Source organism: Hibiscus syriacus, unplaced genomic scaffold (genome assembly GCF_006381635.1).
Source record: "Hibiscus syriacus cultivar Baekdansim isolate YM2019G1 unplaced genomic scaffold, ASM638163v2 tig00111954_pilon, whole genome shotgun sequence".
NCBI lineage: Eukaryota > Viridiplantae > Streptophyta > Magnoliopsida > Malvales > Malvaceae > Hibiscus > Hibiscus syriacus.
The window spans coordinates 1,078,523-1,150,611 of NW_024063221.1; the positions used below are offsets into that span (position 1 = coordinate 1,078,523).

Sequence of the window (72,089 nt, forward strand, 5' to 3'; positions counted from 1 at the left end):
GTACTTGACTGCATTAATACACTGAGGGTAAGTCCAAAAGACACGGTAGAATTGGTTGTGATCGCGAACCACTCGATCATTCACGTAATGATGTTGAGTTTCGAACTCAATAATCGTACCAGGATTGAGTCTTTGCACAACATGAAACCAAATGGGGAGCTCATTGTAAGAGGAACCCCATTCACCATGAAGTTTACAAATGACATTCTGTTTTGCCAACCAAGTTTTTTTGTAGGAGATGGTGTACCCATATTGTGACTGTATAGCAGAAATCAACATTGCAGCAGCTATATGAGAGCTTTGCTTTACAATGGGCATGATTGCTTGGAAAATAATGTTGGAGTCCAAGTTGGGATGATCTGGTTTATACCTCTTGCACAACACGTATGAGGATCGTTGTATCTGGTTAGTTCCCATAAGTTGTTCTTCCTCTTCCTCTTTGATACACGGACCATCCATTGACATCCGTTGTCATGTTGGACGTAGTAGCAGAGATATTTCTCCATGGTAGATCGATCAACTCGGGATTGAATTGAGTTACGAATATTGTAACTCTTTATTACCATCATTGCTTCCTCCTTTGATGCGAACTCCATTCAAATACGTAAATCACTGTCATTGACTGATAACTGAAGTTCATAGTTGCCAACATCAGGGAGATCCGGAAATTATGGCTGGTACATTGCATCATAATCAGCCCCATACATATAAGAAGGAAGTTCGGCTGGTGTTGTATTTATCGGAACATCATCCTCATCATCATCAGAATGTACGTTAAACTGTGGTGAGTCAGGTTCAACGAATAATCCCATTTCAGCACCTGGCTCCCGAAGAGGTTCTTTTGGCGGAGATGATGGTTCCTCTGATAATCCAATGTTGAGGTCAAATAAGTTCCCGCTTGAATGTCCTCCCCTTGAACTTGAGGCCATTGTATCATATGGGATGTGAACAGAATGCCGTCTCGATGGCATTTCCATATGTAAGTCGAAAACATTGGCAGATGAATGTCTGCCCCTTGAAGTAGAAGAGATGTTGCCATATGGATTATTGGTGAAGCCACGTGGGTTGAGATCATAAGAAGTTTTGATGAATGTCTTCCTATTGAACTTGATGGCCTAGCATCTGGCGTTGGATCTGCCATTAATGATGTGAAATCATTACAGATCAGTTGCGTCAGACTATCAACTTGATCAGCATGATATGTAATGCCAAAGTGAGAGTAATATGAGAGAATAGAAGAAGCACGAACCACAATAAAAATGGCATACATTTCAATAAGAGATTGGGAACTCTCCATATGAGCATCACCCATCATAGACACGTCATCATCATTGGAAAGATGAAATGATGTATACGTGAGTGGAAAAAGTTCAGTAGGAAATCTATACTGAAGTGAAGATAGTCTTCTCCGGCCAGCTACACAAATCTTTAACGAAATTTTTGTGATTAACTCCTCAAGAGTTATGTTTCTCTTCAAGGTTAAGGGGATATAATGATCTTACTAAAAAAACAACCCCTTCTTCAGCTTCCTTAATTTCTCCATCATATAAAACAACAGCAAAAAGACGACTCATTTTCAGAGAATAGAGGATTGATATTTTTGAGAAATTTAGAGTTTGAGAATTTGAAAACTTGTGAACTGAAGTTTGTTTTGAACGTCCATAATACGTTGCATATAATAGTGTCTATAAACGGGGTACTATTCACGTGAAGGCGCGTTCCCGGGGGGCGCCTTCCATTATTTTATCAGAGAATATGTTATCATTGCCCTATTATGTCACTCATGTCCCTCGGGGGCACTATTCATGTCAGAACCCAAAGTGGTGAAGACGCGTTCCTGGGGGGCGCCTTCCATTATTTTGTCAGAGAATATGTTATCATTGCCCTATTATGTCACTCATGTCCCTCGGGGACACTATTCATGTCATAACCCAAAGTGGTGAAGGCGCGTTCCCAGGGGGCGTCTTCCATTATTTTGTAAAAGAATATGTTATCATTGCCCTATTATGTCACTCATGTCCCTCGGGGGCACTATTCATGTCATAACCCAAAGTGGTGAAGGCGCGTTCCCGGGGGGTGCCTTCCATTATTTTGTTAGAGAATATGTTATCATTGCCCTATTATGTCACTCATGTCCCTCAGGGGCACTATTCATGTCAGTTCCCAAAGTGGTGAAAGCATGTTCCCGGGGGGCGCTTTCTATTATTTTGTCAGAGAATATGTTATCATTGCCCTATTATGTCACTCATGTCCCTCGGGGCACTATTCATGTCAGTACCCAAAGTGGTAAAGGCGAGTTCCCGGGGGGTGCCTTCCATTATTTTGTCAGAGAATATGTTATCATTGCCCTATTATGTCAATCATGTCCCTCGGGGGCACTATTCATTTCAGTACCCAAAGTGGTGAAGGCGCGTTCCTGGGGGCGCCTTCCATTATTTTGTCAGAGAATATGTTATCATTGCCCTATTATGTCACTCATGTCCCTCGGGGGCACTATTCATTTCAGTACCCAAAGTGGTGAAAGCACGTTCCCGGGGGGCGTCTTCCATTATTTTGTCAGAGAATATGTTATCATTGCCCTATTATATCACTCATGTCCCTCGGGGGCACTATTCATGTCAGTACCCAAAGTGGTAAAGGAGCGTTCCCGGGGGGCACCTTCCATTAGTTTGTCAGAGAATATGTTATATTGCCCTATTATGTCACTTATGTCCCTCGGGGCACTATTCATATCAGTACCCAAAGTGGTGAAAGTGCGTTCCCGTGGGCGCCATCCATTATTTTGTCAGAGAATATGTTATCATTGCCCTATTATGTCACTCATGTGAAATTGGATGTTCATAACTTAAACTAAAACGTTATGTGAAGTTTGAAAAAATTGGATAAAATATTATGAATAAATTGGATAAAATGTTATGGATAAATTGAATAAATGTTAAGTGATCAGTTGGTTGTTTGAATATATTGGATAAAATGTTATGGACAAATTGAATAAATATGAAGTGATAAGTTAGTTGTGAGCATGAAATTGTATGGAATGAGCATCGACATGTTTTTACGAATAAATATGAAGGGATAAGTTGGTTTTAAAGTATATGTTTTAATGTATATGTTTTAATGTATATGTTAAAGATAAAATTATATGTATGGATAAATTTAATTTGAATTTAAGTACTGTGAATTATAATTGGAATATAACTTTTAATTTTGAATACAATTGGAATATTAAGTTGAATTTAATGTTAAATATCGAATATTATAATTTGTATATTAAAAACATTTAATGTTAAATTTGAATAAAAAATAACATTAAAAATATTGTTCTAACAACCATGAAACATTTAAATAACATAACCAAATTACATAAATTTATAAATATAACTATTTAAATAACATTAAAATACAATTGGATCACTGATGTCATCTTCTCGAATGAGTTCCACATGGCGGTGGTTGTCTATTTCGCTGAGGATTTCTTCGTGGAACTTGTTATTCAGTCTCCTCATCTTCACTATAATCATCATCATCGGTATTTTCTTCGGCGGGTGTTGTAGATGATGCTAAAGGGCCTGTATAAAATAACGACCCTGGAGGAGTGCTACAAACAAACCCACCGCTCATAGAAAATTGAGAAAAGTGTGAAAACATTGGCATCGATGTCTGTGATCCAGATGGAGATTGAGGTGTCTATAGAGAAGGACCACCAGCCAAATAAGATGCATATGAACCATATGTTGGATCAGTAAACATACCCGTATATGCACCTCCAAATGGTGTCATAAAACCCTGCGGGCTAGGCATGTAACCTGGCGGGCTAGGAATGTAACCCTGAGGGCTAGGAATGTAACCCTGTGGAGATTTCATATAAACTGGTGGGCCTGGCATATACCCCTGAGGAGATGGCATCTGAATTGGAGGGCTGGTATCTTCATCGGTGGATAGGGATGTTGTGGTGGGACTGATGCAGAACCGGTAACGCCCTCTCTCTGTCCACGAGTTAGGGGACAATGATATTGAGACGGTGGATGTCTCTCTCTGCACCTAGGAATGTTAACCCCTCGTACTTTAGCCGAAAGTAGAAACGACTTTCCATTTTCATTAAACCAATCCATATATTATCCGTAATCATATGACCAGTTTCAGCGTAAAATTGTCGAGGGGCCAACTGTGCATACCGGTTCTCCCAAAGCGTAATCTAATCTCTGTCTCACCACCCAGTTAACATCTTTCTTCCCTCATCTATCGATGTTATGCATGTCGTCTAAATTCCTAGGTGCTCCAGGAATATATATTGCGTACAACCAAACTGACAGAGCACGCGATCAACTGGATACCACTCAATAATAGCATAACATATAAGAGGTACAATAGACATCCAAACCTCTAATGACCCACTCAGATGGGATGGAATGCAAGCCTTTCCTTCATCGCTCGCATAAGGTATCCACTGAAACTTAAATATAAATATACAATTCAAATAAATAAAATATTCTAATTATATCTAACATTTTAAATTAAAATATTTATATTTAAACAGATTTCAAAACATACCTCAGACCCAGCTTTTGTATCAATAAGTAAACGAATTTTCTCTAGTCTAGTATGTATATCTCTATGGTTCTTTCTTTTCATCTACCACCTATGAAATATAATATAAACTAAATATCACCCTATTTAATTAAAAATATTTAAATCAAAATTTAGTTCGAAAATTACCTCAATAATAAGGGGAATACGTATGGTTCATTGACGATCAGGCATAAGAAAGACATACAGAACCACGTCCATGATTGCAGAAGCATGAGACATCCACCGATAGCAGTTTTCTTATAATTTGTCGCACGACACATTTCTCTAAAGAGAAATGCCAAAATTGCAGCTCCCCAACTATATCTTCTAGCTTCATTAAAATCAATTAGATGCCGCAACCACATACAATGCACCTGATTGCGAGATTTGTCAGGCATCAATATTCCTCCAATAATTCGTAGAATATAAGACCGAGCACATGCCTTTACTTCATCATCTGAAGCATTTTCATTCAGAACTTCAAAATTAGCTTTCAACCATGATAAAACTATTCTACCTCCACTAAACTATGGCGGAGCAGCTCCAAGATACTCCATGCACATTGACTTCCAATCACCATCCGCCATACCACACATAATATTTCCATCGACGGGAAGCCCCAGATGCATAGAGACATCCTCCAACGTAATTGTAGCCTCTCCACATGGAAGATGAAATGTGTGTGTTCGGGCCTCCACCTCTCAATCAAACAGAAATTAGGACAGGTTCAAGTTTGCAACTGCCAATAATTGTTGCAATATACCCGAACCCAGTAGAAGACAAATATGGCAAAATACGTTGTGGTGTCGGTATACGTGGGTTTTTAATAAAAGTATCTAAAATACGATCAGTTTCCTAAATAATATACATTATAAAAATTTATAATTAATATAAATGCATTATAAATCTAAATTAAAAATAATAATAAATATTAACATTAATTATAAAAGAAATATTATCATATCACTAAAATTTCTGGAGATATGGTTTGCATCCAATCGCAACACATTTCACTTTCCATTATAACTGTAGGCAAAAAAAATATAATTAGTACAAAAAAATAATTAATTAATTAATTTAAATAAATAATAATTATATAAATATTATTTTAATAAAAAATAATATTTATATAAATATAATAATAAAAAATATAACAACTATTTAAAAAAATATTAACTTAAAAAAAAATTATTACCAATAATAAGAAATTTAAAACTCAAATGAAAGGAGAATTTGAGTTATATAAGAGAGGAAGAGATGTTTTGGTGTGAAGAATGAGGGGGGTTGGGGTATTTATATTGGGGATGAGGAGGGATAGTTGGGGAAAACGGATGGGGGCATTAATGGTATTTAATGGAAGGTGCATCCCCGAGGATGCGCCTTCCACACGTGGCAGCTGATCCATCAAAATCCCGTGAAAGCGCATCACCGGGGATGCGCCTTTCACATGTGGCATCCGACTCAGTAAAAACCCATGTAAAGCGCGTCCCCGGAGATGCGTCTTTGTGCCACCTCAGCCGAAAGAGTGCTACTTCGGGAAATATTGGTCAACGAATGTTATAATGGGAGAATTAAAAAAGGGTCAGTTAGGTCAAAACGCCCCTGGTCATGTCTAAACACAGATGGCAGGATTTCCACTGCAATAGGCCGAGGCTCAATTGGAGACGTTATTCGTGATTCGGAAGGACGTTTTGATTACTAGTTTCTACAAGAATATCGGTGTGTGCTCTATCATTGACTTCAATTTCATAAATATATGAAGGCCTCCTCGTTGCATGGAGTCGCGGTCTTTTAAAGTTCCTTGTACAATAGGATAGCTCCCAAGCAATCAAGATGTTGGTTGATGAAGACCCTAATCGGATAGCTCCCAAGCAATCGAGATGTTGGTTGATGAAGACCCTGCTCGAAGTCAAGTCTCGCTTGTTTGAGCAATTGCAGGCTTGTGTCAGAATAGTTAGGAGATAGACTTTCAGTAGATATCAAGATCTGGAAACAAAGTCACAAAGAAGTCAAAATAGCAGGGAGATATATTTTCGATATCAAGATCTGCAAACAAAATCGCAAATAGATTTGCAAAGCTCTCTTCAGATCAACACTTCTTGCTCTTGTTTCGGATGTTGCCTCTTTGCAGTAGCCTTCTACCTTTCAGCCCTAGTTTCTCTCAATTAAAAAAATAAATAAATTTATTTTGCCGTTATATATTCTAAATTTATTACTACTATAAAAAATAAATCTAAAAAGTAAACACAAAATAAGTTAAATCTAAAAAAAATTGCCACCATCTTAAGACGCCAACGTTACAATTTATCTAGGCTTGATGGCAAATTTTGAAATTGAATTAGGTGGGGTGCGCCAGGCTCGAGCTACTGTGCAACGCTTGGACAACATCGAAAGTCCCACTAGCAAGCTACTTTTGTGGACACTCCCCCTCAAAATATAAATTTAATATCGTGTGGACCAAGATATTACACTTGATCTTTAGCCAAAAGGCCGAGAAAGGGTAAACTAATGAAATACGAGCCCCCAGATTCTCCTCTCGTCGCTTTGTATCTCAATGTGAGATACTGACGATGCATTCAGCCACTTCCCACCTTAACTGATTGCTTCAAAGAACCAATTACGCCATTGAAATCATAAAACAATAGCGTTTTATTGAAGATTATAATATTCAAACACTTCCGATATTTCTCATAGATATATAAATATTTCCAAATCCTGGTTGGATAATAAAAAGACCAAGCAATCGAAATATCAATATGCGGGCGCCACCAGTTTTTGGAGCAGCAGAACAGAACGGAACCTCGTAAAAGCAACATTGAGTGAATGCTTGACGTGGGCGATCCAACTCGGATAACGATCCCACCTGGTTTTCAGTGGCTTTCTCAGCTCAGCTCACATGAATCCAACACTATATATCACCGATACCCAAAATCCAACACTTTCCGTTTTACTTTATCCATGGAAAATCCCACTGATACCCATTTCAAATTAGTTCCCGGTGCTGCCGGTTTCGTGCTCGAAGATATTCCTCACTTTACTGATTACCTTCATGATCTCCATGTACTCTCTCTTGCTTTATGATAGTAGCTTGATCAGCTTTGGTTTCAGTGTTTTGTTGAGTCCTGATGAACCCAGTTTATTTTTGTGACAGAGCTATCCCAACCCGTACAAGATAACCCGGCTTATTCAGTTGTCAAGTGAGTAAACTAAACCAAAGTTTCCATCAGCTAATCAATAGTCTTGCATAATTATAGTTTGCTTTGTCTTGTTTGAAGATGGTGATTTGGGTTTTTGTTTCACAGGCAATACTTTGTTGAGGAGGAGAATACTCTCTTCAGAAGGTGAATCCTTGCCTTAGTGATGGCCGGTGGGGTTTATTATAGTACTCAATTGTGGTTGCGGTGTGACGCTGGAGTGATTTGTTTCCTAAAAATAACTGGTTTTTTAAATTTGTGGATACGGTTGCTGTGGTGTCCGTGACCTTGAAAAACGATAGACGGACACAATTTAGTACACGGGTTTATACACAGGGGTTTATTGTTTTATGGGAAATTCATTTGTAGTTCGTATGGTACATATATATATATAAACATAATCCTAGGTTTCCATTATATACTCTTGTTTTCTAAGGAATCCACTGAATTTGAATGTTCTCATGTGATGGAATTGCATTTATAAGATGCTCTGGTTTAACTGATGTAATTTTATCGTTGGTTGTTGTTCACAAGGAAAGACCGAGAGAGGTGCATTTTCGGCGTGCCGGACCTCACCAAAAGGTATACTTTTCATCTTATCTCGATGGTTTTCGGTTGAACTTATGAACTGATAAGCTATGGATATTAGTTCACTGACTGGCATCTGTTATGCTTCTCAGGTGCATTTTAAATCAGAAGATGTGAATGCATGCATTGTCACATGTGGTGGTCTATGCCCCGGGATCAACATGGTGATCAGGGAAATCGTGTGCGGTCTATATCACATGTACAGTGTCCGAAACGTTCTCGGAATCGATGTAAGCAATTTCAATATTTAGGCATATTCAAATCCATAATCTTGTAATCTCACCAGCACAGATACATGATCCATGCTTAGGGAGGATATAGGGGTTTTTATGCCAAGAACACTGTTACCTTAACACCTATGGCTTTCGATGATATTCATAAACGTGGTGGTACGATTCTTGGGACGTCGATAGGAGCTCACGATTCCTCAAAGATTGTTGATCACGTTCAGGATCGTGGAATCAATCAGGTGCATTAAGGCACGAGATTAGAGGGTTTTTGTCAAAGCTTCCTCTCTGTTATTTGAATTTATACCTACACTTTTTTTGTTCTAATTATATCCTTTATTGGTTCAGGTCTATATAATCGGAGGTGATGGGGCACAAAAAGAAGCAGCAGATATTTTTGAGGTATTTGCATTACGTGTTTTCTATAAATGTCAAATATGAAAAAAGGGGCATAGATGTAGCTGAATTTTAACCAAGGTTGTAGTTGATGATGGATCTAGAATGTATCGTCTCTAATCATTGTCATTATGTTTTAGCTTAACTGGTTCTGCTGTGGCAGGAAATTAAGCGATGTGGCCTCAAAGTCGCTGTTGCTGGAATTCCCAAAACCATTGACAGTGACATTCCGGTACTTCTCATCTCTGTGAACTGTCCTTGTTACTTGAAAGGAAAGTTAGTTAACCTGTGAGTGGCATTGTGCTGGGTTTCTCATTTTGTTTTAGGTTATTTACAAATCATTTGCTTTCGATTCTGCGGTCTAGGAGGCTCAACGTGCCATTAATGCAGCACGTGTTGAATCCAAAAGTATCAAGAACGGCTTTGGACTTGTAAAGCTAATAAGAAAATACAGTGGTATGGAACCCTGACAAATTGTTGTCTATAATTTTTGTTTCCGATCATTTGTATTTACCATGTTGAGCTTCTGCTGCAGGTTTCATCGCGATACATGCTACTCTTGCTAGTCGTGACGTCAATTGTTGCTTGATTCCGGAGTCACCATTCTATCTGAAAGGAAGAGGTCGACTTAATGAATATATAGAAAAACGACTCAGAAAATGAACATATGATCATTGTAATCGCTGAAGGAGCTGGACAGGAACTTCTTTCCAAGAGCATGCAGTCGGAGGACCGGCAAGACGCTTCGGGTAACAGGCTTCTTCAAGATGTTGGGCTGTGGATATCTCACGAGATAAAGGTTCTACCTTCAATCGACTAACCTCTAGTTTCATAAGATATACGGATACTGATTTGATACCTATGAAACATTAGACTGTTTTTTCACTTCGTATAGGAGCATTTAGCAATGAAGAAGATGCCCATTAATCTGAAATATATAGGTTAATATTCTAGTTTCTTTCTGTTAAATTAGACCTTTTAGATAATGTGCAAAAGTATTTGACTTGAGAAATTTTGTTTGCAGATCCTACATACATGATCCAGGCTATTTCTAGCATCGCTTCGGATAATGTCTACTGCACCCTACTTGCTCACGCCGCAGTTCATGGAGCAATGGCGGGGTATACAGGCTTCACCGTCTGTCCTGCCAATGGAATACATGCTTACATTCCACTTAGTTTATGTTCCATTGCACCTTTAATAACTTCTCTGTTTGCGAACATGTGTCGATGTTATAACTTATAGTCCAAGTGTCCGCTAGAAACCATTAACCTCAATCCGCGTTCATCAAGTTTTTGCTCGGATTTACTTGAAATTGGATTACTTTCCCTTACCAAATTTGTTTGTCGGGACGATGTGCCTCCCATTGTTTTCATTACCATTTTTTCCGCCAATAGCGAATCATCGAGAAACAGAACAAGGTTGTCATTACAGACAGGATGTGGGCAAGGCTGTTCTCTTTAACTAACCAGCCAAGCTTCTTGAACCCCATAGATACTGCTGAAGCCAATAAAACGAAGCATCCTGCAGCCAATGACTTGTTGAATGGGGAAAACTGTAAAGACGGGAAGTCAATGACCGAAGACAATCCGAGCACGCCATGAAAGTTGCTGGTTAGCAGTAATGCTGGTTAGTCTGTTGTTGCATGAATCATTTATGGTTTAGAAACTTTTGTGTATGTGTATATTGAGTTGATAGAACTGGAATTTCAAGATGTTATTTTATAGAAAATTTATTAACCCATTGTTCATAGTGAGGCATAAACAATCACTAAAGCAAATGTTTAACATTTTCACAATTTGGTTCAGCTACATTTCTGAAAACTTTGGTAACAGAAACGCCTCTCCTTACATGGCAATTAACAAATGCTCCACTGTTAGTAAATAGTGGCGATGATACAAATCATTATCTTGAACGACAATGTCTCAAGATTGCTTGGCAACATTCCGGTCAAGAAGCAGGTATGGTGGAAGATATCTTGGAATAATCAATGCCGACACCAAACACAGGACGACAAAGACTACGACCCACCAAGCTTGGTAAGGGATGCCCAACAACAGTTCATCACAAACTGAAAAGTAAAAGAAAAGAAAGTCTATTAGCATACTGAACAATAAAGCCGGTGCTTCTGAATATGAAGCTCGTTTTCACATGAGCATGATGGATCATAGGGGTATATAAATGAGCATCAGAAGTGATGGAAAACAAACGGGATAGTCGAAAACAAACTGAAAAGTAAAAGAAAAGAAAGTCTATTAGCATACTGAACAATAAAGCCGGTGCTTCTGAATAAGAAGCTCGTTTTCACATGAGCATGATGGATCATAGGGGTATATAAATGAGCATCAGAAGTGATGGAAAACAAACGGGATAGTCGAAAAAGATCGGAATAGATTTCATTTGATGACGCAGATGACTTTTTTAATAACGTGTGGAGACATTGCAAATCAGTAAATCAAAACAATTGGACAGTGTCGAAGAATTACATCGCAGCAGATCACAAGAATGGCTGAATATATATATATATACATAGTTATACACCCCCCCCCCGCCCCCGGCATGAAAAAGTTGCCATGCACATCAGTATCTGAATAAACTGCAATGTGTTCTAGTGAATCTAGCCTCTAGGTGTGTGATATTTCACCGCATGGTATTTTCCAGCGGCAAGCAACCCTTTTATACACTAAGTGTACAACTGAAGCAGCGTATGATATCGACATATGTAGCAACGTAACTAGCAAGGTATGCCATTACATGAAAGGAGGTGCAAGGAAAAAGTTGGTTTACCTATATTGTAGATGACGAACTCTCTTTCCTTTGTGTTGGGTATCACAACAAACCCTTCAGGCTCCACAGTCACCAAAACGTACAGTCCATCCTGAGCAAAACCGAGCTTCTTTAGCAATACTATATGAGTGCGCGTGAAAATATTTTATACATAGAGAGAGGGGTGAGTATTCAATTGAATCAAGTCGAATGAAAAAAATTGAATTAGTTGAGTTGACAAATCAAGTGATTTAAGATTTCATGAAATCAAGTCGAATAAATCTAATTAACATAAATTTTTCGTAACTTGAAACATAAATTTCACTCTAGTCAAGTGTGATTAATTTACAGCATCATAATATTTCATAACTTGAAACATAAGTTTCACTCTAGCCAAGTGCAATCACTCAAAATCTGCATCTATGAGTCATCCGACCAGTCCACTCAGACCATGGACGACCTTCTGATCATGGACTTGAATATTTGAGTTATTCGAATAACTGAGGTGCACAATTTAAAATCTGAGCTAAACTATCTAACTCTAACTATATCTTCAAATTAAAGTAAAATCTAAATAACTCTGAATTATTTAATTTGAAAATTTAATCCATCTCAAATCAAAATTTTCAAACATGGTAGGATAAAAATGCATCAAAAAAATTCATCAGCAGAAACCAAAACCTGGTAATTAATGGCGTCCAGATCATCAGTCTTGAATATCAACTTCTCTGTATTCAACAATCTTCTTTTCCTGCTTAACCCAGAATCCGTTTCGCCTTTCTTCAATTGCAAAGAAAAACTAGCTGGAATCTTTCAATAACCAAAGCAAAGATCAGTTTCTTTTGAAATGAAATGCCACAAGAAGGCAAAATCACTGTAAAGAAAATTACATACAGAAGCTGGATACGAGATCTTCACTTCGTACCAAGTTAATGATTTTAGCCCTTGCAGTTTATAGGCTCGAGAACCCATTTTAAGAGGTAAAGTTTCCGCCTTTAGCTCCTCCCCGACGTTCAAAACGCCGCCGTCTAGCCTGCGAAAAATTGGCAATGACGACATTCTTACTAAGGGGGAAAATCAAGAAGAAAATGAAAAAAAAACATCGTTTTCTTTGAGGTTACTTGCATCTTTCCATGGCTGAAGATTGAGCTGCTAACAATGAAGAACAAAATATAGATTGGGATGAACAAATTGAATTCATTTGAATGACGCATTTTACATAAGATGACAGTTCGCTTCCCCAAGCTCTTGAATCTGACTCACTACAATTGAAAAACTATAATTGAATTTACGCGATGAAGCAAAAGCTTTGAACTTTCATTCATGCCCACCAAGTATTCGTCAAAATGCTTTAATTAAAAAAGCATACTTTGATTTACCATTCCAACCAAATTGAAAGAACTCCTAAAGCACACTATTTTACGTGCAATTTTCAACAATAAATCTATAACTTTCACAGTACGTACCGGAATCTGACGCTCTGATCGGTCTCAGTTTGAATCTCTCCGTTTTCCGTCACCGCAGTGAAAAACACTGGTATTTCAGGTGAGTTGTTTTGGTCGGCGGTTGGGCTTCTTTAAACGCCAGCGTTCCGGGAAAGATGTGCATTCGCCATTTTTATTCAAATATACCGTTCTTTTACCCCTTAATACAAAAATAAATGTTTACTGATTTTTTATTTTTTTTAAAAATCGCTAAAATTAGCACTATAATAAAAACATAGTTTTAGTAGTGTTTTTTTTAGTTATATAGCATATTTTTAAGCGCCGTTAAGAACACTTATTTCGATAAGAAAACACCGCAAGAAACGCCGACCATACCAGTGCCTCAAGATCTATCACGGTGTTTTTAGAAGAAACGTCGCAAAATATCAATCTATAGCGGCATTTTTTGATATAAACGCCACAAAAGGGCTCATAGGAAAAAAAAAAGAACCATTAATATTGAAGACTAAATGACAAAACATTTATGATTCTAACACTGCATTCAAAATAAGTGTTCAAATCATAAAATCAGAAATGATAAGTGTCGTAATCGGTTTTCGTTCGGGCACGAAATTTTTACTCAGTGAGAAAAGTGATGTGAATAAATGGTTTTTTAAGATGTTTTGGGAGTCGCCATCGGCCTTTTGGGTCAGAAAGGTCGAATACCTAAAAATTATCTTTTAAAAGATTTTTAAGAAAACATCAGTTAAAAGATAAACTGATCTGCTTTTTAACCAAAGATTCGTTATTTTTAATAATAAAAAGGGATTTGTGGTCGATTACGTTTGGGGAAGGATTAGCACTCCCACAACGCCCAAAATTGGTACTTATTAATTATAAATTGTCTCTATTATTGAAAATTTAAAAATTCAAAAATATATTTAATTTATAATCATGTTATTTCAAATTTATTAATATAAGAAAATCTAGGTGTTTTAATATAATCCTGTTATATATATAAATAAGATATTTATTTATTTAGAAATATCATAAAAGAACTTCTAGGTGCTTTAAGACAACTCTTTTTTAATATAAAAAATATATTAAAACATTTATTTAAAAAATAGATATAATTTATAAAAGTAAGATATTTATTTATTTAAGAATATAGAAAATGACTTCTAGGTTCTTTAAGACATCCCATTTCTTAATATTAAAAAAATATTAAAATATGATTATTTTTCTAAGAAAATAATTTAAATAAACAATATCTATTTTTTTTATTTTTATAAGTAAGATATTTATTTATTTAAAATACCAAAACATGACATATAGTTGCTTTAAGACTGCCTTTTCTTTGATATTAAAAATAAATAAATATCATTATTTAAAAAAAAATATATATATATATATATATATATATATATAAGACTAAGATAAAAATAATAATAATTAAAGTAATAATTAAAATATATTAAAAGTAATAATAAAATAATATTACAAATAAATAATGAATAAAATTAAAATTATAATATAAACACACTTTAACGTTAATAAAATACCATATATCATCTTTGTAAATGTATAGAATAAATACTAAAAGAAATTTATATTTTAATAAATAGTAATATAATAAAATCAAATAGTATTAATGTCTATTATAATTAAAATGGATGAAATAAAAAGTAAATTTAAGATACCAATTATAAATAGATGCAAAGAAAATTAAAGTAAGGAAAAAATAAAGTCAAAGATACAAACATCAAGGTTATAAGTAATTAAGGAAAATGAAACATTAAAGGTGAATTAATCCTTTATGAATAGTTAATTGACAACAAATTTGGGAAAGTATTAAAAATAATTAAAACAATTAAATCATATTCATAAATACATAAAATTCATAGTCAATGATAAGAATTATAAAAATTAGTGATTAATTTATAAAAGATCAAAATTAATGAACATAATTATTAATATCATAAAATATAAATATTAATACTGTAATTTAGCCATGAAAACTTAATACAGGATTAAAATAAAATTACTAAAACTATAAGGGATTGAATAAATTATTTTACCCTAAACATTTATTAATACTAAATAGTGACTAAAATATAAATGAAACAAAATTAAAATGCATGAACACATACTGTAGTGACTAAAGTGAAATTTTGCAAAACATAAAGGATTGCGGGAAGGATTTCTCAATGTTGGAAATTACACATACTCCCCTCCCCCAAAACAACGTTGTTTGGGGGAGGGTATTTAATCCCTTTAACCGACCCAAAATCCCTTCATCTATCTCATTTCCTCATTTTTTTCTCTCTCACTAAACGAGAGAACCAAAGTTCTCTGCCCTCTCTCTAGATTCCCTCGTCAGAGGGAATTCTGGCAGCCAACGGCCACCGTACGCCGGCTCTGATCACCGTCACCGGCCACCGTAAACGGTGGCTGGAATTTAGAAAATTAACCCAAATCGAATATCCTTTTCCCTAAAACCGAATCCTACCTTATTTCTCCCTAAAAACCACTAAACCGGCTTAAATCTAAAAAAATAACCGAAGATTTTACCTTCGACTTAAACAGAGATTTTTGGTAACGTTTGGGCTCCGACGACGTTTGGTAAATTCCTCTCTCTTCTATTGGTTGGTTATTGGTTGCTATTGTTGTTGTTTGTTTGTTGTTGTCGTCTCTTCCTCTGTTCTTACCCTCTGTCTCTTTTGCTCGCTGTGTTCTCCTCCCTTTCATTTTGCAGGTTCAGTGGCTTTATAGCCACCACCGAGTCTTGCCTTGAACCGGTCACAAGGGATGACCCTCGGTGAGTCACCGAACTATGGTGGTGACTCACCATAGGGTAATAACGTGGATGGCATTTTTGAGTCTTCTGGAGGCTTCAACTAGGCGTGGCAGTAGCAGCGGCGTCAACGTGGGGTGGCTGACCGTCAGCAGTAGCTGGTTGGACCATATGGCTTGGGAGTCATCGGCAGAGGCGGCGGCTGGACTTCTGGAAGCATCAGAGGCGGCTGGGTGATGAGACCCTAGTAGAAATCTAAATGGGTTTAGGGTTTCTATTAGGCCAATTGTAAACGTGCCTTGTAAATGGACTTAGGGTCGTGGGCCTCTGATGTATTTTGTAATATATATATTAATAATAATAATAATAATATAATAATAATAATAATAAAATGAAATGAAAAAATTAGTATTTACAACTGCCCCTCTTTGCTCATTTTTATGTTAACAAGAATAAAGCAAAGACGAAAAAACAATAATTTTTTCATTTGGTTTCTTTTGAGTATGATGGAAATGTTGAAAACATCATCCACTGAAGGACTTACAGATGACCCAAAGGTTTTGAAAACATCATGCACTGAAGGGCTTATAGATGACCTGAAGGTTTTGGAAAACATCATGCACTGAAACGCTTACAGATAACCTAAAGGTTTTTTGAAAACATCATACACTGAAGGGCTTACAGATGACCCGAAGGTTTTTTAAAAACATCATGCACTGAAGGACTTACAGATGACCCGAAGGTTTTTGAAAACATCATGCACTGAAGGACTTACAGATGACCCGAAGGTTTTTGAAAACATCATGCACTGAAGGACTTACAGATGACCCGAAGGTTTTTGAAAACATCATGCACTGAAGGACTTACAGATGACCCAAAAGTTTTTGAAAACATCATGCACTGAAGGACTTACAAATGACCCGAAGGTTTTTTTTGAAAACATCATGCACTGAAGGACTTACAGATGACCCGAAGGTTTTTGAAAACATCATGCACTAAAGGACTTATAGATGACCCGAAGGTTTTTGAAAACATCATGCACTGAAGGACTTACAGATGACCGAAGGTTTTTAAAACATCATGCACTAAAGGACTTACAGATGACCCGAAGGTTTTTAAAAACATCATGCACTGAAGGACTTACAGATGACCCGAAGGTTTTTGAAAACATCATGCACTGAAAGACTTACAGATGACCCAAATGTTTTTGAAAACATCATGCACTGAAGGACTTACAGATGACCCGAAGGTTTTTGAAAACATCATGCACTGAAGGACTTACAGATGACCCGAAGGTTTTTGAAAACATCATGCACTGAAGGACTTACAGATGACTTGAAGGTTTTTGAAAACATCATGCACTGAAGGGCTTATAGATGACCCGAAGGTTTTTTGAAAACATCATGCACTGAAGGACTTACAGATGACCCGAAGGTTTTTGAAAACATCATGCACTGAAGGACTTACAGATGACCCAAAGGTTTTTGAAAACATCATGCACTGAAGGACTTACAGATGACCGAAGGTTTTTGAAAACATCATGCACTGAAGGACTTACAGATGACCTAAAATTTTTTGAAAACATCATGAATTGAAGGACTTACAGATGACCCAAAGGTTTTTTTGAAAACATCATGCACTGAAGGGCTTACAGATGACCCGAAGGTTTTTGAAAACATCATGCACTGAAGGACTTACAGATGACCCGAAGGTTTTTGAAAACATCATGCACTGAAGGACTTATAGATGACCCGAAGGTTTTTGAAAACACCATGCACTGAAGGACTTACAGATGACCCGAAGGTTTTTGAAAACATCATGCACTGAAGGACTTACAGATGAGGGAAATAGTTTACTAAGTAAGAAACTATGGAAATCGTTTTCTTACTATTCAAGAATTTCATTTTTAGAAAAAATTAAATGGGAAACTTTGGAAATTGTTTTCTCATTGAAATAACTTGTTGATTGGGTAACATGCCCCATTTTAAAATAATGCTTCTTCTATGGATTGCGTCATCTATTCTTCAGATGTTTGCGTGATTCCTGTATTTGAGGTTTTGAATTCTACCTTCTTATTGTAAGGTATTTTTCATCAAGAATCTTCTTGTTCATATGAAGATCTATAAAACTTCTTGTTTGAATGCATTTAGATGTATCAATGTAATGAATTGTCTATTGTGTAAATGATGTTCTTATGAATGCATGAATATTGATGCAATCTTCATTTGAATTCAAAGTGGTGAACTTGGTCTTCTTTTACTTCATCATTTATTGCCAGGGTTACCTTTGGATATCAGTATAGAAACTTATGCTATCAAGCTTGTATCTCTGAAAAACCATTTGATCAACTTGTATCTTTGTTTCATTTAAGTCTCAGAAGAAATGCTTCATTTATGGAACTCTTGCCGTAGTCAGAACTATGACCTTGATGCCCCATTTTGTATTTGATAACATCAGCTTTCTTTATCTGGACTTGTATAGAAATTCAATAAAACTTTCACCTTTGAAAAGAGAATCTATCATCTTTGAAGAGTGTAGATGTAGAGATTCCTGACTCAGCAGGGATTAATTAGGATATCAACATCTATTCTGATTTGACTCTTGAAATAGATCTTAAGGAGGATTTATCCTAATTCCTTTCATGTCTCCACATATAATTGGATCTCGAACAAGGTAACTTGGACTATATCGTCGAGATGCTTAATAACAACCTGTCGTTCAACCTTAGTTGGCTTCACTAGTTTCTTGTTTAAAATTTTTAGCTTCCCTTATATGGAAAGAAATCATCATCATATCTCATTTCTGACCTTGGGGTTGAAAAAGACAAATTTGATTTTGGATCAACAAATGGAAAACATATGATCGCAACATTGGTTTAGCATCAGAATAATTGGTTATAAAATGCTTGAGAACACATTCATCCAGCTATGGCTTTTTCTTAGATGTTCGTAAACATTTGACAACACATTTGTCCTTTCTTGTGGTTTATGCTCGGATTGATGTTCAGGGAAACTCTTTGCACAGTGTTCAAAACTTTTTTATGATCTTATCAGACCACTTGAGAACAAAACTCAGTGGGGATACAAATGAGATACTGGCGTGTATCATGACCAAAAAGTTGGTCAAATTCACAAGATGTGCTAGTGTCTAATTGAATAAGAGACACTGAATGATCTTGATATTATCTCGAACAAGGGCAAAGTGTGATACCGATCACGATTTCTTCTATGATGAGCGTTGTATGAAGTAAAACCATATCAACTATACGAGCCATGTACAAAATGATATCCATGGAATTCTTACCGCTGAGGATGAAACACACATGATAAAACCAAATGGATGAAGACTCAGTTCATCCTAAATGACAATGATAACCCCAGTAACAATGGGAAAGAGCAATATACGTAAGCCGAGCCTCTTTATTCAATGTCATAAAAAAACTAATGTGAAAAATAGCTTCGTAACCCCAACAATATAATTGAAACTAATTGCCAGGAATTTCAAAGAAATATTTTCAATCATCACTGATAGAGAGAAAGACAAATTCAAAGACGAGATTTTAAAGCACTGAACCCTAGATCGAATAGTCTGCCTGGGGACCATCTTCATCTATAAAACCATGATGTAGCTTAAAGAACACGCTGTCATGTGACACATGGTTAAGAAGATTGGGTATTTGAAACCATACTTGCTGAGTATATATTTGTTCAGCAATAATACCCTGATGCAACTACCTGATGAATGAAGCAATCACATATAATCAGTTCGACTGTCACTGCTTCACCATTTTCATTCTTCATACCTTTATGTCTCATTGGAAATATTTGCTCAAGTCAATGATCTTTCTGCAAAATGATATAGGCCTTCAACATGGCCCAACATTGGCTAATACAAGCATTCAAAATGCGTCCACATTCTTCATTCTGATTGAAAGGGGCTTTCAGCATGCCCCAACATTTGCTGATATAAATGTTCAAAATACATCAACATTCATGATTCTGATTGAGAGGGTCTTTCAGTATGCCCCAGCATTTGCTTCTTGTTAATCTGAGCCTTCAAAATGCCACACATAGATCTGTCTGAAGTAACCTTTAAAATGACCCAACATTTGCTGATACAGGTGTTAAAAATGCATTCACATTATTTCTTGTTGAGATGAGCCTCCAAGAATGCCCAAATATTCATATTACTACGAGCCTTCAAAATGCCCCACCATTCTATTCCTGGTTGAAATGGGCTTTCAAGATGTCCTGCATGGATCTGTCTGAATTGGGCCTTCACAATGCCCCTGACATTCTAAACTGTAAGGCTTACTTTCAATGTCTATTTGAGTTGAATATCATGATCCCCACAAGGTCCAATTTTGATAATGCACTGTGGTGTGTACTTGTGGTTTTATCCATGCCTCAAATATGTTTATCTTGAATACTCTCATTCTGGTGTTACAAAACAACATTGTTTAAGTAACTTGAGGAATGCTCTTCATGTTTTCATGAACTTAAAAAATAATCAATCATTCTGACAAAAATGTCTGAGATATGTGCCTCTTCTGAATGAGGTGACCATTTTCTGGATCTGAGGGGTCTAGTAAGACAGAGTGGTATAAATCGCTTGGTAATTCATTCCAGACTGACACAATGAACCTTGTTTTCAGTAAAGGCTATTTATGGAATATACTTTTCCATGCAACATGTTAATTCTGATAACTACTCATCTGATTATGAAGCGATCTTTCAGAATGATTTCAAGATATTGATAGTTCTTCTGATACCAAGGAAATCCTGAATTCTAATTCTGATGAGGAGAATAAACTGTTATACTTGACAAAAAATGGGGAACTCAGAGACTGAGGCTTCAATAGCCATGGAGAAATATGATCCGGATTCATCAATTGCAGAGTTGACAGATTTTATATGTGCTGCTCAAATGGTTAAGGCTGCTGACACACTTCTTCCGGTAAAATATAGGAAACCATTATACAATGACCCCAATTACAAGCAAAGGCGAAACTCGGGCTATGATTTTTGGAAAAGGAAGAAGTAGAGGAAGATTGAAAAGAAACTTCTTAATGAATATGATCATGCAGTTCATCTTCTAAATCCAATGATTGGTTTTGGGGTTCCTACTGAATTCGATCAGATAACTCAAAGAAAACTTCCAAAGATGCTATTGGGCCTTCTCATTTCTACTATGAGAATGTGGTACTTGCTGCAGTTGGTTTTTGGACCGAAATGTCACGATACTTATATGATGTAGAGCCAGAATTTGTATATTCGAAGTACTTTTATCCTGCTGCATGGAAAAGGGTTATATTCATAATCTGCCAATTGAGAAAAGAATTTCTCTTATTCTGCTTCCTCCACGCACCATACATGATGCTTGTCCATTGACAAAGAAATGGTGACCTTCCTGGGATCCAAGAACAAAGTTGAATTGTTCACAAATATGTACAGGAAGTGCCAAATTGACAGAAAGGATCTGTAAAGCTCTTGAAGCTTATGACGATGAATCCTCTTTCGAGTGTCCAGAAGTATGTTCTTGATGATTACCGAAAATGGAATATTGTATGGGTTGGAAGGAATAAAGTTATTCCACTTAAACCTGATGAGGTGGAAATGCTTCTAGGTTTCCCTAAAAACCATACACGAGGAAGATGATCTACTAAAGACATGTTCCTCGGTGGTATCAATGTTCTGTCTCTTTTCTCTGAAATCATTGATACAGTGGTTGCCTTTTACTATCTTGGCATATCCTTGAAATGTTCAAGAACTGAATGTGATCAGTTGGAGCAATTGATGAGTAGATTTAACGGACTCGACCTTGTTGTTGGTAGCATCCAGTGTAACAACCTTACTGGAAGAAATAAACATCATCAGGGTGAACTAGAAGATTTTTGTTGGTGCATTTCTTTTTTAATGACTGCTACAGTGATTGTCTCTTCTGCTGCTTCAAGATACACACTGTCATATCCCACTCTTCCCGAACCATGGAAAGGTTTAGTTGAAATGAGTTTTCAGTATGTCCTTTTAGAATAAGGTAATCATTCTTGATAAGTTGCTAATAATGTCACAAGAGAGCATCATAAGTTCAATTCTCCAAAATTTCTGGCATTTCAGACCACTTGATTTCAAAAGTGCTTTATTATTTTGGCCTGACTTATTCTTTCTCTTTAATAGAGGTAGAATAGGCAACAACTTGCTTCAAGGACCTTCTTCATTTGAGACTGTCCTGTTTCAAAATGTTTTTTCTCATTTCTTTATCGAAGAATGAAAGAATTTTGTAAAGTATTGCTTATCATAGGTTCACAATAGAATCAAATCATAAGACATGAAATTAATGAATATCAAATAAATCAACTACTTTTTTAAATCATTCAAAAATCATAGTCCTATGGCAAGTGTTAAAATTATTAATTGATTTAAGGTGTAGGTTGATTTTGGTAAAGTATGGTCTTTCAGGTTGGTCAAGCATATATGTTTTCTTTGAGATTCCACTATCTTGAAGGAAGGGTTTTTATGCTCATCTGATGGAGATACTTCTTGGTTCCCGAATCTCAGGAACGTCTTTAGGATGTGCGGTGCTTTATCCAGAGCTTAAGATCGTCTCTTATGTCGTTGTTGCACCATTCAATATTCGAGCCGCCTTTTCAGGTTTTCAACTCGAATCCTTCTTTGTTCCAAGATGTTATTTAAAAATTTAAATCTTGAACCCCCCTTTTATCATTTTTCATATCATGTATTAAAGATTTTAAAAAACAATTTTGTAAATAAAAATCAATCCTGAGAGGCGGAATGAAATCTGAAGATAGTCCATTTCACGTAGAAATCCATGTATGATTAAAATGGACTTTTCAGGTACGTAACGTAGGCTATGACTTATGGTTACGAAAGAAATGGATAAAAAGGCCCAAACAAGTGTTTTAAGGGTAATTAAACCAAGGATCAATTCATTCTGATGCCTTCAATCTTGCCTTGCTTGACTTGGATCTGCTTTGTTGGGGATTTTTCCATAAGATTTATTTATCTCCTACATTTCTTGTGCTTCTTTTTGAATATGAATCTTTAAACTTATTGTACTTGATCAACCTTGTAGCTTGAGGCTCAATGAGTCACCAATCATGATTCAATTTTTTTCCTATTTTCCTTTTTCCCTTTTCCCTTTTTTTTTCATTTTTTTGAGTATATGACTTTAATTGCTTTAAGAACCTCCTTTTCCTCTTGTATTTCGAAAATTCTTTCGTTATTCTTGAATGGATTGATCTTCAAGAACTTTGCATTTGATCTACCTTGTAGTTCAAAACTCTCTTCATTTCATGAATATTTGCCTTCGTAATTGACAATCTTTATTCATGTGAGCAGATATCATTTTTCTTTCCTTCCAAGGTGGAGGGTGATCCTTGGTTAAGGTTGAATCAGAAAAAAATATTATAGCCTCAAAAGAGGACAACAAGGGATATATATACATATATTTGAAAGGATAAATGAAACAATGCCGTCCATCATCTCATACACAGAAGCCTTTGTAAAAAGAATTATCCCCAGGGGGATGAATATTCAAGATTAATGTTTATTTACATGAAAATGTAATTAATGCATGACTTATTATTCGAATCAATCCATCTTTTCTTCTTCTTTGAGTATACCCTAATCACTCGAAACTATATTCGATAAGTTGATCCATAATGCCTCATCTTGTCTCTTCTTGCAGGAAGATTCACGGATAATTTGAAAGTTTGGTTCTTTTGAGGTCTTTTGGTTCATGATAGTTTTGTATATGGAAGGACAAAGGCATGACTTTGGAAGTCGTGTATATAGTGGAAGGTAATGAACCCATCAACTCTACCGGAAAAGGTAAATATTTGGATTTGATGTCTCAAAAATAGGTAGAGACATGACTTTAAAGTCTCAGATAAATGTATGTGAGGATTTGGTTTTTGTAAGGATCAAGTAATTGGCGTTGTTCGGGATACGGAAGGTATAATTTTACCACTTGCCAAAGATCTATAATTCTTGAAAAAGAATATTTAATATACTTGATACTCAAAAATTTCAAGATTAAAATTTAATTCCTTTCTCATAACCATAAAAGCAACACAAATTTATTTATTGCACAAAGGGCGGAGAAAAGGAACAAAAAACAAGTTCAAACAAGATGCTGAAAGTAGAAAGGTACTACAGTGGTAGATATCAACTTCCACTTGTTTATCTATCATGCCTCATTATAATGTTAGGTGTGTAATAGGACTAAGGTTTTTGTCCTCATTTGCCCCCATTTCTTGATCATCTTTTGTGTCAACTTCTTTGGATAAACCCTCAAATGCACAAATCTTTGCTTCTTCCTGATCAGTCTCTATCATCATCTTCTTCTTCCCCGAGTGGAAATTGGGTTCAATTTTATATTCAGAACAGCTTCCTTGAAGACCTTGTGACTGACGATCTAGATGTTTTCTTTGTTTAGCTTTCTTCAATGGTACTGAAATTTCTTCTATGCTTCTCTTCAACTTGATCTTTGTCTCATCTTCTGGGGTCATACCCAATTTTTGGAGATTTATCGAATTTCCACATTCCCTGGCAAAGTTCTGGTCATTTGTTTCCATTGTATCATCTACATTATTCATAATCCCATTCAAATCTTTCACAACAGGATTCTCTAAGGGTTTCTCTCCATGGATTACAATATTCACCAGGTCCATCAATTTGGTCAGTTGTTCCTTTGAATCCTCCTGGAACTTTTTTACTTGATCAATCATCTTTTGTTGTGTCTCGATAAATTGCTCTTGTAGTTTCTCGATTCTACCAACCCTTGCTAAAATATCATTCATGGCTATTATCCTTCTTTAGGAAGACCAAGTTAACTCCACTTTGATTCTGTCATGGAATTCTCCACGAATTATTCCACGTTGTCATGATTAAATGCATGTAGAATAGTTTGAAATAAAATGTAATTATGCAAATGCAAAAATGAAAATATAAATATAAATGAAAAAATGAAAAAAAAGGAAAAATGTAAATGCAAATGTAAATATGTGAATGTAACAATAAAAATGCAAATTGTGCAATACAAAAGCAAACATAAAAGTATAAATGAACATGTAAAAATGCAAAATCCAAATGCATGTATGAAAAGGTGTCACTCAAGAGTGATCATCTTAGAACAGATTTCATTGAACACAAAAGTTTCCTTGCATCAAACAAAATTTTACATATAGGGGACAACTTTCAATCCTAAAAACTTTACATATAGGAGATAACTTTCCTATTTTCTTCTTGAAAGCCAAGTTAGTTTATCAGCTTATGGGCCATATTGCTTGTCTGGATTGCAGCTTTTTCCACGTTATTCTCTTTCATCTTTTGTATCAGTTCTTGGAGTTGCTCATTTTCCCTTGTAAGAGAACCTTTCTGTCCAAGAAGTTCTTGGATTAGATCTTCATATATGTTGCAGTTCTTTTTTAGTTTGGTGACCCCTGTTATCCACTCTTCTGGGTACTTCCTAGTCCAGCATTTTGAAAGGCTTGACTGATCTTCTGGAAATCTTCATGCATGGTTTTTATTTATGTGCTCAATTTCTTGTTTTGATCCTTCAAATAACATGCTTGAGCTTCATAAAAATCTCCTTTATTCTGAATGCCCTGACTGATGCTCTTACCATAGACTTCTTTTGGTATCAATCTGGTAGGATCTTTGTGGAGTACTTTTGGTATTAATATACCAGGATCTCTATGTGCATTGCTCGCTTCTATACTTGGAGTTTCCTCAGGATGTTTTTCCTTGACCGCATCATATTTTGTTTGATCATAAATCTTTTTGTCCATTTATGATTTCTTTCCAATTTGATGAACAATCTTTCAAGTTAACACCTTTTGGTTATGCAATGCAAACAAAAGAAATCAATATAAACAAGTTAAAGCAAAATAAAATGTATGAAAAATAAAAATGAGAAAGGAAAAATAAATTGGTTAGTCTCAATTAATGGAAAGAAAAAATCCTATCTATCAAAGTATAAATCCTAACCTCATGCTTTCTAGTTCCCTGCTTTGTTTGGAAAAATTACCTAATCGCATGATTACTAGTTCGCATGCATTTATTTAGAAAAAAGAAAAGAAAATAAATCAAATTAAAAGCTGGAGCTTATTTCTCCTTTGTGTACACCTACAGACAAAGGTTCAGTACAGTCTTAGATCAGGATAATTTCTAAGGTTTATTATATGCAGGGTTTTGGTTCTAAGAGTAAAGGTACCCGAATTGTCCTTGTTAGTGGCCCCTTGGGCTACCAACACTCAATCCTAGTTCATCACAGACTAAAGTGGATTAAGTTCAATTCGAGGGGATACACTTCTCTATGCCTGACACGAAGAATAAATTCTCACGAAGACATAGAGCATATGAACCCCAAAAGCTACTTACTAGGTCTGACACGGAGAATAAATTCTCACGAAGACATCGCTTTCACTCTCACTTAAGAGGGACAAGCTTGATTATAAAGCTTATGTTATGTGATGCAAGTGATGCGTGTGAGGAGAAATGTTCAAACCTCTAACAAATAAATAATAAAATTTAATATTTGAAAATAAAGCATTAATAACATATAAATATTATGAAAATAATAAGTATATATATAAAAATTTTGAAAAGAAAAAATTAAAAATTAAATATATGAATTTTTAATTTTCTAATTGATAGAGACAATTAATAATTGGTTTTAAAGTTTGACCAGTCCCCAGCGGAGTCGCCAAGCTGCCGTAACCGGTTTTCGCCCGGGTACGAAATTTTTACTCGGTGAGAAAAGTGATGTGAATAAATGGTTTTTTATAATGTTTTGGGAGTCGCAATCGGCCTTTTGGGTCAAGAAGGTCGAATACCTAAAAATTATCTTTTAAAAGAGTTTTTAAGAAAACATCAGTTAAAAGATAAACTGATCTGCTTTTTAACCAAAGATTCGTTCTTTTTAATAATAAAAAGGGATTCGTGGTCGATTACGTTTGGGGAAGGATTAGCACCCCCACAATGCCCAAAATTGGTACATATTAATTATAAATTGTCTCTATTATTGAAAATTTAAAAATTCAAAAATATATTTAATTTATAATCCTGTTATTTCAAATTTATTAATATAAGAAAATCTAGGTGTTTTAATATAATCCTGTTATATATATAAATAAGATATTTATTTATTTAGAAATATCAGAAAATAACTTCTATGTGCTTTAAGACAACTCTTTTCTTAATATAAAAAAATATTAAAACATTTATTTAAAAAATAGATATAATTTATAAAAGTAAGATATTTATTTATTTAAGAATATCAGAAAAGGACTTCTAGGTGTTTTAAGACAGCCCATTTTTTAATATTAAAAAATATATAAGTATTAAAATATGATTATTTTTCTAAGAAAATAATTTAAATAAAACAATATGTATTTTTTTTATTTTTATAAGTAAGATATTTATTTATTTAAAATACCAAAACAGGACATCTAGTTGCTTTAAGACTGCACTTTTCTTTGATATTAAAAATAAATAAATATTATTATTTAAACAAATATATATATATATATATATATATACATATTTGTAAGACTAAGATAAAAATAATAATAATTAAAGTAATAATTAAAATATATTAAAAGTATAATATTACAAATAAATAATGAATAAAATTATAATTATAATATAAACACACTTTAACGTTAATAAAATACCATATATCAATATTTGTAAATGTATAGAATAAATACTAAAAGAAATTTATATTTTAATAAATAGTAATATAATAAAGTCAAATAGTATTAATGTCTATTATAATTAAAATGGATGAAATAGAAAGTAAATTTAAGATACCAATTATAAATAAATGCAAAGAAAATTAAAGTAAGGAAAAAATAAAGTCAAAGATACAAACATCAAGGTTATAAGTAATTAAGGAAAATGAAACATTAAAGGTGAATTAATCCTTTATGAATAGTTATGATGAGTTTTTAAAATCGTTAATCTTTGCTCGTTATTTCTTTGATTTTGTCGAATTATTGCTGCTGAATTGGTCGTGTTATACTTGTTTTTGTACAGGTCCTTGCTTTTCAGAATTTGTGACAAAACGGGCGAATTCTGCATTTTTTTTATTATTTGGTCACAGCTGGAGACATGGGCACGACTCTGGGCACGACGTGGTTGACGTGGCAGTTTCTAGAAGGTCCAGTCAGTGGCGGTTTTTAGAAGACCTCGTCCGCACGCCTTCTGGAAGATTGACGAGAAGAGTTGCATTAGGAGACTAGTTTAAGTTTGAATTTAAATTTAAAAACTATTATCTTTTGTATTATTTTATTATTTTCTTTGTTTATCCTTTAGTCATTGAGAGGCTATAAATACCCACTTGGGGTAAGCCTAAAATCATCATTCGGAATACATTCTTCTTTTCTCTCTAGTTTTTATAAACGTTTTCTCTTTTCCCTTTCAAGTTCTTTATATTTTTCTTTACTTTCAAGTTTTATTTTTATGCTAAGTATGACTTTTGTCATGCTTAGCTAAACTTTTCATAAGCCGAGAGTTGTCGCGATGATTCAATTCCAACGGGAGAATTGAAACGGTCCCTTAATATCTTCGGAATATCTCTCTCAATCTCTACGCTTATTTTTCAAAAATCAAAACAGTTTTCAAAATCAAAGATTGACTTTGGTCAAGAGGTTGTTGCGTTAAACGTGTGGGAGGAAGATTCGGCTTATAGAAAGCAATTCAACTTCCTAGGAACACACTTGGTGAGATAGCTTCGCCAATAGGGAATTGAGATCGGAATTGACGGTTATAGAAACAACAATCCGAGTTAGTCGCCACAAACTTAAACGGTATTTGATATACGACAATAGATGTTGTTAAATCAATTACCGAAGCCGAATCAAAGATTGCCTTGGGTATTCGGTATACAAGATAGATTCACAAGGACAACCCTTGTAGACAAAGTAACCGACGTGAATCCCGAAGAGAAAATCTTATTCGATGATCTAAAGGAAATTGAATCAAAGCGAAGCTTGAGGCTACTTTTACCGTATTTATTCACAATCTTCATACTCTTATTTTTATTTAAATTGATTTTATTTATTTTTACCATTTTAATCTCATATTACAAGCCCCCCTTTTACTATTTTCACCTGGTTAGAACCATTCAAACATTAAATTGTGATTTTCTATGTCCCTGAGGATTCGACTCTTATTTCTCTATACTACGTATTTCCTTTATTTATTGATTGAGAATAAGGAATTATTTTAACATCCAAAACGACAGTTGTCAAATTGGCGCCGTTGCCGGGGACTTCGCCAAAGTTACTAATTTTTGTTTGTTTTTGTTTTATGACCAGGGCTAATTCGGGCACATTAGAGAGTACGACCCGGAGATTGAAGCTAAAGCTAGGAGACTCCACGCACAGACACTTTGGGAAAGAAGGAGACAACAAACGAATCCAAAAGAAGAATCAAATTCAGGTAATACAATTCCGATGGCTGAACCTACTATTCGGGAGTTAGCCGCGACACCCACTGAACAAGGACCTATGTGCATTAATTTTCCCCAAGGCGAAACTCCGTACCAATTGAAAACCGGCCTTATTCATCTTCTCTCTACATTCCGCGGATTGCCAAACGAGAATCCACACCAACATCTCAAGGAATTTCACATGGTCTGCTCCAGCATGACACCACAGGGAGTAACCGAGGACCAAATAAAACTTAGAGCTTTTCCTTTTTCCTTAGCCTCGACTAAGGAGTGGTTATTTTATCTACCTCCTAATTCTATAATTACATGGGCTCAAATGACTCGTTGTTTTCTTGACAGGTTTTTCCCTGCAGCAAAAGTAAGTGAACTACGAAGGAGAATACTTGGAATCAAGCAGCTTGATGAAGAGTCACTTTACGACTACTGGGAACATTTTAAGAAGTTATGTCTAGTTGCCCACAACATGGGTTAACTGGACAAACACTCCTTCAATACTTTTATGAAGGATTATCTCCCCTGGAAATGAAGATGATGATGCAGCCAGCGGTGAAGCCTTGGTGAATATGACTCCTACTGAGACAAGAGACTTAATATCGACGAGGGCTGCAAATTCCTAATAGTTCTGCTCAAATAATGAACCTTCTCGAAGGGTTCATGAGATAAGTTAACTGATTATAAAACCGAAGTCGTAAACTCTCTTGTTGCAGGAAAGACATGACAAAACCGATTATGTGGAATATGTGCACTACCTGATCATCCAACAGAAGTTGTCCATTGATTCAAGATGACACAACAGCTCAAGTCAATGCAGTCGGAAACTTTTCGGGACCTCCCCAAAGAGCTTATAATCCTTATGGTAATACATATAACCCAGGATGGAGGGATCATCCAAACTTCAGTTCTGCATAAACCCAAGACCAAATCAAGGCTATCAAGCGAGACCTCCACCACCGCAACAACCACAGAAGTCATCATTAGAATCGATTGTCGAGAGGTTAGCACTATCCCAGGAGAAATTCCAGTCTCAAACTGAAGCCCACTTCCAAGAGATGGACAAACAGATAAGCCAACTAGCGCAAACCTTGGGCCACTTGGAATCACAAGGTAAGCTTCCGTCTCAAACTGAAGTAAACCGAAGGAAAACGTCAGCGCCATCACTCTTCAGAGTGGTACAGTAGTAGCACAACCTATCCCATCAGACCAGGCAATCCAAAAAGAGAAGAAGATCAATGACGCAGGATCCTGGAAAGAGAATGATGAAGAACAAATAGACGATCTGTCGCCATCTCCCTATGATGTGCCACCACCTTTTCATCAAGGTTAGTTAAAAAGGATAAAAAAGCTGAGGAAAAGGAAATATTAGACGTACTTTGGAAGGTAGAAGTTAACATACCTCTCCTCGAGGTTATCTAGAAGGTTCCAAGGTATGCCCGGTTTTTAAAGGATCTCTTTACGACAAAAAGAAAGCTTACCGGAGTCGAGAAAGTAAGCCTAGGAGCAAACGTCTCAGCCGTTTTCCAATGAAAGTTACCACCTAAACTGAAGGACCAAGGTATGTTCGCAATCCCTTGTAAAATTGGTAATGTTGAGATTAAACGAGCTATGTGTGATCTTAGTGCATCAATTAATGTAATGCCTCTATCTGTCTATAAAATGGTCACTAACGATCCTTTGAAGGATACAAAGATTTCGATACAGCTTGCCGACAGGTCGGTAATCTATCATGAAGAACTCTTATAGAATGTATTGGTGGAGGTAAACGACTTGATATTTCCCGCCGATTTTTATATAATCGACATGGAGAATGATCGCACGAGCACATCGTCTGATATTCTTTTGGGGCGCCCTTTCCTGAGCACTGCACACACAAAAATTGACGTAAGAAGCGGAATTTTGACTATGGAATTTGACGGTGAGATCGTTAAATTTGACGTATATAAGGAAATGAGTTATCTTGATAAAGTAGAAAGTTTAAATTCTGTCGATTTAATTGATCATTTGACTGATGAATTTTTAAAGACTAATTTTTCCTTTGATATATGCAGGGAGCTGGAGGGTCATTATGAAAACATGAATTATAATCATACAAAATTGAATTTGATTTCTTCTAAGCCTAAAGTCTTACCTTCTGTTCTGCAGGCACCCGAAGTTGAACTTAAACAGTTTCCTGATCCCTTGAAATACGCCTTCCTCAGACCAAACAACACTCTGCCAGTAATATATCAAAAGGGGTATCCGAGGAGGAGGAAAAAGACTTGATCACGGTTTTGCACCAATACAAGGAGGCTATAGGATGGACCATCGCTGACATAAAAGGTTTGAGTCCATCTACTTATATGCATAAGATTAAAACCAAAGAAGGCGCAAAACCAACACGTGAGGGTCAACGCCGGCTGAATCTACCACTGATGGAAGTGGTAAAAAAGGAGATACAAAAACTCCTAGATGCAGATATTATATATCCAATTTCGGATAGCAAATGGGTAAGTCTGGTACATGTAGTTCCTAAAAAAATAGGAGTTAATGTGGTTAAAATTTTTGAAGGAGAACTTGTACCAACACGAGTTCAGAATAGATGGAGAGTCTGCATCAATTACATGAAGTTGAATTCTTTGACTCGAAAAGACCATTTTCCTCTTCCATTTATAGATCAAATGATAGAACGATTAGCCGGTAAATCTCATTACTGTTGTCTTGATGGATTTTTAGGTTTCTTCCAGATTCCAGTAGCACCTGAAGATCAAGAAAAGGCGACATTCACATGCCCCTTCGGTACATTCGCTTACCGACGTATGTCTTTCGGACTTTGCAATGCACCTGCCACATTCCAATTGTGTATGATTAGTATTTTTTCTGATTTTATTGAGAACGGTATTGAAGTCTTCATGGACGACTTCACTGTTTAAGGTAATTCATTCAAGGAATGCTTATTAAACTTGAAAAATGTGTTACGTCGGTGTCTAGAATTTAATCTTGTTTTAAATTATGAAAAGTGTCACTTTATGGTTGATAAAAGTATGATTCTAGGACATATTGTTTCATCTAAAGGAATTGCGGTAGATAAGGCGAAAACCGATATAATACGTTCACTTCCTTATCCCACTATGGTAAGGGAAATTCGCTCTTTCCTTGGCCACGCAGGTTTTTACCGTAGATTCATCAAAGACTTCTCTAAAGTGGCACAACCATTATACGAGCTCTTACAGAAGGATAAAATCTTCAATTTCACCAACAATGCCAAGAATCATTCGACATATTAAAGGAGAAGTTGGTTTCGGCACCCATAGTCCAACCACCAAATTAGGACTTTCCCTTCGAAGTTATGTGTGACTTCGGATGGAAGTGTTAGAGCTGTGCTCGAAAAAGATCAGGAAAGAGCCTCACGTTATCGCTTATGCATCCCGTACCTTAGATTCCGCACAACGGAATTATTCAACGACCAAAAAAGAATTATTCGCTATTATTTTTGCATTAGATAAATTTAGATCATATCTTCTTGGCACTAAAGTTGTTGTTTTCTCTAATCATGCAGCCTTGAAGTACTTGCTCAGCAAAAAAGAAGTGAAACCACGACTAATCCGTTGGATCTTACTCCTCCAAGAGTTTGATTTGGAAATCAAGGACAAGAAAGGATGTGAGAACTTAGTGGCCGATCACTTAAGCCGACTTCCAATCACTACATGTGATCCTCCCGTTCGTGAAGAATTCCAGGAGGAAATCTTGATGATGACGCAGAAGTTAATACCTTGGTTCGCGGATATAGTTAATTACTTAGCTACAAGTAAGTTGCCATCTGATTTAACGAGAGCCGAAGTAAATCGCATTAAGAGAGAATCTCGTTTCTTCATTTGGGATGATCCATATCTCTGGAAACATTGTTCAGACCAGATAATTCGACGGTGTGTTCCTGAAAGCGAGGTAAGCTCAATTTTAAATTTTTTTCATTCATATTCGTGTGGCGGACACTTCGGACCGAAGCGAACTGCCCATAAAATTTTGGAATACGGATTTTTCTAGCCTCATTGTTTCTGTGATGCTTACTTGTTTTGCAAGTCGTGTGATAATTGTCAACGTGCAGGTAATTTAAGTCGAAGAAACGAAATTCCCCTTAATCCTATACATATATGCGAAATATTTGATGTTTGGGGACTTGACTGTATGGCGCCATTTGTTTCTTCTTTTGGCAATTGTTATATAATTCTTGCGGTTGATTATGTATCGAAGTGGGTAGAGCCTAAAGCCACTCGAAACAACGATGCTAAAACTACTATTCAATTTCTAAAGAATTGAATTTTTTCCAAGTTTGGAACACCGAGAGCGATAATAAGCGACCGCGGCACACACATCATCAATCGATAATTGATGTTCTCATGAAAAAACATGGAGTGAATCACATAATTGCCACAGCTTATCATCCAAAAACAAACGGACAAGAGAAATTTCAAACCGAGAAATAAAGATGATTCTTGAGAAAATAGTTAAGCCAAATCGCAAGGATTGGAGCTTGAAATTAATTGACGATCTGTGGGCTTATCGGACTACATACAAAGGACCTATTGGCATGTCACCATACCGCCTTGTGTTCAGGAAGCCATGCCATTTACCTGTCGAGCTAGAACACAAGGCATATTGGGTCGTAAAACAGTGCAATATGGAGCTAGAAGCGATTGGCTTACATATACAAGAGCTTGAGGAAATCCGGAGAGATGCTTACGATAACGCCAAAATATATAATGACAAAACAAAAGAATTACATGATCGAAAAATTGTTTCTAAATATTTTTCTATCGGACAAAAAGTTCTTCTTTTTAACTCAAAATTAAAACTTTTTGTAGGTAAACTTCGATCAAAATGGAACGGAACTTATACAGTAACTGGAATATTTCCTCATGGCGCAGTCGAAATTGAAGACAATTCGGGCACTCGGTTTAAAGTAAATGGACACAGGATTAAACCATATTATGCGAATAGCGAAGTTTGCCTACTTGAAGATCTCAACTAGAAGAGCCTGTAGTCTGAATCAGGTCGTCGAGCTAACGACGTTAAACAAAAGAGCATCATGGGAGGCAACCCATTGTTTTCAATTCCGTTATATTTTTTTTATTTTTATCTTCACTTTTTGTTTCATTTAATTTTTATTCATTCAAGCATGTTTAATTTAATTTTTATTCATTCAAGCATGTTTAATTTAATTTTTATTTTTATTTTGCAGGAACCGAATATTTTTATTCAAACTTAAAATTACGGAAATTTCATTAGAAGAGTGCAACTTTCGGAACCTACAGAGCAGTTAAAAATCGCACAAAGCAGAAAAAATATACCCCAGCAGTGCGCACCGTTTCACTTAAATGGCGCACGATAGCAGAACCCATGGAGGAGGTCGGCGCACGTTAGCCAACTCCAATTTTCCCTTTTCCCTTTTCCCTCTTATGATATCTTCCTACCGCCCAACCCCCCCAATCCATTCTCTGAATTTTTTTATTTTAACCACAGACCCCACGTTATCCTTTTCAATCACTTTTTCAAATTTTCAAATTTATCTTTTTCTAATCCAGCTCAAAGTCATCATTTCCTTCCAACTCTAAAATCATAAGCCTATTTTAAACCCACCCCCTTCACCTTCTTCAAATCGATACTCCCCCATCGTACACCACTCCCTCGCTCCTCCCCCTTCTGCTCACAACCGGTGGCACCAACCAACAAGTCAACCCACTTCAACGTTTTCACGACACCCACTCCTCCCTAATCCGCTATGGTGCGCACACGAAACCGACCTGAGAATGCCAACGCTCCTCCGCACCATCCTAGAAGGACGACGCCGTTCAAACGCGCCGGCGTTCGTCGAGTTACGGAGCGACTCCAACTCCATACCGCCGCCTCCTCCGACTCAACCGACGTAAGGTCGTGGCCCAGTACCGATATCACCGTATCACTTGTCTTTTTCATCGACCGCTCATTCCGTCCCGGGCCAAGCACGTCTCGCCGTCGTCTCCTCCATAATCTCCATCTCCATCGTTTCATTCACTTCCGACCGAAGCAATACCATCACGCTCACGACAGACGGCATTTTCGTCATACTCGATGCACTCGGCGGCGTTGGATAATGCTCCCGAGGTAAATTCTAGTCATGTTTCAGTACAACCGTTACTAATGTACCATCCTATTTACGGTTTTACAGAGGATTTTACTATCGGTTTTCCACCACCGGACCCATCGCCTGAAACATTGAGCTCACGGTAGTACCAAGAACGTGATGCTTCGGGTATTTGCAATTCTCCAATAATGAACTAGTACATTTTGAGTCGGTAAGACACTGCCCTTTCCGTGTAGCTAAATATATTCCGACTCGTACTCTAGAAACATTGCATTTACGTGAGTCTGTTCACGCATACTTTACTGCCATTGGTTGGGAACTTTATCGATGATTAATTGTGGAACATTTTATGAATTTGTGTTTGAATTTTATACCACTTTTAATTTTTCGCCCCAACGCCTGCTTAATGTTAGCTCACCTGATGTTGTCTCATTCTGACTATGTGGAACTTACTTCTCAATGTCTATATCGGAATTTAATCTTGCTATGTGATTCATGACGGATGTCACGAGTCCTCCATATTTAACCGCTTTGCTTGAGATTCCACAGAGTTTTGATGTCGACATGGCTTATGAGGCCATTACGAGTTTAGCTGGACACACATTCAACGCCCACTCGATGCGAGCCCATCTTATCCATGACCCGACCTTGCGCTATATCCATCGCTTCCTCGCCTACAACTACTCCGGCCGGAATGACTCATCCTCCTCCTTAAGCCGAGTCGAGTTATTCTTTTTATGGTGCATGTCCACCAGTGAGCGTGTGAACCTAGGATTTTGGTTTGCTCGGGCCTTTGAGATCGTTATTCGATCCAATCGCCCACTTATCCTTGGACCTTACATTACACATTTAGCTTCTCCCATCGCTCAATTTGATGTAACACGATTTACTTATGCTTTCTCTACAGATGCTTTAGATGAGCGATGCTTGGATTCCATGGGCCTACTTGCAGAAACCCTGAGCACACCTTACTTCATTCCACCGGGTGTCTTCACTCCTCGCAATGAGCGAGTCTTCATACGCTGAAACATACAAGCGCCGCCTCCTACAACCCCACACCCGGATATGCAATCCCAAATGGATGAAGTCCACGACTACCTCCACTCCATTGAGACGAATATCACAGAGATCCTCTCCTACCTACGTCCTAGCGCCTCTCATCACGACCGAGGACGTGGCCGTGGTCGACATTAAATCCGGGGAGTTCTCTATTTCTTCTCTTGCACATTAATTTTTCGTTTTGAGGCAAAACGCTTTAAGTGAGGGGGAGTAGAGTGTCGATTGAATTTCCCTTTGCTTATCTTTATGCTTTGAATCTAGTATGTGTTGGTTGAATTGGTTAGAAATTTTATTGATTGTCTTTGTCTTGTTGAAAATTCTTGGAATGCTATGCTTGTTTAGGAACACATGATTGTTTATGTTAGGATATTCTTGATAGTGAATAGCATGAATTGTGATAAGTTGGTATTTTCTGTGATATTCCATGACTTTGTTAGTTGAAATGTGATTAGCTCAATGCATGAAACAATTTGGTGAGATTTGAGCCTTTACGAGCATATCATTTTTGCTCTCATTTTATTTGATTGAGTGTGTCGAATTTGGCATTGGTATTCTAGAACCTGCATGTTAAATACTGTCGAGATTACACATGAACATGATGCTTTAAGATGATTAGGGCACCTTAGGATTAACCATTCCGTTTCCCCACTAAATAGACTACCTATGCATTTTCCCCTTAGTTAACCACTTTTGAGCTATCCCCGTTTCTTTATTTTCACCATATTCATAAACCCGAACCTTTTTTTATCCCTCTTTTCTACCTTTTTCAGGGCAAGTGAATAAATTTACCATTGTTTTCTCCATCGAAAAAAATGTTGAAAAAAATAGCAGTTCGAAAAAAAAGAAGCTGTTCGAAAAGGTAAAAAAAAAGACGTGAAAAAAATGGAAAACAAACCAACAAAGTATGAAAAAGAAAAAAATGCATTTCGAAAAGAAATTCGTTGTTTGATATGTCGTTTTTGTTTTGTTTGTTGTGCTTAATATTTTGATGGAGTTGAGATTATCATTTGTTAGTTCCTTGCCTTGAATATTTAGCCTTATGTTTAGCTTTTTCCCCACTTTTACCTAAGCCCCGTTACAACTAATAAAAGACCCTTTGATTTATGCATCTTGTTCTTATTAGTAGTGGACATTTGATTTACTTGCAGGCTTATGGTAATACCATGTCAATTCTGACATTGAGCGTTTCTTTACCCCAACACATTGAGTAATTTGAGTGAATCTCGGTAAGGTATTGAGTTATGAGCATTGAAATTAATGAATGAATAGATATTACAATTGAACTTGACTTGTTCCAATTGGTGATGTTCAATTGATTGATTTCTTGACTTGAATAGTTATTGTGGTCTCTACCTTGCTTCCCTAAATGTGAAACTTGAGAAAGAATGTTTAATGAAGTTTTTGACTGATTTGGTTAATCATACATGAGGACAAGCATGAGATAAGTGAGGGGGAATTTGATGAGTGTTTAAAATCGTTAATCTTTGCTTGTTATTTCTTCGATTTTGTCGAATTATTGCTGCTGAATTGGTCGTGTTATACTTGTTTTTGTACAGGTCCTTGCTTTCTAGAATTTGTGACAAAATAGGCGAATTCTGCATTTTTTTTATTATTTGGTCATGGCTTGAGACATGGGCACGATGCGGTCTGACGTGACAGTTTCTAAAGGTCCAGTCAGCGGCAGTTTCTAGAAGACCTCGTCCGCACGCCTTCTGGAAGATTGACGAGCAGAGTTGCATTAGGAGACTATTTTAAGTTTGAATTCAAATTTAAAAACTATTATCTTTTGTATTATTTTATTATTTTCTTTGTTTATCCTTTAGTCATTGAGAGGCTATAAATACCCACTTGGGGTAAGCCTAAAATCATCATTTAGAATACATTCTTCTTTTCTCTCTAGTTTTTATAAAAGTTTTCTCTTTTCCTTTTCAAGTTCTTTTTATTTTTCTTTATTTTCAAGTTTTATTTTTATGCTAAGTATGACTTTTTCATGCTTAGCTAAACTTTTCATAAGCCGAGAGCTGTCGCGATGATTCAATTCCAACGGGAGAATTGAAACGGTCCCTTAATATCTTTGGAATATCTCTCTCAATCTTTGCACTTATTTTTCAAAAATCAAAACAGTTTTCAAAATCAAAGATTGACTTTGGTCAAGAGGTTGTTGCGATTAAACGTGTGGGAGGAAGATTCGGCTTATAGAAAGTAATTCGACTTCCTGGGAACACACTTGGCGAGATAGCTTCGCCAAGAGGGAATTGAGATCGGAATTGACGGTTATAGAAACAACAATCCGAGTTGGTCGCCACGAACTTAAACGGTATTTGATCTACGACAATAGATGTTGTTAGAATCAATTACCGAAGTCGGAATCAAAGATTGCCTTGGGTATTCGGTATACAAGATAGAGTCACAAGGATAACCCTTGTAGACATTGTAACCGACGTGAATCCCGAAGAGAAAATCTTATTCGATGATCTAAAGGAAATTGAATCAAAGCAAAGCTTGAGGCTACTTTTACCGTATTTATTCACAATCTTCATACTCTTATTTTAATTTAAATTGCTTTTATTTATTTTTACCATTTTAATCTCATATTACAAACCCCCTTTTACTATTTTCACCTGGTTAGAACCATTCAAATATTAAATTGTGATTTTCTAAGTCCCTGAGGATTCGACCCTTATTTCTCTATACTACGTATTTCATTTATTTATTGATTGAGAATAAGGAATTATTTTGACATCCGAAATGACAGTTGTCAAGTTAATTGACAACAAATTTGGGAAAGTATTAAAAATAATTAAAACAATTAAATCATATTCATAAATACTTAAAATTCATAGTCAACGTTAAGAATTATAAAAATTAGTGATTAATTTATAAAAGATCAAAATTAATGAACATAATTAATAATATCATAAAATATAAATATTAATACTGTAATTTAGCCATGAAAACTTAATACAGGATTAAAATAAAATTACTAAAACTATAAGGGATTGAATAAATTATTTTACCCTAAATATTTATTAATACTAAATAGTGACAAAAATATAAATGAAACAAAATTAAAATGCATGAAAACATACTGTAGTGACTAAAATGAAATTTTGCAAAACATAAAGGATTGCGGGAAGGATTTCTCAATGTTGGAAATTACACATACGCCCCTCCCCCAAAATGACGTTGTTTGGGGAAGGGTATTTAAACCCTTTAACCGACCCAAAATCCCTTCATCTATCTCATTTCCTCATTTCTTCTCTCTCACTAAACGAGAGAACCAGAGTTCTCTACCCTCTCTCTAGCTTCCCTCACCGGAGGGAATTCTGGCAGCCAACGGCCACCGTACGCTGGCTCCAATCACCGTCACCGGCAACCGTAAACGGTGGATGAAATTTAGAAAATTAACCCAAATCAAAGATTCTTTTCCCCTAAAACCGAATCCTACCTTAGTTCTCCCTAAAATCCACTAGACCGGCTTAAATCTAAAAAATAACCGAAGATTTTACCTTCGGTTTAACAGAGATTTTTGGTAACGTTTGGGCTCCGATGACGTTTGGTAAATTCCTCTCTCTTCTATTGGTTAGTTATTGGTTGCTATTGTTGTTGTGTGCTTGTTGTTATCGTCTCTTCCTCTGTTCTTGCCCTCTGTCTCTCTGTCTTTGCTAGTTGTGTCCTCCTCCCTTTCATTTTGCAGGTTCAGTGGCTTTATAGCCACCACCGAGTCTCGCCTTGAACCGGTCACAAGGGATGACCCTCGGTGAGTCACCGAACTATGGTGGTGACTCACCATAGGGTAACAACGTGGATGGCATTTTTAGTCTTCTGGAGGCTTCAATTAGGCGTGGCAGTAGCAGCGGCGTCAACGTGGGGCGGCTGACCGTCGGCAGTAGCTGGTTGGACCATATGGCTTAGGAGTCGTCGGCAATAGCTGGTTGGACCATATGGCTCACCGAACTATGGTGGTGACTCACCATAGGGTAACACGTGGATGGCATTTTTAGTCTTCTGGAGGCTTCAATTAGGCGTGGCAGTAGCAGCGGCGTCAACGTGGGGCGGCTGACCATCGGCAGTAGCTGGTTGGACCATATGGCTTAGGAGTCGTCGGCAATAGCTGGTTGGACCATATGGCTTGGGAGTCGTTGGCAGAGGCGGCGGCTGGCCTTCTGTAAGAATCATAGGTGGTTGGGTGATGAGACCCTAGTAGAAACCCTAAATGGGTTTAGGGTTTCTATTGGGCCAACTGTAAACGGGCCTTGTAAATGGGCTTAGGGTCATGGGCCTCTGATGTATTTTGTAATATATATATAATAATAATAATAATAATAATAATATAATAATAATAATAATAATAAAACGAAATGAAAAAATTAGTGTTTACAATAAGTAATTCATGTCAAGCTTTTATAGTCTTCAATAGTAAATTATAAGGAAAATTAGGAAATATTTACAGTGGAGTATTCCATGGAAAATATTAGATTATCAATATAATAAGAATAAAAGAGAAAAGAAGAAACTATTCACCAATTTCTACACTTCTACTGCAGATGGGTATAGTTGAAGAGAAAACCAAGAATTGAACGTGCATACTCTATGACAGCTATTTGCATCCCAAGGCAGATGCTCAAGAAAGGAACTTTGTTTTCACGAGCATACTTTGCAGCATGAATTTTCCCTTGCACTCCCCTATCACCAAAGCCTCCAGGAACTAGGATACCATCAGCACCCTATATTAAAAGACCTTTCATAGGTTTTTTCGAAGGAAATAGCTCAAGAGAAACTAAAGGATATAAACAGAAAATAAAAAATCAATCGACGTAAACAATTGTGGTGTGAAAAAACCTTCAAACGATTCCATGTTGCTTTGTAAGTTTCAGGATCCTGTAAGGTGTAAATTATAGACATTGTGAGCGTACAAGTACTACACAAAATAAAAGTGTGGGGGAAATATATTATTTAGTGACAAAAATTACAATTAAAAATCCATGCAAATAACTGCCATAAAAAATTACAATTAAAATGACCTCTTTAGCAGTAATGTCTTCAAGATGACTCGCTTAAACCCACTCTACAATTAGTTTTTTGTGGAAGCCAACGGATGCATGCAAAAGTGCCTATCGCAATAAACCTAAAATATTAGAAGCCAATTTCACTGCATGTTCATTAGCCTTCTAACCTTTAGAGCTTCTTTCCAACTAGGGTTTTTATAGGATAGAGTTGCTACCAATTGTTAGGAATTTACATGCATAACTCACCCCTAGTTGAAATAACTTGGTAAAAGAGGCAGAAATAAATAAATGAATAATATAGAATGAGTTGTTACATGTTAGGTATTTACATGCATTAAGTATAGCTAGTTTAAATGACTTAGTGAAAGGGGAACAACTAAATAAATGAATAATATAGGGATTGCATTGAGTGATTGAAATGACCTGATAAAAGGGGCATAATTAAATGAGTAACAATGCCAACAACGAAAGATTCTCATGTTTTCCAGAACCAACAAAATTTTACCTTTAAAACTGAGAGGTATGAATCTTTAAGCCCAATGTACTTTCCAACCATGGCAATTTTAACATGAGTGTAAATGACTGCAAAGGAATTATAATTTTCACCATATGCAAATAAACACTGACTACTCAGCAATTTAATGATTATTGGCACCTACAAGTTCGTGAAGCATGTCATAAACTTTGGTCCTAGCAATCCACTATGTTAAACCAAGCTTACTTCCAATCCTGTAATTCAGACAAGTATTCAAATTAGAGCCAAAACATAGATGGAGACAGATCATGCAATTAGATATGAAAAAAATTAAGGGTGGATTAAAGAGTTCATAGGGAAAACCCTAGTAGGTTCAATCCTTTCAAGATTGCTTCATGTGCCTTTTGATCCTATTCATGATCAGTAAAATAAATAAATTAATCAGGGAACATATATTTTCAGTTCTAACTTTGTACTAAGAATGTTAGACGATAAAAAGAACTCAAAAAGTGAACTACTTACTCTTAGTAGTAAAGGAATGTGCCAAATATTTGGAACGTCACAGAGAGTGACAATATTTTTGGCCTTGAAAGAATTCATATTTCTTAATAACAGTAGTTATTGATTTAGGAGATGGAAGAGAAGCAGAGAAATAGAATTCATGTTTCATTATCGGAACAAGGCAAAACTAAGAGAGCTTTAACTTGACATTATCATCAAGTGCCTATTGCTATAGTTGAAAAGAGAAATAATGGTAGAACCAGTGTACTGCGACAAGAAAGAATATTTGGTGTCAAGCCAAGCCCTCTAAGTCCCCGTACACTGTGCTGGGTAGGCTTTGTTTTCAGTCATTTGAATTTGTTGCAAGGATAATTAGAAATAATGACCCATCAAAGTAGAGAAGATTTCATGTGTCATATGCTTCTTTTAGCTTCATACACATGAGCTACGATATACTGTACACAAGAGAAAAAACTTAGCATCAATATATACCTGTTCACCAACAACGTTGAGAACATGAACAAGGCTGACATGAACCAAACAGAAATTGCCAGGGCCTGAGACAAGAAACACAACAAAATGAAAATATAATCACGCCAGAAGAACATTCCTAAGAAAATTAGCATAAGCCAATTACATAAGTAAGCACAACATAATTTTCTTACCTACACGGTAAGATAATAGCCCAAGTGCCTCAATAAATGGCATAGATTCAATGTCCCCTGGATCTAGAAGAGATACAATTAAGAAAAAAAAGGGGACATTGTACCCGCATCAGTATTGAGATAAGGATCTACAAATTATATCATAAAAAATGTTTGTTCCATAATCGAAAGGATTGGGATAATGGGATTTCAAAGAAAAACAAGGAGAAGAAGTACCAATCTTAATGGAAGTGACACGAAAGCCGCAAGATTTAAGAAGAAGACCGATACTGCTAGCAGTAACCCCTTTTCCCTGACCGCTAACAACACCACCAGTAACAAGCACGTACTTCATTTTTCTCTCCTGATTCTGCCTTCTTTGAAACTAAATGGAAATGGAAAAAGAAAGGAGAAAAGAGAGTCGTTATTTATAGCTGTAAGAAATAAGCAACAAAGCAAAGGGTGGCCTTGCACTGATAAAACCAAAGTCCAAAGAAGAACCAAAAGCCACGAAATCAAAATCAAAATAACAACAACGACTGGTGACGGTGTTTACAATAAATTTTGCAGAATGAAAAATGAGGATTTGAAAGTTGGGGGAAATGTGGATAAGGGAATCAAAATTAGAGATAGTGTAAAGTACAAGTGTATAGCAGTGTTTGTATAAAAATTCCACTAAAGTAGAAGTCTACAGTGGTGTTTGTATAAAAACACCACTAATGTACGAGTCTGTATCGGCGTTTGTAAACACAAATGGCACTAAAGTACGAGTCTATAGTGGCGTTTGTATAAAAACACCACTAAAATACTACTATGTTCAGCGTTTGTTGAAAAAATGCTACTATGAATGAACCTATTACGGCGTTTGTATAAAAACGCCGCTAAAGTTCTACTTTATCGCAACATTTTTATAAAAAAACGCCGCTAAAGTTACCATTTTATGGCGTTTGCTATGTAAACGTCGCTATATGTTTAAAATTAGTTGTGTTTACTCCCAAAACGCCGCTATAGGTGTATGAATCATAATCATCATTAAATGTTTAAAGTATATTTTTAAGAAATATTTATTTACAAAAACTTCATACTCTTCATAATTTATAACATCTATTATTAAACATATTATCTTATATCCATTTGTAACTTGCTTATACATTTCATTGAACATATTTCATATAGAAACCAATAGACCCTTCATGAAAACATCGTATATTGTTACACATTAGTCAAATTATATCAATTTGTTTTATTAGACCAACGTATATCACTGAGAACTCAAGGTATGTGAGTACATTGAGGTTGTGCACTATAATTGCAGTCACCACTTCTCATTTAATTTGCACCGAAGTGCCATGTAGAATATGCACTGAAGTGCCACGTAGATTTGTCCCAAAGGACCGCAATAATTTGTCTTGAAGGACCGCGTAGAACCCTCGACTTTTGGCATGCCAACTATACCCCTAACTCTCATAAAATATACTTTGGGCTTTTTCCATAAAATTATTTCACATTTATTATTCATGTATCTTTTAATCACATAGACTACGGTCACTTAGCACATATTCACATAGACATTTTCACGTAGGATATTTTCACTTATAACATTTTCACGTACAACATATTCACATATATCATATAATCATACATTGGCTTAATTTAAAATCATTTATTATTCTTCATAGAAATCACTCACATAATCAATATAATTAAAATATTTCACATGTGATAAAAATAACCTAGCATATAAAATATTTTGGGTAACTCATACCAAAAATCATTCAAAGAAATCATTTAACAAAACAAGGTAAAATATAAATAATAAACAATTTGAAAACAATTTCTTTCCAAATCAGCCGAGGTTGACTAATCTCAAGACTTTCTCATTCCATACTTTGAAAGCATAAATAAAATGCACTCACCTTTGCCTCACATAGATCCTAAATGAAATCCTTTTTCCTTTTGTTAAATCTCTTACTATGTCAATTTGTCTGATACGCTTTTGATCCAAATCTACACATAGACATGTCCAATATCAATACCGAATTTCCATTAACGAATAACCAATTAGCCCTTACATAATCGAAATGAAACCCCTCATTTAACATTTTAGACTGAATAATATCTATACTCTACCCACAGTACCGATACTTCTCTTTTATGGTATTAATACCTACTTCAATATCGATACCATTTTGGCATTCTAGAATTCCATTTTCAATTACAATATCGATACCTTACTCCTGGTATCGATATCTCCACATCAGTATCGATACTACTTTAATCAATATCGATATTGTTCAGATGATTCATACCATTTCTTTCAATTTAACCTTATAGTATCGGTATTGTTCTTCTAATACCGATACCCTTACCCAAATATTACCTCTTTCACTTCGAATTTTACCCACACTTTACCTGAATCTTATACTTTTAGCTCCAATCAAACCCTTAAACTTACTAATATTTATTATAACTAACTTATGTCCATTAATTACCTTTTAACTTCCAAATTTCTATGGAACACTTAAAACTAAAAATCATACAAAATATTCACACATGATCTCAATCATTATTATTCACACCACTGACAAGTCAGATATCTTTTAGAATCCAATTACTAACCAAATTTCATTCATTCACTTAAAACCCCATTTTACTAATTCATCCTTAATTCACCAACTCTTAGTTTCTTTTCATCCTAAAGCTTTCCTTAAGTTTCTATATCACTCAAGGCTTCAAAACCAACCCATAAATGAAAGGATTAACAAACTTCAAAAGAACTCACTTTGGCAATGAAGTTTTACGGTGGAAGAGAATAAAAACAGAAAATATACAAATGTTCTAGGTTTTTCCTTATATCTCCCATATGCTTAATATCCTTTAAAAATGAATTTAAATTCATTTCATGCTAAAAGTCCTAATGTCCTTCCACTCTTTAATCTTTAATACCAACCATAATGAAAGGATTAACAAACTTCAAAAGAACTCACTTTGGCAATGAAGTTTTACGGTGGAAGAGAATAAAAACAGAAAATATACAAATGTTCTAGGTTTTTCCTTCCTTATCTCCCATCATGCTTTAATATCCTTTAAAAATGAATTTTAAATTCATTTCATGCTAAAAGTCCATAATGTCCTTCCACTCTTTAATCTTTAATAATAAGTGCTAGATAAAAAATTCCCAAAATCAGTCCTTGAACTTTTCAAGTTATTCAAATTAAACCATCAAATTTTAAATCCTTATATTTCAATCACTAACTCGATGTTTGGGGTATTACAATTCTCCCTCTTAAGAAAATTTGTCCTCGAATTTTCACTGCACAAAGAAATGAGGAATTGTCTTCTCATATCCTCTTCCCGTTCCCATGTCGCCTCTTCCACTTTTTGATTTCTGCAAAGAACTTTAACTAATGGAATCTTCTTATTTCTTAATTGTTTAACTTCATATATTAAAATCTGTACTGGTTCTTCTTCATAGGTCAGGTCAAATTGAACTCCTATTTCTTCTGGTGCTATTATGTGAGAAGGATCTGATCGATATCTCATAAGCCTCGAAATATGAAAGACATTGAGAATCTTTTCCATTTCTGGTGCCAATGCTAACTGATAGGCTACTGGTCCAACTCTTTTTAAGATCTCATAAGGTTCAATAAATGTAGGACTAAACTTTCCTTTGTGTCCAAAATGGAGAATCTTCTTCCAAAATAAGACTTTGAGAAACAATTTATCACCTACTTGAAATTCAATCTCCTTTCGCTTTAAATCCACGCGGGACTTTTGTCAATCAACAACTATCTTAAGATTATCTTGAATAATCTTCACTTTTTCTTCGACTTCTTTAATCAGATCTGGCCTCATTAAGTCTCGATCTTTCAATTCTAACCAACTTAATGGTGTCCAACACTTTCATACATATAAGTATTTGTATTGAGTGATCTTAATACTTTACTTTTAACTCGTTGACATGTCAACCATTTAAAACAAACTCAATGATAACTCTTTACATCTTTTCTCTTAAGATCCTTTAATCGATGAAGTAACAAAAGCTTTAATAAAATCAAAACAATGTCTTACTCTAAAGAAAATCACTTATTCAAAACTCTTAAACTGTAAATATCTTTCAATTTTGTCGTATTAGCCACTACCTTAACCTTTCATGGTTGCATTTGACAAGAACATTTTTAATCTACGAGAAATTTAATCCATTTCCCTTTTTTCCACTCCTTCAATTCAACATACTTTTGACTTTTGAGATTTGTGTAGATAGTGGTGTTCTATCAATAAAATAACCATAATCATTGTCAACTCGAGATCTTGAGTTAGATTATTTCTTCCATAATTCACTAATTGCTTAGAAACATAACTCGAAACTTTTTCTCTTGTACCAACACACATCAAAACCATTATAAGACGCATTACTATGATTTACATAATTTTTTCCAGATTCTAACTATACTATCCTTAGAGCTTATGTAGGTATTCTTTTTAACCTCTTCAAATTTTCCTTGATATTTAACAGTCTAAATAAGTAACCTCTCTATCATCAAAACTTGGTTAAAGGAAAAATAATCATAAAAAAACTCTTTAAGAACCTTCAATAATACCCAACAAATCCCAAGAACTTTTAAATTCAAAAACATTCCTTGAAATCTATCGTTCAACTATATCATGTGCTTCCTTGATATAAATATTTATCCCCTTAGCTGAGTCTATATGGCTAGGTAATACAACATTAGACAAATCCATAGTACACTTGGTCAACTTAGCATGAAATGCTCTTCCTATCTTTACCTCTTCATTACACACACCCTTAGCATATCTTTTAAAACCTGAATAATCTGCCTAAACAAACTATCTTTCTGTGTATAGAAAGAAGTGCTAAGTTAAGTCGAGTTCCTAAGGCCTTGTTCAAAGGCTTCCAAAAACCTTGAAATAAATTCTATATCAGTATCAGATACCTTTAGACATACTCTTCATGCAGTCAGACGATTTCTTTATATACAATTTAACATACTTATCCATATTATAGTTACCTTGAACCGGAATAAAGTGTGTTGACTTAGTCAATCTATCCATACTTGTCCAATTTGAGTCCTTTTTACTAGGTATTCAAAGCAAACCTGATACAATGTTCATAACAATTTTCTTATTCCCACGTAGAACTGAGAATTGTTTACTTTTATTCCAAATTTATTTAATACCTTATTTTAATTTACAAACATACCAAACTTATAGGCTATACCGCTTTATAACCTTTGTCATATTTACTCCTCTAAACCATTCACTTTAATTCTTTATGTCTTTATTTCCTTCCAGAATGAAAATACTTTCTTATTTCTTTATTACCTTAATATATCCTATACTCCTCCATTTTCCTTGATTTCTTGTTCTATCCTTAACATGCACTTATATATTCATCATTTATTCTAACAAAACCTTTGCATTTCTGGTGCTATTTTCTTATTCCAACAACCAATCGATGTAACATATTAATTTCTATAAATCTTTTAAAATCCTTAGAAAGTCTTATCCCTTCTATTTGTTTTACTTTTAACTTTATAATTAAACCAACACTTTAAGTTTCCCTTCTTTATCGCCATGTAGTTAATCCAATACTTTACCATCTTTTTTAAGCAAGTATAATATTTGTTAACTTTTACTCACAACTCAGAAAATTTTCCTTCTTAATTCAAAAACTTCCCTATAACATAGGTCATCTCTTTTTCTTCGTAATCCAATATCCTTTCCAAAACGATATGAAAATCATCATCATAAAACTTATAATCAATACTGATTACAAATTTTATTGCACCTTCTTAACTTTGGTAATCTACACTACTTGTAAAGAACATTATTCTATATTATACCTTATACTTAAAATTTCCTATCTACATAAATGTTTCAAATTAATTTTTTTCTCTTATTTCTAGAAAAACCCGCTTAATTCCTCTTCTTTACCACAACAAAATCATTTTCAAATATCCTCTATAACATTGCAATTACTTCTTCGACTTACATTCCAAACCATCACTTTCCAACTGATCTCATTATTACCTTCATTGTATTTCATTGTTTCTTACTAATCCAAATAATTGTTGCCTCATTTACTAATAACTTGCTTAGTGGGGAAGGGTCATTAAGAGTTCTTTATGAATCTTTTTAAAATCAACTAAATCCAAGAGATTTCGAATTCAAAAATAACTTTTCAAATTTCTACTCAAATACGGCTCATACATACACTATACTTTCTACCATTTATCCATACAATACTTCATGTCCTTCTTTTATCTTTATCAAATCAAATATCATTAGAAAAATACAATTATCATTGGCTTTCGGGTACAATTGGGAATTCGATTCCCTAGAATATAAATATCAACGAAACCTAGTTCAACTTCAAAATATTTCGCCAAACTAGCCTTAATCTCTTCGAATTTTAATATTCCACAATTAAAAAAAATGATTCTATACTTTTAACTTCGAAGCTCGTCAATCCTTAACAAGCAATCTTTATCAATAAGAATCATTTTTTCATATTATCGTGGAAGTTAATCGTTCGCATTTGTTTCCTATAAAATCTTTCCTTTCGAACCTTTCTGAATCATTGACCTTGAACAACCATGTATTAGAGCTTAATAATAGAAATGTCTAATTTGTAATTGAATTTATTTTGAATTCCCGGTAGAGACTTATACATTATTCATCCTTACTTTTGTAACCTAAAACATTTAACCTTCACTTTCTATTCTTTGAAATCAATTTTTAAATCCAACATTTCTCAAATTCTCCCTTACACTCGGATGTTCCTAAACTTCATATCATATTTCACTTCGAGAGTCCTTGTAGTCTAACATCTACTAAGATATTATCACTTAACTAATTCAACAAAGACATCATACTCATTATATTATCACATCAGAGATTTTTTTTTCGTTGGCATGTACAAACTATACTTTTTTTACAGTCGACCGGCCAGTCATTTTGAAAACTTGACTCAACCTAAGCTCTGATACCAATAAATGTAACACCTCCAACTTGTACCCATTGTGGATACGAATCTGAGGTCTCACATTGACTTTTCAAAACTTTGACTCTTTTTAAAATACAATTAAATCTTGACAATGAAAGTAAAACTTTAATAAACTTAGTTAAAATACATATCAGAGCATCTACGCTGTAAACATTTATGATACATGCCAACCAAAATTTCCATAACAACAACATATACAATTCAAATTTAACTGATCTGATAATCTTCACAGGTATGATGTCATTCAGTTGCTTATTTGACTTACTCCTCGAATATCTTTGAACCTACGTGTGAAAACAATCACAAACTAAGTCTATGACTTAGTGAGACATAATGAGTATAATAAAAACAGTAAAACATTTATTTAAATATTTCAAAGGAAATATTTATTTACAAAAACTTCATACTCCTAATAATTTATAACATCTACTATTAAACACTGATTAACTTATATCCATTTGACTCGAAACCAATAGTCCCTTCATGAAAACATTGTATATTGTTACATATTAGTCAAATTATATCAATTTGTTAAATTAGCCCAACGTATATCACTAAGAACTCAAGGTATGTAAGTACATTGAGGTTGTGCACTATAATTGCAGTCACCATTGCTCATATAATTTGCACCGAAGTGCCACGTAGAATATGCACTATAGTGCCACGTAGATTTGTCCCAAAGGACCACGTAGAATTTTTCCTGAATGACAATGTAGAATTTTTCCCGAATGACCGCGTAAAACCCTCGCCTCTTAGCATGCCAACTATACCCCTAATTCTCATAAAATATACTTTAGACTTTTTCCATATAATTATTTCAGATTTATTATTCATGTATCTTTTATTCACATAGACTACGATCACTTAGCACATATTCACAAAGACTTTTTCACGTAGGATATTTTCACTTATAACATTTTCATATAGAACATATTCACATATATCATATAATCATATATTGGTTTAGTTCAAAATCACTTATTGTTCTCCATAGAAATCATTCACATAATCAATATAATTAAAATATTTCACATGCAATAAAAAGAACTTAGCGTATAAAATATTTTGGGTAATTCATACCCAAAATCATTCAAAGAAATCATTTAACAAAACAAGGTAAAATATATATAATAAACAATTTGAAAACAATTTTTTTTCCAAATCAACCGAGGTTTACTCATCGTAAGTCTTCCTCATTCCATACTTTGAAAGCATAAATAAAATGCACTCACATTTGCCTCATGTAAATCCTAAACAAAATCCTTTTTTCTTTTGTTCAATCTCTTACTAAGTCAATTTGTCTGATACATTTTTGATCCAAATCTGCACATAGACATGTCCAATATCAATACCGAATTTCTATTAACGAATAACCAATTAGCACTTACATAATCAAAATGAAACCCTTCATTTAACATTTCAGACTGAATAGTATTGGTACTATACCCACAGTACCGATACTTCTCTTCTATAGTACCGATACCCACATTAGTATCAATACCATTATCACATTCTAGAATTCTATTTTCAATTATAGTATCGATGCCTTACTACTTGTATCGCTACATCCACATCAGTATCGATACTACTTCAATCAGTATCGATACTACTTCAATCAATATTGATATTGTTCATTGATTCATACCATTTCTTTCAATTTAACCTTATAGTATCGATATTCTTCTTCTAATATCGATACACTTACCCAGATTTTACCTATTTCACTTCAAATTTTACTCACACTTCACCTAAATCTTATACTTTTACCTCCAATCAAACCCGTAAACTTACTAATATTTATTACAACTAACTTATGTCCATTAATTAACTTTTAACTTCCAAATTCTCTATGGAACACTTAAAACTAAAAATCATACCAAATATTCAAACATGTTCTCAATCATTTCTAAAACTTCAAATTTCTTATTCACACACTGACAAGTAAAATATGCTTTTAGAATCCAATTACTAACCAAATTTCATCCATTCACTTACAAACCCATTTTACTAATTCATCATTAATTCACAAACTCTTATTTTCTTTTCATCCTAAAGCTTTCCTTACGTTTCTATACCACTCAAGGATTCAAAACCAACCCATAAATGAAAGGATTAACAAACTTCAAAAGAACTCACCTTAGAAATAGAGGTTTACGGTAGAAGAGAAGGAAAAGAGAAAATATCCAAAAGTCCTAGGCTTTTCCTTCCTTATCTCCCACATGCTTTAATATCCTTTAAAAATGAATTTTAAATTCATTTCATGCTAAAAGTCCATTATGCCCTTCTACTCTTTAATTTGATAATAATTCCATGATAAAATTCTAAAAACCAGTCCTTAAACTTTTCAAGTTATTCAAATTAAACCACCAAAATTTAAATCCTTACATTTTAGTCATTGACCCGATGTTTGGGGTATTACAATTCTCCCCCTTAAGAAAATTTGTCCTCGAATTTTCTTTTTACAAAGAAATGAGGAACTATATTCTCATATCCTCTTCCCGTTCCCATATCGCCTCTTCCACTTTATGATTTCTCCAAAGAAATTTAACTAATGGAATCATCTTATTTCTTAGTTGTTTAGCTTCATATGTTAAAATTTCACTGGTTCTTTGAACTTCTATTTATTCGGTGCTATTATGTGAGAAGGATCTTATCGATATCTCCTAAGCCTTGAAACATAAAAGACATTGTGAATCTTTTCCATTTCTAGTGGCAATGCTAACTGATAGGCTACTGGTCCAAATCTTTTTAAGATTTCATAAGGTTCAATGAATCTAGGACTGAACTTCCCTTTGCGTCAGAATGGAGAATCTTCTTCCAAAGTGAGACTTTGAGAAACACTCTATCACCTACTTGAAATTCAATCTCATTTCTCTTCAAATCCATAGGACTTTTATCAATCAACAACTATCTTAAGATTATCTTGAATAATCTTCACGTATTCTTCGACTTCTTTGATCAGATCTGGCCTCAAATAAGTCTCGATCTTTCAATTCTAACCAAGTTAATGGTGTCTAACACTTTCATCCATACAAGTCATCATTTTGAGTGATCTTAATACTTTACTTTAATTCGCTGACATGTCAACCATTTAAAACAAACTCAATGATAACTCTTTACATCTTTCCTCTTAAGATACTTTATTCAATCCAGTAACAAAAGCTTTAATAAAATCAAAACATTGTCTTACTCTAAACAAAATCACTTATTCAACACTTTTAAAGTAGAAATTTCTTTCGGTTTTTTGTATCAGCCAATACCTTAACCTTTCATGGTTGCATTTGACAAGCACTTTATCAATCTATAAGAAATTCAATCCATTTCCCTTCTTTCCACTCCTTCAATTCAACACATATTTTGATTTTGAGACATCTGAAGATAGTGGTGTTCTATCAATAAAATAACCATAATCATTGTCAACTCGATATCGTGAGTTTGATTAGTTCTTCCATAATTCTCTAATTGTTTAGAAACATAATCAAAACTTTTTCTCTTGTACCAATACACATCACAAACAATTATAGGATGCATTACTATGATTTACATAATCTTTTCCAGATTCTAACTATTCTAGCCTTGGAGCTTATGTCAGTATTCTTTTTAAACTCTTCAAATTTTCCTTGATACTTAACAGTCTAAATAAGTAACCTTTCTATCCTCAAAACTTGGTCAGAGGAAAATAATCATTGAAAAATTCGTTAAGAACCTTTAATAATACCCAACAAATCCCAAGAACTTTGAAATTCAAAAACATTCTTTGAAATCTATCATTTAACTATATCTTGTGCTTCCTTGATATAAATATTTATCCCTTGACTGAGTCTATATGGCCATGTAATACACATTAGACAAGTCCATATCACACTTGGTCAACTTATGAAATTTTCTTCCAATCTTTTACTCTTCATCACACACACCCTTAGCATATCTTTTAAAACCTGAATAATCCGCCTAAACAAAGACATACTCTTCATCCAGTCAAACAATTTCCTTATATGCAATTTAACATACTTATCCATATAATAGTTACCTTAAACTGGAACAAAGTGCGCTGACTTAGTCAATCTATCCATACTCGCCCCATTTGAGTCCTTTCTACAATGTATTAAAAGAAAACCAGATACAAAGTTCATAACAATTTTCTCATTCCCACTTAGAACAAAGAATTGTTTACTTTTATTCCAAATTTATTTAATACCTTATTTTCCATTTACCAACATGCCAAACTTATAGGCTATACCGCTTTATAACCTTTGTCATATTTACTCCTCTAAACCATTCACTTTAATTCCTTATGTCTTTCTTTCCTTTCAGAGTGAAAATACTTTCTTATTTCTTTATTACCTTAATATATCCTATACTCCTCCAGTTTCCTTAATTTCCTATTCTATCCTTAACATGTACTAATATATTCATCCTTTATTCTACAAAATAAACTTGAACTTTACATTTTTATTTCTGGTGCTATCTTCTTATTCCAACAACCAATCTACGTAGCATATTAAAAAGTCCTATCCATTCTCTTTATTTTACTTTCAACTTTATAATTTGACCAACACTTCAAGTTTCCCTTCTTTACCACCAATGTAGTTTGTCGTAACCGGTTTTTGCCCGAGCTCAAAATTTTTACTTCTTGGCGGGAAAACTAAAATGAATAAATAAATAATTTTGATTTAAAAAATATTTTGGGAGTCGCCATCGACCTTTTTGGGTTAGGTAGTTCGAATACCTAAAAATTATCTTTTAAAAGAGTTTTTAAGAAAACGTCAGTTAAAAGATTAACTCGTATGCGCTTTTAACCAAAAATTCATTCTTTTTAATAATAAAAAGGGATTCGTGGTCGATTACGTTTCGGTAAGGATTAACACCCCCACAATGCCAAAATTGGTACTAATTAATTATAAATTGTCTATATTATTGAAAATTTAAAAATTTAAAAATATATTTAATTCATAATCCTGTTATTTCAAATTTATTAATATAATTTTAAGAAAATATATTAATATATATATATATATATATATATATTCATTTTTATAAATAATATATTTATTTACTTAGAAATATCCGAAAAGGACTTCTAGGTGCTTTAAGACAGCCCATTTCTTAATATTAAAAAATAAACAAATATTAAAAAATATTTCTATAAAAATAATTAAAATAAATTAATATATTAATTTATAAAAAATAGGATATTTATTTATTTAAGAATATCAGAAAAGAACTTCTAGGTTCTTAAAGACAACCCATTTCTTAATAATAATAAATAAATATTAAAATTTAAACAAATATATATATATATATATATATATATATATATAAATAATTAAAGTAATAATTTAAACATATCGAAAGCAAAAAGATAATAAAAAATAAATTGCAATTAAATAGTGACAAAAATAAATAAAATTAGAAATAACAGAAACAAAATGCAAAATATCAAAATTTAGGGACATAATTTGAATTTATCATAAAATGTAAATACTTTTAGTGTATTTTAACCATAATTATTAAACGGTGATTAAAATAAAAAAAATAAAATTATGAGGGACTAAATATGGTATTTACCCTAAATATTTAATAAATAATAACCGAGACTAAAATAAAATAAAATAAAAATTACAAGACCAAATTAAAAGGTTCAGAATTCAATTTCATGACTAAAATGGAAATTTACAATATTAGGATGACTATACACGTGGTTTGATCTTGTACGAATTTGCCTAAAAGCCCCTCTCCAAAACAACGTAGTTTTGGGGAAGGTATAAATACCTCCCAATCGACCCTAAAGAGCTAAGTGCTCTCATTTTCTCATTTCATTTCTCTCTCTAGAGAGAGATATATAAATCTCTCTGCCTTCTCTCTTCAAATCCCTCACCGGAGGGATAAGAGTTTCAGTCGACAACCGCGCTCCGGCGCTGATCACCATCGTCGGGCACCGAGAACGGTGGCCTAAAATTACAATATTACCCCCAAATTAACGCTCGGCTTTTCCCTCGTCCTAAATCCAACCTTCGTTTCTCCTAACAACCTTTAGATTTTCCTAGATCTAGGTTTATTTTTTACCTTCGATGTATGGATCTCCGGCAGTTCCATAGTGGTTTGGAAGCTCTTCGGTGGTAAGTTTCTCTCTCTGTTTATTTTGCTGTCGATACCTCTGTTCTTGTTCTCCGTTCTTGCTCTCTTTTTTTTTTTATTTTGCAGGGAACAGTGACTTTTATAGCCACCACGGTGCTCCTCTCGGATTGGTTAAAGAGTGGAAGCTTCGGTGAGTCACCAAGGCTATGCGGTGACTCACCATATAGCTTCAACGTGGGGTTATTTCTGGAGTCTTCGGCGAGGCGTCGTGGCAGTGGTAGCGTCGACAACAGCTGGTTGAACCATCTGGCTTGGGAGGCGTTGGCAGAGGCGGCTATTAGGAGCTCGTGGATAAGGCGAAGGCTGGGAGCTATGGTTTAGAAACCCTAACAGTAACCCTAAATGGGTTTTGATTCTATTAGGCCTTCTGGATTGGTATTTTTAGGCTTGTAACAATATTTGTATTTATTTAATAATAATAATAATAAATAAAAATAAAATATAATAATAATAATAATAATTCTAATAATAATAATAAAACGAAATGAAAAAATTAGTGTTTACAGCTACCCCTCTTCGCTTATTCTTGTGTTAACAAGAATAGAGCAAAGACGAATTTTTTTTTCATATGCCTTCTTTTGAGTATGATGGAAATGTTGAAAATATTATGTCCAAAGGTCCTATCATCTTGCACTGTAGGTCTTAGAGAAGACCCAAAGGATTTTAAACATCATGCACTGAAGGTCTTACCGATGACCCGAAGCTTTCGAAAACTTCATGAACTGAAGGGCTTACAGATGACCCAAAGGTTTTGAAAACATCATGCACTGAAGGGCTTACAGAGGACTCGAAGGTTTTGAAAACATTATGCACTGAAGGGCTTACCGATGACCCAAAGATTTTGAAAACATCATGCACTGAAGGTCTTACAGATGACCCGAAGGTTTTGAAAACATCATGCACTGAAGGGTTTACAGATGACCCGAAGGTTTTGAAAACATCATGCACTGAAGGGCTTACAGATGACCCGAAGGTTTTGAAAACATCATGCACTGAAGGGCTTACAGATGACCCAATGGTTTTGAAAACATCATGCACTGAAGGGCTTACAGATGACCCGAAGGTTTTGAAAACATCATGCACTGAAGGGCTTACAGATGACCCAAAGGTTTTGAAAACATCATGTACTGAAGGGCTTACAGATGACCCGAAGGTTTTGAAAACATCATACAATGAAGGGCTTATAAAGGACCCGAAGGTTTTGAAAACATCATGAACTGAAGGGCTTACAGATGACCTGAACGTCTTGAAAACATCATGCACTGAAGGGCTTACAGATGACCCAAAAGTTTTGAAAACATCATGCACTGAAGGGCCTACAGATGACCCGAAGGTTTTGAAAACATCATGCACTGAAGGGCTTACAGATGACCCGAAGGTTTTGAAAACATCATGCACTGAAGGGCTTACAGATGACCCGAAGGTTTTAAAAACATCATGCACTGAAGGGCTTATAGATGACCCGAAGGTTTTGAGAACATCATGCAATGAAGGGCTTACAGATGACCCGAAGGTTTTGAAAATATCATGCAATGAAGGGCTTACAGATGACCCAAAGGTTTTGAAAACATCATGCACTGAAAGGCTTACAGATAACCCGAAGCTTTTGAAAACATCATGCACTGAAGGGCTTACAGATGACCCGAAGGTTTTAAAAACATCATGCACTGAAGGGCTTACAGATGACCCGAAGGTTTTGAAAACATCATGCACTGAAGGGCTTACAGATGACCCGAAGGTTTTGAAAACACCATGCACTGAAAGCTTACAAATTACCCGAAGGTTTTGGAAACATCATGCACTGAAGGGCTTACAGATGACCTGAAGGTTTTGAAAACATCATGTACTGAAGGGTTTACAAATGACCCGAAGGTTTTGAAAACATCATGCACTGAAGAGCTTATAGATGACCCGAAGGTTTTAAAAACATCATGCACTGAAGGGCTTACAGATGACCCAAAAGTTTTGAAAACATCATGCACTGAAGGGCTTACAGATGACCCGAAGGTTTTGAAAACATCATGCACTGAAGGGCTTACAGATGACCCGAAAGTTTTGAAAACATCATGCACTGAAGGGCTTACAGATGACCCGAAGGTTTTAAAAACATCATGCACTGAAGGGCTTATAGATGACCCGAAGGTTTTGAGAACATCATGCAATGAAGGGCTTACAGATGACCCGAAGGTTTTGAAAATATCATGCAATGAAGGGCTTACAGATGACCCAAAGGTTTTGAAAACATCATGCACTGAAAGGCTTACAGATGACCCGAAGCTTTTGAAAACATCATGCACTGAAGAGCTTACAGATGACCCGAAGGTTTTAAAAACATCATGCACTGAAGGGCTTACAGATGACACGAAGGTTTTGAAAACATCATGCACTGAAGGGCTTACAGATGACCCGAAGGTTTTGAAAACACCATGCACTGAAAGGCTTACAAATTACCCGAAGGTTTTGGAAACATCATGCACTGAAGGGCTTACAGATGACCTGAAGGTTTTGAAAACATCATGTACTAAAGGGTATACAAATGACCCGAAGGTTTTGAAAACATCATGCACTGAAGAGCTTATAGATGACCCGATGGTTTTGAAAACATCGTGTACTGAAGGGCTTACAGATGACCCAAAGGTTTTGAAAACATCATGCACTGAAGGGATTACAGATGACTTGATGGTTTTGAAAACATCATGCACTGAAGAGCTTACAAATGACCCGAAGGTTTTGAAAACATCATGCACTGAAGGGTTTACAGATGACACGAAGGTTTTGAAAACATCATGTACTGAATGGCTTATATATGACCCGAAGGTTTTGAAAACATCATGTACTGAAGGGCTTACAAATGACCCGAAGGTTTTGAAAACATCATGCACTGAAAGGCTTGCAGATGACCCAAAGGTTTTGAAAACATCATACATTGAAGCGCTTACAGATGACCCGAAGGTTTTGAAAACATCATGCATTGAAGGGCTTATAGATGTGGGAAATAGTTTACTAAGTAAAAATCTATGGAAATCATTTTCTTATTATTCAACAATTTCATTTTCAGAAATGATTAAAATGAGAAACTTTGGAAAATGTTTTCTCATGTAAATAATTTGTTGATTGGGTAACATGCCCCAAAATAATACTTCTTCTGTGGATTACGTCGATCTATTCTTCAGATGTTTGCGTGATTCTTGCATTTAAGGTTTTGAATTCTACCTTCTTTTTGTAAGGTATTTTTCATCATGAATTTTCTTTTTCATAAGAAAACCTGTAAAATTTCATGTTTGAATGCAATGAAATGTATCAATGTAATGCATTGTCTATTGTGCAAATGATGTTCTTATGAATACATGCATGTTGATGCAATCTTCATTTGACTTCAAAGTGACGAACTCAGTCTTCCTTTACTTGATCATTTATTGCCAGGGTTACCTTCGGATATCAGTCTAGCAACTTATGCTATATTTCTGAAGAACCATTTGATCAACTGGTATCTTTGTGTCTTCTTTGCTTAATTTAAGTCTTAGAAGAAATGTTTCATTTATGGAACTCTTGTCGTAGTCAGAATTATGACCTTGATGCCCCATTTTTGTCTTGATAACATCGGCTTTCTTCATCTGGACTTGTGTAGAAATCCAATAAAGCTTATCTTTGAAAAGAGAATCTATCATCTTTGAAGAGAAAATCTATCATCTTTGAATAATGTAGATGTAGATATACCTGACTCAGCAGAGATTAATTAGGATATTAGCATCTGTTCTGATTTGACTCTTGAAACACATCATAAGGAGGATTTATCCTAATTCCTTTCATGTCTCCACATCTAATTGGATATCGAACAAGGTAACTTGGACCATATCATATCGAGATGCTTAAGAACAACATGTCGTTCAACCTTAGTTGGATCCACTAGTTTATTGTTGTTAAAAATTTCAGCTTCCCTTCTGTGGAAAGAAATCTTCATCATATCTCACTTATAACCTTGGGGTTGAAGAAGTCAGACTTTATCTTGCATCAATAAAATGGAAACCATATGATCACAACATTGGTTCGTAAAATATGTGACAATACATTCATCATTTCTCGTGGCTTCTGCCCAGATTTTCGTAAAGCTTTTGATAACACATTCATCCTTTCTTGTGGCTTCTGGCTAGATGTTCATAAAGCATTTGAAACACATTCATATTTTTCTGTGATTTCTGCACAGATTTCTGATCAATCAAGCTCTTTACACAGTTATCAAAGCTTTTGTATGATGTCACAAACCACTTGAGCAAAAGTTAGTGGGAATACAAGTGAGATGTTGGCGTGTTTCATGACCAAAAAGTTGGTCAAATTCACAAAATATGCTAGTGTTGAATTGAATAAGAGATACCAACTGATCTTGATATCATCTCGGGCAAGGGCAAGTGTGATATCAATTACGCTTTCTTTTGTAATGAGCTGTAGATGAAACGCACATGATAAACCAAATAGATGAAAACTCAATTCACCCTGACTGGTAATGATAACCCCAGTAACAATGGGAATAAGGGTAATGTACGTAAGCCGAGCCTCTCTCTTCAATGTCATCAAGTAAGTAAAATTGATGTGAAAAACAATTTTGTAGCCTCAACAGCATGATTGAAACTAATTGCCAGGAATCTCAAAGAAATATTTCCAATCATCACCGACACACAGAATACAAAATTCAAAGCTGAGATTTTAAGGAACTGAACCCTGGATCGAGTAGTATGCCTGGGGACCATCTTTATTTATGCAACTGTGATGTCTCTTAACAAAGAACACGCTGTCATGTGACACATAGTTAAGAAAATTAGGTATTTTAAACCATATTTGCTGAGTAGATTTTTGTTCAACAATAGAACCTTAATGTAACAGCTTGATGAATGAAGCAATTATGTATAGTCAGCTCCACTGTCACTGTTTTTAACAATTTCATTCTTCATACCCTTCTGTCTCATTGGAAATATTTGCTCAAGTCAATGATCTTTAACATATGATGATGTGGGCCTTCAGCATGTCCCACATTTGTTAATACAAACGTTCAAAATGCCTCAATATTCCTGATTCTTTATTGAAATGGGCTTTTAGAATGCTCCATCATTTGCTTCTTGTTAATATGAGCCTTAAAAATGCCTCATATGGATCTGTCTGAAGTAACCTTTAAAATTCCCCAACATTTGCTGATACAGATGTTAAAAGTGTGCTCAACATTACTTCTTGCTGAGATGAGCCTCCAAGAATGCCCAAATATTCATATTACTATGAGCCTTTAAAATGCCCCACCATTCTACTTCTGGTTGAAATGGGCTTTCAAGATGTCCTGCATGGATCTGTCTGCATTGGGCCTTCGAAATGCCCCCAACCTTCTAAACTGTAAGGCTTACTTTCAATGTTTGTTTGATTTCAATATCATGACCCCCACGAGGTCCGATTTTGATAATGTACTGTTGTGGGTACTTGCGGCTTTATCCGTGCCTCAAATCTGTTTATTTTGAATTCTCTCATTCTGGTGTCATTAAACAATAGTTGTCAAGTAACTTGAGGAATTCTCTTCATGTTGTCACAAACTTAAGAAGTAATCAATCATTCTGACGGAAATGTCTGAGATATGTGCCTCTTCTGAATGAGGTGCCCATTTTTTTTGGATCTGGAGGGATCTAGTCGGACAGAACGGTATGAATTGGTTGGTAATTCATTCCAGGTCGATATAGTGAACCTTGTTTTTAGTAAAGGCTATTTCTGGAATATACTTTTATGTGATTATGAAGCGATCTTTCAGGATGATTTCATAGATATTGATATTTCTTTTGATACCGAGGAAATCCTGAATTCTGATTCTGATTAGGAGAATAAACTATTATACTTGACGAAAATGGGGTACTCAGAGGCTCAGGCTTTAATAGCCATGGAGAGATGTGGTACGGATTCATCAATTACCAAGTTGACAGATTTCATATGTGCTGTTCAAAATGGCTAAGGCTGCTGACGCACTTCTTCCGGTAGAAGATAGGAAGCCATTAATGCAATGACCCCAATTACAAGAAAACGTGAAACTCGGGCTATGATTTTTGGAAAAGGAAAAAGCAGGGGAAGCTTGAAAATAAGCTTCTTAATGAAGAAGATCATACAGTTCATCTTCTAAATATAATGATTGGTTTTGGGGTTCCTACCGAACCAAATCAGATAACTCCAAGAACACTTCCAGAAGATGCTATTGGGCCTCTTTATATCTACTACGAGAACGTGGAACTTGCTCCAGTTGGTGTTTAGACTGAAATGTCACGGTACTTATATAATGTAGAGTCAGAATTTGTAGATTCGAAATATTTTTGTAATGCTGCACGGAAAATGGCCTATATTCATAATCTGCCAATTGAGAACATATTTTCTCTTATTCCGCTTCCTCCACACACCATACATTATGCTTTTCCATTTCCAAATCCTAAAAATGATGGCCTTCATGGGATCCAAGAACAAAGTTGAACTATTTACAAACATGTACAGGAAGTGCCAAATTGACAGAAAGGATATGTAAGGCTCTTGATGCTTATGACGATGAGCCACATTCGAATGTCCAGAAGTATGTTCTTGATGAGTGCCGAAAATGGAATCTGGTATGGGTTGGAAGGAATAAAGTTGTTCCACTTGAACCTGATGAGGTGGAAATGCTTCTAGGTGTCCCTAAAAACCATACACGAGGAGGAGGATCTGCTAGAGACATGTTCCCCGGTGGTATCAATGTCCTACCTCTTTTCTCTGGGATTGGTGGTGCAAAGGTTTTCCTTATCCGGCTTAGCATACCTTTGAAAGCAAATGTGCAAGAACTGAATGGTGATCAGTTGGAGTAATTGATAAGTAGATTTGTCGAATTCAACCTTGTTACCGGTGGTATTCCATGTAATAACCTTACCGGAACAGATAAACATCATCGGGATGAACTAGAAGATTTTTTGTTGGTGCATTTTCTTGCAATGACTGCTACAGTGACTATCTCTTCTGCTGCTTCAAGATACTCACTGCTATATCACACTCTTCCCGAACCATAGAAAGGTTTGGTTGATAGTCAAACTGGTTATCTTTACTTTTGGAATCTTGTAACCAATGTTACCCAATATGAAAGATCTATAAGTATAAAATTTGTTCCAATGTCCTATTCTATGCCATAAATTCTCAAATTCAAATTCAGTAATTTTCTGAAGAACATAATGGATATAATCCTGACAAGGAAAATGATCGACATGGGAGAAGTAGTAATGATGTATCAAGACTTGAGCCAATATCACTGTATAACCAAAGTACAGATGGTGGACTTGTTCATTCCCATAATACACCTTAATGGGACTTATAGCTCTGTGATGTAATCTTCTAGAGAACATGGATTGATGGTTGGGGAAAATAATTTGTATGGTGATGCTTATCGCTCTCAACATGAGATAAGTGATAATCTTTCTTGATGAATTGCTAATAATGTCACAGGAGAGCATCACAAGTTCAATTCTCTAGAATTTCTGGCTTCTTGGACCACTTGCTTTCAAGAGAGTGAAATGCTTCATCATTATGGTCTCGTTCATTCTTTTTCTTCAATTAAGGTAGAATAAACAATTGCTTCGAGGACCTTCCTTATTTGAGACTATCCTGTTTGAAAATGTTTTTTCTCATTTCTTTATCAAAGAATGAAAGAATTTTGTAAAATGTTGCCTATCACAAATTCACAATAGAATAAAATCATAAGCATGAATTTAATGAGTATCAAATAAATCAATTACACTTTTGAATCATAAAATCATAGTCCTATGGAAAGTGTCAAAATTATTGACTATTTTAAGGTGTATGATGATTCTGGTAAAGTAAGGTCTCTTCAGGTTGGTCCTGGATATATGTATCTTTCCTCTTGTATTTCAAAAATTCTTTCGTTATTCTTGAATGGATTGATCTTCAAGCACTTTGCATTTGATCTACCTTGTAGTTCAAAACTCTCTTCATTTCATGAAGATTTACCTTTGTAATTGACAATCTTTATTCCTGTGAGCAGATATCCTTCTTCTTGCCCCCCAATGTATAGGGTAATCCTTGGTTATGGTTGAATCAGAAGAAAATATTATAGGCTCAAAAGAGGACAACAAGGGATATATATATACATATATTTGAAAGGATAAATGAAACAATGCCATTCGTCATCTCATACACAGATGTTTTTGTAAAAAGAAGTATCCCAGGGGGATGAATATTCAAGATTAACTTTATTTACATGAAAACAATGTAATTAATGCATGATATATTTATCTAAATCAATCTTTTTTCTTCTTCTTTGAGTATGCCCCAATCACTCGAAATTATCTTCGATAAGTTGATCCATGATGCCTAATCTCGTCTCTTCTTGCAGGAAGATTCACGGATAATTTAAAAGTTTGGTTCTTTTGAGGTCTTTTGGTTCATGATATTTTGTATTTGGAAGGAAAAATGTGTGACTTTTGAATTCGTGTATATAGTGGAGGGTAATGAACCAATCAACTCTACCTGAGAAGGTAAACATCTGGATTTGGTGTCTCAAAAATAGGTAGAGGCATTATTCTTGAGTCTCAGATAAATGTATGGTAAGATTTGATTTTGGTAAGGATTAAGTAATTGGCGTTGTTCGGGATATGGAAGGTATAATTTTACCACTTGCCAAAGATCTATAATTCTTGAAAAAGAATATTTAATCTACTTGATACTAAAAAATTTCAAGATTAAAATTTAATTTCTTGCTAATAACCTTACAAGAAACACAAGTTTATTTATCACAACAAGAAAGAGAAAGGAACAAAAAACAAGTTCAAACAAGATGCTGAAAATAGAAAGTACTATAGTGGTAGATAACAACTTCCACTTATTTTGTATCATTACTCCTCTAACGTCGGGTGTGTAATAGGATCAGGGTCATTGTCCTCAGTTGCCCCCCATTTCTTGATCATTTCTTGTGATAAGACTCCCTTGTCAATAAGCATCTCTATTTCTTTTAACAGCGGCCAACAACTCCCTGTTGAATGCCCCTTCACCCCAAGTGAAAATTACAGAAGCTATTTTGATCATAGCAATGGGCAGAAGGGTTTGGTGGCACTTTGTTTGGTCTTGGTGTGATGTATCGACCTTTAACCATATGAGGGTACAAGTCTGAAATGGAAGTTTGGAACACTTCATAGTTTTCCTTGATCGCATGACTTTCTTTGGTCGATCCGAGCAACTACTTGCTCTTTTTATTTTGCAATTGCGGGGACTCTGGATGCTGCATTCATTCACATCATCAACTTTCATTTTTTGATCCGTCGGGTTTCTGGATGTGACTTTTGAGTTTCCTTCACTGATTACATTTTCAATTAATTCTCCATTTATCAATAAATTCTCGAATTCTTTCGTCAGATTTCCAGCATTAAATTAAAGAAAGGACCAGAAGGGAATCCCGATCTTCTTCTAACATGGGAGGTTGAACTTGTGCTGCCACTCCTCTCCATCTTAAGGCATACTTCTAAAACCCTTCATTGGCTTTCATCTTGACTTCTTGAAGATCCATACATGTTGGAGATAAGCCTTTAACATACTGATATTGTCCCAAAAATGCATCAGCTAGATCAACCCATCTCTTAATTGTTCTTGGGTTAACTGATTGTACGAGACTACTGTTGGGCCAACGAGGCTATCATGGAAAGAGTGAATTAACAGATCATCAGAACTTAAATATCCTTCCATTTTTCTGCAAAACATTCTCAGATGGATTAGGGGACAACTGGTGCCATAATATTTCTCAAAATCAGGCATTTTGAATTCATGGGGAATACCCAAATCTGGAACCAAGCTGAGCTCTCTTGCTTCTAGTTCTTTGTGGAGCCATTAACACCTTTCATATTTATAATTGCTTCATCCATCCTCTTAAATCTCTCCTCATATTTTGAATAATTAATGAGGCTATTCTTTGGGTTCGATTGGGATGTCCCAGGATATGTTATCATTCTCGACTCTTCAATCTGATAGCATGGTGGCTTTTTATCAGTTATCTCTTCTTTATCATATGTCATCCCCTGACTAATTTGATTTGATCCATCTGGTACTGAATTTGATGCTTCTTTTCTTGTATCTTGAGGTAACCCTGTCAATTGTTATGGCCACTGATCTTGTAGTCCCTCGTAAGATTGCTCCATTGTTTTCATGATGATGTTACAGTAATATGAATGAATGGTCTCGATTTTGACTGTTACAGAACCCTTCATGAATTATTTATATGTTTTTATAATTAATTTATATACCAATACTTGAACAAATAAAAAATGTAATGTAAATGCAAAAATGTATAAATACAAAAATAAGAATGCAAACTGTGCAATGCAAAAGTAAACATAAAAGTATGAATACAAAATGAAAATGCAAAGATGTAAAATGCAAATGCATGTATGAAAAGGTGTTACTCAAGAATAGTCATCTTAGAACAAATTTCATTGAACACAAAAGTTTCCATGCATCAAACAAAACTTTTACATGTAGGGGACGACTTTCAGTCCTAACTTCAACAAAACTTTACACATAGGGGATAACTTTCCCATTTTCTTCTCTAAAGCCAAGTTAGTCTATCAGCTTATGGGCCATATTACTTGTCTAGACTGCAGCTTCTTCCAATTCATTCTCTTTTTCCTTCATCTTCTTGTGTCAATTCTCGGAGTTGCTCATTTTCCTTTGTAAGAGAACCTTTGTGTTCAATAAGTTTTTGGACAAGATCTTCATATATGTTGCAGTTCTTTTTCAGTTTGGTGACCCCTTTTATCCACTCTTCTGGGGTGTTTCCTATGCCAGCATTTTGAAAGGCTTGACTGATCTTCTGGAAATCATGCATGATTTCCATTTTGGTGTTCAATTTATCGTTTTCGATCTTTAAATGACGTATTTGAGCCTCAAACTTCAGCAAATCTTCTTCTTTCTGTGTGCCCTTACTGATGCTCTTACCTTTGAATACTTTTGGTATTAATATAGCAGGACCTTCAGTTACCAAACTAGGTCGATCATTTATCATAAATTGTAAGGTTCCATGATCCAAAAGACTTTGGACTCGATGTTTGCAGGCAAGACAATTCTCAATGGTATGTCCTTGAGCGCCGGCATGATATTCACAATAAACGTTGATGTCATACCAATACAAATACCGAGGTTGGAACGGTTTTATGTAGTACGGAGCCACTTCTCGTGCTTTAAGTAGCTTCTCATATAACTCTTTATATGATATAGGGATAGCATCAAAATGAGAACTGCCTTTTGTCTTGAATTGAACCTGAGTTTTAGACGTCGGGAGCAAATTAAGTTTTGATGATTTCAGATTGCATGATTTTATCTCATCTTTAGGAGCTTTTACAGTTGTCACCATTTCCTTGATATCTCCAGATAACTTGTAAATTCGAATAATGACTGTCTATAATTTCTTAAATCGGTTAGGATCAGAAGTCTATTACATATCTGAGATTGCAGATTTATCTTCATTGAGCTTTCTCTCTTTTTGTGCAGGAATCTCTTTTCCTTTGGCCAAAACAGATATTATACCCATCATCTTGGACATCTGCTCTCTTATTTCTCGTATCTCCTTTTGCTCTTCAATGGGCATACGATCTTTGGGTGCATAGCTTTCCTCTATCCTCGGAGTTCCCTCAGGATGCCATTCATGGTTGCGTCATATTTTGTTCGATCAAAAAACTTTTTGTCCATTTATGAAGTCTTTCTAATTTGATGAACAGTCTTTCAAGTCAACACCTTTTGGTTATGCCATGATCATGCAATGCAAACAAAAGAAATCAATATAAACAATTTAAAGCAAAAAAAAATGTATAAAAATGAGAAAGGAAAAAATAAATTGGTTAGTACCAATTAATGGAAAGAAAAAAATTTCTATCTATCAAGGTATAAATCCTATCCTCATGCTTTATAGTTCTATGCTTTGTTTGGAAAAATTAACCTAACTGCATGATTTCTAGTTCGCATGCATTTATTCAGGAAAAAGAAAAGAAATAAAATAAATTAAAAGCTAGAGCTTATTTCTCCTTTGTGTATACCTACGGACAGAATTTCGGCATGGCTTTAGATCGAAAGAGTTTTTATTATATGGAGAGTTTCAGATCTAAGAGTAAAGGTACTCGAACTGTCCTTGTTAGTGCCCCCTTGGGCTGCCAAACCCTCAATCCTAGTCCATCACTGACTTAAGCAGGTCGAGTTCAATTCGAGAGGATACATTTCTCTATGCCTAACACGGAGAATAAATTCTCACGAAGACATAGAGCATATGAACCCCGAAAGCTACTTGCTAGGTCTGACACGGAGAATAAATTCTCATGAAGACGTCGCTTTCACTCCCACTTAAAAGGGACAAGCTTGATTATAAAACTTATGTTATGCAATGCAAGTGTTGTGTATGAGGAGAAATATTAAAACCTTTGACAAACAATTAAAGAATGAAATTTAATACTTGAAAATAAAACAAAATAAAGAAGAATATATATATATATATAGTATAAAAACTATAAGTATATAAAAAAATTTGAAAGAAAAGAATTATAAATTAAATAAATATGAATTTTTAATTTCTAATTTATAGAGACAATTTATAATTGATTTTAAAGCTTGACCAGATCCCTAGCAGAGTCGCCAAGCTATCGTAACCGGTTTTTTCCCGGGCATGACATTTTTACTTCTTGGCGGGAAAACTAAAATGAATAAATAAATGATTTTGTTTTAAAAAATATTTTGGGAGTCGCCATCGACCTTCTTAGGTTAGGTAGGTCGAATACCTAAAAATTATCTTTTAAAAGAAATTTTAAGAAAACATTAGTTAAAAGATAAACTGGTATGCATTTTTAACCAAAAATTCATTCTTTTTAATAATAAAAAGGGATTCGTGGTCGATTACGTTTGGGGAATGAATAGCACTCCCACAACGCCCAAAATTGGTACTCATTAATTATAAATTGTCTCTATTATTGGAAATTTAAAAATTTAAAAATATATTTAATTCATAATCCTAATATTTAAAATTTATTAATATAATTTTAAGAAAATATATTAATATATATATATATATATATATATATTCATTTTTATAATAAGATATTTATTTACTTGGAAATATCATAAAAGGACTTCTAGGTGCTTTAAGACAACTCATTTCTTAATATTAAAAAATAAATAAATATTAATAAAAAATTTATATAAAAATAATTAAAATAAATTAATATATATAATTTATATAAAAATAGGATATTTATTTATTTAAGAATATCATAAAAGGACTTCTAGATGCTTTAAGACAGTCTATTTCTTAATATAAAAAATAAATAAATATTAAAATTTAAACAAATATATATATATATATATATAATAATAATAATAATAATAATAATTAAAGTAATAATTTAAACATATCGAAAGAAAAAAGATAATAAAAAATAATTGAAATTAAATAGTGACTAAAATAAATAAAATTAAAAATAACAGAAACAAAATGCAAAATATCAAAATTTAGGGACATAATTCAGATTTATCATAAAATGTAAATACTAATTGTGTATTTTAACCATAATTATTAAACGGTGATAAAAATAAATAAATAAAATTATGTGGGACTAAATATGGTATTTACCTTAAATATTTAATAAATATTAACAGGGACTAAAATAAAATAAAATTAAAATTATGAGACCAAATTAAAAGGTTCATAATTCAATTTTAATTACTAAAATGGAAATTTACAAAACCAGGATGACTACGTGCGTGGTTTGATCCTGTACGAATTTACCTAAAAGCCCCTCCCCAAAACGACGTAGTTTTGGAGAGGGTATAAATACCTCCCAACCGGCCCTAAAGAGCTAAGTGCTCTCATTTTCTCATTCATTTCTCTCTCTAGAGAGAGATATATAAATCTCTTTGCCTTCTCTCTTCAAATCCCTCACCGAAGGAATAAGAGTTCTGGAAGGCAGCCGCGCTCCGGCGCCGACCACCACTGCCAGCCACCGTTAACGGTGGTCAAAAATTACAATATTACCCCCAAATTAATGCTCGCTTTCCCTCATCCTAAATCCAACCTTCGTTTCTCCTAACAACCTTCAGATTTTCCTAGATCTAGGTTTTTCTTTACCTTCGATGTATAGATCTCCAGCGGTTCCACGGTGGTTTTGAAGCTCCTCGGTGGTAAGTTTCTTTCTATTTCTTTTCTGTTTTCTGTCGATGGTTGCTTGGTGTTGCTCCCATATCTCTCTCTGTTTCGTTTGCTGTCGATATCTTCGTTCTTGTTCTCCGTTCTTGCTCTCTTTCTCTTTCTTTTTTATTTTACAGGGAACGGTGGCTTTTATAGCCACCACGGTTCTCCTCTCGGACTGGTTAAAGAGTGGAAGCTTCGGTGAGTCACCAAGGTTATGCGGTGACTCGCTATATATATTCAACGTGGGGTTGTTTCTGGAGTCTTCGACGAGGAGTCGTGGCAGTGGTAGCGTCGGTAGCAGCTGGTTGAACCATCTGGCTTGGGAGGCGTCGGTAGAGGCGACAGCTAGGAGCTCTTGGATAAGGCGGCGGCTGGGAGCTAAGGTTTAGAAACCTAGCAGTAACCCTAAACTAGTTTTGATTCTATTAGGCCTTCTGGGATTGGTATTTTTGGGCTTGTAACAATATTTGTATTTATTTAATAATAATAATAATAATAAATAATAATATTAATAATAATAATAATTTAATAATTATAATAATAATAAAACGAAATGAAAAAATTAGTGTTTACACAGTTAATCCAATACTTTGCCATTTTTTAAGCAAGTACAATATTTGTTAACTTTTACTCATAGCTAAGAAAATTTTCCTTCTTAATTCAAAAAATTCCTTGTAACATAGGTCATCTCTTTTTCTTCGTACTCCAATATCCTTTCCATAATGATATGAAAAGCATCATTATACAACATATAACCAGTACTGATTGCAAAGTTTATTGCACATTCTTAACTTTGGTAATCTACACTACTCTTAAAGAACATTATTCTATATTATTCCTTATACTTAAAATTTCCTATCTACATACACATTTGAAATTAGTTTTTTCTCATATTTCTAGAAAAAACCCTCTTAACTCGTCTTATTTACCACAATAGAATCATTTTCAAATATCCTCTATAACATTGCAATTACTTGTCCGACTTACTTTCCAAACCATCACTTTCCAACTGTTATTATTATTACCTTCATTGCATTCCATTATTTCTTACTAATCCAAATAATTTTTGCCTCATTTACTAATAACTTGCTTAGTGGGGATGGGTCATTAAGAGTTTTTATGAATATTTTGAATAATCAACTAAATCCAAGAGATTTCAAATTCAAAATAACTTTTCAAATTTCTACTCAAACACGGTTCATACGTACACTATACTTTCTACCATTTATCCATACACTACTTCATATCCTTCCTTTATTTTCATCAAATCCAATATCATTGCAAAAATACAATTATTGTTGGCTTTCGGGTACAATTGGGAATTAGATTCCCTAGCACATAAATATAAATGAAACCTAGTTCAACTTCAAAATATTTCACCAAACTAGCCTTAATCTCTTCGAATTATAATATTGAATCAATTTTAAAAAGAAATGCTTCTATACATTTAGCTTCGAAGCTCCTCAATCCTTAACAAGAAATCTTTATCAATAATAATC

General features: G+C 34.8%; 1 protein-coding gene and 3 pseudogenes across 3 annotated transcripts; 1 reads left to right on the forward strand and 3 right to left on the reverse strand.

The window, feature by feature from the left end:
* Positions 1–6,912: 6,912 nt before the first annotated feature.
* LOC120173546 lies at positions 6,913–7,071 on the reverse strand (annotated as a pseudogene).
* A 306-nt stretch (positions 7,072–7,377) lies between these two features.
* On the forward strand, positions 7,378–10,611 carry LOC120173523 (annotated as a pseudogene).
* Positions 10,612–10,800: 189 nt separating this feature from the next.
* LOC120173483 lies at positions 10,801–13,340 on the reverse strand. 3 transcript variants are annotated; one of them, XM_039180641.1, is made up of 5 exons: positions 13,207–13,340; positions 12,635–12,773; positions 12,422–12,550; positions 11,762–11,852; positions 10,801–11,045 (listed from the first exon to the last, which is right to left on the reverse strand). In XM_039180641.1, exons 2-5 carry the CDS (start codon positions 12,710–12,712, stop codon positions 10,900–10,902), a joined length of 444 nt encoding a protein of 147 aa, XP_039036572.1. In that variant the 5' UTR covers positions 12,713–12,773; positions 13,207–13,340; the 3' UTR covers positions 10,801–10,899. The 3 variants fall into 3 exon arrangements, with proteins under 3 accessions (XP_039036572.1, XP_039036570.1, XP_039036571.1); XM_039180639.1 differs by lacking the exon at positions 13,207–13,340 and adding an exon at positions 12,866–13,114; XM_039180640.1 differs by lacking the exon at positions 13,207–13,340 and adding an exon at positions 12,862–12,929.
* A 27,267-nt stretch (positions 13,341–40,607) lies between these two features.
* On the reverse strand, positions 40,608–43,319 carry LOC120173509 (annotated as a pseudogene).
* Between the last annotated feature and the right edge of the window lie 28,770 nt (positions 43,320–72,089).

Coding starts and splice junctions, on each gene's coding strand:
- LOC120173483 (XM_039180639.1), bottom strand. CDS start 12,954: ATGCGTCATTCAAATGAATTCAATTTGTTCATCCCAATCTATATTTTG. Junction 12,774..12,865: donor ATCTTCAGCCATGGAAAGAT/GCAAGTAACCTC, acceptor AATTTTTCGCAG/GCTAGACGGCGGCGTTTTGA. Junction 11,046..11,761: donor GTTCGTCATCTACAATATAG/GTAAACCAACTT, acceptor TTTACTTTTCAG/TTTGTGATGAACTGTTGTTG.